Source organism: Delphinapterus leucas, chromosome 12, assembly GCF_059928025.1.
Source record: "Delphinapterus leucas isolate spDelLeu-1000000601 "Yukka" chromosome 12, BTC_Dleu_Yukka2, whole genome shotgun sequence".
Lineage (NCBI taxonomy): Eukaryota > Metazoa > Chordata > Mammalia > Artiodactyla > Monodontidae > Delphinapterus > Delphinapterus leucas.
In genome coordinates this window covers 54,901,005-54,951,700 of record NC_143140.1, presented here as the reverse complement: position 1 = coordinate 54,951,700, position 50,696 = coordinate 54,901,005, and the positions used below count along the sequence as shown (strand labels likewise).

The following is a 50,696-nucleotide window of genomic DNA, read 5'->3' as shown; positions in this document are numbered from 1 at the left end:
TTGGTTTGGTGTGGCTGACTCCTGTCCCCTCCCTGGAATCCTTTGTCACTTGGCCTCCAGGACATCACATGCCTGTGGTTTTCCTTACCAACCTCTTCTGGTCTCTTGAGCTTTTCTTCGCCTTACCTAGTTTCTCCTTCTCTCCCAGACCTTCAGTGTTCTCACTGAGTCTTAGGACTCCCCAAACCTATTGGTCAGCTGATGATTCCTTTCCTGAACTCCAGACTCCTCTATCCAACTCCTAGTCAATATACCTCCACCTCAACATATTTCAAATAGTACTCCTGATCTTGTCCCCATCAAATGTGTTCATTTCCCAGATTTATCCGTCTTGGGAAATTAGAGGCTCCATCCTTCCAATTGCTTAGGCCAAAAACTTGAGTCATCCTTGACCATTTACTTTCTCTTGTACCTCACACCCCATCTGTTAGCAAATCCTGTGGAATCTCTATTTAAAATATATCTAGGGACTTCCCTGGTGGCGCAGTGGTTAACAGGGGACACGGGTTCGAGCTCTGGTCCGGGAACATCTCACATGCCGTGGAGCACCTAAGCCCATGCGTCACAACTACTGAGCCTGCGCTCTAGAGCCCGCAAGCCACAACTCCTGAGCCTGTGTGCAACAACTGCTGAAGCCCTCACACCTAGAGCCGGTGCTCCACAACAAGAGAAGCCACCACAATGAGAAGCCCGCGCACCGCAAGGAACAGCATCCCCCGCTCACTGCAACTAGAGAAAGCCCACGTGCGGCAACGAAGACCCAACGCAGCCAAAAATAAATAAATAAATAATAATTTTTTAAAAATGGTCCACATCAAAAAAAAAATCTTTAAAAAGAAAAATATATATATCTCCAGAATCTGTACAGTTCTCACCACATTTGCTGCTATGACACCAGTCCAAGCCACTATACTCTCTCACTGTGCTTCCCTACAGGCTATTCTCAGCACAGTAATCAGAGTGAACCTGTCAGGTAATACTACTTCTTACCTCAAACCCTCCAGCAGCTCTCGTCTCATCCTGGGTAAAAGCCAAAGTCCATATAATATTGATCTCTAAGGCCCTGCACATCTGGCCACGTGCTACCTTTTTGACATCAAACACTAACCATGCTGGTTCCTATAATTCTCCAGACATGAAGCAGCCCCAGGGCTTTTTCACTTGCTCTTCTGTCTGTGGAGTGCTTTTTCTCTGAAGGTAATCACTCCTCACTTCCTTCAGGATTTTGCTCAAATGTCACTTCAGTGAAGACTACCTACCTTCAAAATTGCAAAACGTTCTTCCCCTTACTTAATTTTTCTGTAGCATTCTTATCATCTGACACTATAACATTTACTCATTTAGTTTATTGTCTGTCACTGGTGCTAACCAAGGGTGAGGGAAATCTAGAATGGATGGTAGAGGAGAGAGACCCTGAGTATCATTTGCTGCCTCCAGATCAGCTGCTGTGGGCAGTGGGTGGGGGGCTGAGGGGTAGGCGCGCGGCTGTGGCTTATACCACATCGGGCACAACAGCTGCCGTTGGCGCTACAGGTTAATGGCGCTTGGGGTACTCTGCTGACATTTTCCCCGATCTAATTCTTGTAGAGGCCAGACTGATGAATTAAATGGAAATTGATGGGGATCACCACTCTGCTTCCTTTAGGTCTTTAAGGGTGGCGCTACTTTCTGCTATTTGCCTCGGGGATGTGTGTAATTTGCAGTCTTGCTCAGAGGGCGAGTAGAGGGGGAGCTTCAGAGGCTCCCACTTGTCCTTTCCCACTTTTATTCACAGGCTAAGGAACCAGTGTGGATATGTGAGTGTTCTGGCAACTTCCAAGTATTATCTATTTCAGCCTACTCTGAAGTAGACCTGGGTCCATCTATTACCTGGCCCACACACACAATTTTTCTACCGGGGGGACGTGTTTGTATCATACTAGGTATCATTTTTCAACTCAGACCTTGTGTCCTATGGTTCTCAAAGTATTAAGTATTGGGCTGTTTCCTTTCCCCAGGGTATAGTTACCCAGGTAAATACCTGCCAGTCCCTTTGTAGAAGGACTGGGGTAATCTCTGTCATATAGTCTTGCCAAGGTGTTGCAGGGTACTTCTACCTAAGGACCTGACCTTTGCTTAAGTCAACGGGCCCTGAGTCCAGAACTTAATCCAGGTCCAGAAGCTGGTCAGAGAATTCTGACTTTATTGGCACAGCTGCCCTCAGCCTGTTCCAGATCCTTTCTCTTGACCAGTGCATCTGGAGGCCATGTTAAACTACAGATTGCTGGTCCCCACCCCCGCAGAGTTTCTAACTGAGTAGGTCTGGGCTGGGGCCTGAGAATTGGTTTCTGACAATTTTCCAGGCAATGCTGATGCTACTGGTCAGAGGCTACACTTTGAAAACACTGTGTATCGTTTGATCTCGGGACTCATCTCCGGGCTCCAGCCATTTCCACAGCTCTGTGTGAGTGTCTCCCTGCTGTTCTGACCCTGCTCCTCAGTGAGGCGTTTACTCCCACCTTGCTTCTGACAGTTAAGCATTGTCATCTGGCCTCTAGGGTTCTGGGATCTTCTCTCTTCACGTGGATCAATCATCGGATGTAGGCTGCCCCTGGGGAGAGGGCCTGTCCTTGGGCTAGGGCTCTGGGCTGAGCGTAATCTCCGGGGGCGGAGACTCAGCTGTGAGCTGTCATTGCGGTACGCGGGCCTCTCACTGTTGTGGCCTCTCCCGTTGCGGAGCACAGGCTCCGGACGCGCAGGCTCAGCGGCCATGGCTCACGGGCCCAGCCGCTCCAGGGCATGTGGGATCTTCCCGGACCGGGGCACGAACCCGTGTCCCCTGCATCGGCAGGCAGACTGTCAACCACTGCGCCACTGGGGAAGCCCTGATGCAATACTTTTAAAAGTCAAAGCGCAAAAAAAAAATCCACGAGGAGCAAAATATCAAATTTTAAAATAATGGCAGGATCAACGTTACTGATCTCTCTTTTTGCCTCAGCATGGCACCGTATGTGTACCCTCACTAGAGTGTAAGCTCCTTGAGGGTAGGGGTTTCTGTTTGTTTTACTCACTGATGGACCAATTCTTAGAAGAGTTCCTGGCACATAGTTGATGCTCGATAAACATTTGTTGAATGAGACATTTAAGACATTTGAGGGAAGAATGACCATTTGTCTACACTTCCCCATTTCTCTCTCTTCGTTTCCCAGTGTTTCTCAGTTAGTGTTGACTAGACACAAGAGGCTGCTTCTCCTTGGAGCCAGGAGACTCGAAGGGAGCTTTGTGCCATGTAGGGAAAGCACCTGACAAAAATAGGACGTATCTTATTATTAAGGTCAGTTTTGAGATGTGTGTGTTTGAAAGCCTTTTCTTCATTGATTTCATCATCGGATTTAAGGGATAGATGTAGTGCATGTCATTGTGCTAACTAACAACAGCTAATTTGTTGTCAGGCTTGTATAATTATGAGAAACAGTTTTCAGAACTGCTCCTAAAAAGTTGCCCTGCCCCCAAGAATAGAGAGATTTAGGATTCCAGGACCAAAAGCAGAAGAGCAAATCTTGATGCCAAGTGGAGAATGTAAAGGTCAGCAGGCTGCTCTCCTTCCCTGCTTTTTATCTCCTTGAGACTTATGATTATCCGAGCGGAGCACTAAGGTTGGTGTTAGCACGTGGAGGAAACGCCCTCCAGGTGTAGCTGAGATGAGAGCATTTTTGCACGTGATGGTGGAAGAGGATGTGATCGGGGCTGCCGGGCGCTGACTCTAGTGAGTCCCCTCCTTACTGGAGGGCCTGTTGTCACCACACCCTGCCCTCTTAGCACTCACGACCAATCCTAAGTTCTTTTTTAGTCAGTGAAGGGAACTTGGGAGTCTGGGTCAGATGAGAATCTCAGGGGGTTAAAGGCAACTTCCACTCACTATAGAAAAATGAGATTGTTTGTGTCCTGCTAAGGCTGGAGTACAGAAGAAATCCCAAGCACCAGATCTCCAATGTCACTTCCAAACAAGCCAAAACAAACAAACAGAAACAAGCCTGCCAAATAAAAATTTAGACCTGAGAAATTTCAGAAGCAGATGAACTGAGTCTGGTTGTTCACCCCTCTCTGGAGCAAGAGCCATATATGCAGATGTTGGGGTGGTGATGGGGTCCTGCCTCATGACATGTATGGACCGCTCTCCTCCCAGGCACAGAGGGATCTGAGAGTGGACGATTGTGACGATATGGGAAGATGAAGGAACTGACTGGTATTGAGCACATGCTATGTGCTAGGCATCCTATTAGACACTTCATGTATGTGTGTGAGTCCATATGTATGAGATATAGATGGATGATAGGTAGATATTTAGTTCTCGCAGCAATTCTGTAAGAAAGTTATCATTAACCCTGTTTACAGATGGAAACATGATCAGAGGGACTGTGTTAATTTTTCAAGGTCACACAGCTAACAAATGGCTTCTGGAGGAGGCACTGTTTGATTTCAAAACAAGTGCCCCGTCAGCTATATCATGACAGCTCCCAAAAGAAACGTGACTGTGTCAGGGCAAGGCCAAAGTCATAAGGGCGTTGGTTCATCTCCCATATAGTCATCATGTGCTTTCAGAAGGAAACGTGTGGACAACCCTCTCCTATGGGCACTAAGCTAGGGCAACAGTGCTGGGCTGAGTGCAGGTCCCTTTCCTCTACAAGCAGACCTGGGCAGCTGCTCCATATCCGAAGCAGGGGACTCCTCCACGCCTCAGCCCTGGTTCAGCACCTAAGAAGATGCAGTAACACTCCAGGGCAGTTGTACTTCGCCATGCCAGGAGGGCCATCACCTGTGCTGGGCTCTGGGCACCATCCACATAGAACACACTGAGAAGGCTGCCGTGGAGGACGGCGAGGTGCAGCCCAGCCAAAGGGCCCTTTTTATTTTCCATCAAATGTGTGCAAATACTTTTTTTCCTGGAGGACTTTTCCTCATTAAAAAACTTTCAGTCATGGGACCCTAGATAACCCTCCGGAAGGGGTTTTTGTCTGTCCGTTTCCTGTGCTTACTTGCCTTGAACAAACGTGGCTCTGACAAGCCAAGTCCCCCGGAAAGGGAATGTAGGCCAGCCCGTTCTGCCTACTGCTCACACCGCTAGGGGGCATGAAGGATCTCTGGCAGGGGAACTGAAAAGGCTGGAATGCCTAAACTCACCAGCAGAAGCTGAAGACCTGCCTGCATTCAACTCTCATGATGAAAACACTTCTTGCACAATCAGCCTCCTCGGGCACTTCCAGCAGCAGACACACAGGCCACCTGAGGGGTGGACCAGAGCGGGTGGGAGCACCTCAGCGGGCGCCCCATTCGATCGTTGTGGGACAGGCTCCAGCTTCTGAAGACTTCGATAACGTGTACCTGAAGAGCCGGCGGCAGCAGGGCTTTGAAACCCTCTGAGCCATGAGGTCAGAGTCCGTTTCATAGAAGCTGTACTCTGAAAGAATATACATTCAATCACGCGATTCCTTTGGGAGATGGGGACAGAGAGTCAGACTCCAATCCACAAGGCCCTCAGATAGATATTTGTTCATCAGAAGCTTTAAAAAAATGCCCAGAATCTCCCACAAGCAATAGCCTGCATTATTTTTTTGTCATTGAGGTGTAATTGACATATTACATAGGGTAAGTTTAAGGTGTACAACAGTTGTTTTGGTACGTTTATATAGTGTGTGATTACTGCTGTGGAGCTAGCCAGTACCTCCATCATATCACATAATTATCATTCTTTTTTGTGGTGAGAACAATTAAGATCTAATCTCTTAGCAACTTTCAAGAATCTAATGCAGTATTATTAACTGTAATCACCGTGCTGTGCATTAGATTTCCAGAACTTATTCGCCTTATAACTGTAAGTTTGTAGCCTTTGACCAACATCTCCCCATTTCCTCCACTCCCCAGCCCCTGGTAACTACCTTTCTACTCTTTGTTTTTATGAGTTCAGCTATTTTAGATTCCACATATAAGTGATATCATTACAATATTTGTCTTTCTTGGTCTGGCTTATTTCATTTAGCATAATGCCCTCGAGGTTTATCCATGTTGTTGCAAAGGGCAGGATGTCCTTTCTCATGGATGAATAATATTCCATTGTTTATGTGTACATCTTCTTTATTCCTCTATTGACAAACTCTTAAGTGGTTTCCATATCTTAGCTACTGTGAATAATGCTGCATCAAACATGGTGGTGCAGATCCTGTTTTCATTTCCTTTGGGTATATACCCAGTAATGGAATTGCTGGATCATATGGTAATTCTATTTTTAATTTTTTGAGGAACCTCCATACTGTTTTCCATAGTGACTGCACCAATTTACATTCCCACCAACAGTGCACAAGGGTTCCCTTTTCTCCAAATCCTTATCAACACTTGTTATCTGTCTCTCTCTTTTTTTTGATGATAGCCATTCTAATAGATGTGAAGTGATAGCTCATTGTGATTTTGATTTGCATTTTCCTGATGATTAGTGACATTGAGCATCTTTTCATGTACCTGTTGGCCATTTGTATCTCTTTGGAGAAATGTTTATTCAGCTTCTCCATTTTTAAATCATTGAAGTTTTTTTCTATTGAGTTGTATGATTTTTTAAATATATTTTGGATATTAACCCCTTACCAGGAGTATGATTTGCAAATATTTTTACCCATTTGGTAGGTTGCCTTTTCACTTTGTTGGTGGTTCCTTTTGCCATGCAGAAGCTCTTTAGTTTGATGTGGTCCCACTTGCTTATTTTTGCTTTTGTTGCTTTGCTTTTGGTGTCAAATCCAAAAAAATTGCAAAGGCCTATGTCAAGAAACTTACCCACTGTTTTTTCTTTTCTTTTTTCCTATTTAAAAATTTTTTTATTGGAGTATAGTTGATTTACAATGTTGTGTTAGTTTCTGCTGTACAGCAAAGTGAATCAGTTATACATATGTCCACTCTTTTTTAGATTCTTTTCCCATATAGGTCATTACAGAAACCACTGTTTTCTTGTAGGAGCTTTACAGTAGGTGTGGGTTTGGCCCTCATGGTGTTAGGGGTACCCACAAGCCAGTTGGGGGATCCTCTGGTGAGGTTTCCCCAGCCGTTCATAAGCAGGCTTCCTGCTGGAGTTTAGAACACAGTCAGCAGGAACCGTGGCCCTTTAATGCCCTCTGATATTCTTATCTGCCTCTTTCCCAACCTCCTCCCTCCCCCTAATCATGGAACTCTTGCTTCAATACTCTGGGTGCAGCTCTGGAGAGATGGTTTCTTTAGCAGCGTCCTGCACAGCTGGGACAGCCAGATGCTCACTCACCCCTCCCCCAGTCCCCCACCAGAGGGATCCCTGGGCTCTTCCTTCTCTAAGCTGGGCTGCCTTGGAGGGCAGGAACTTGGCAAAGTTCCTCTTACCCACTCCAACACATCCAAAATTGTATTTTTTTATTTTTTTGCACCAACAGAGTGCTGGAACTTCTCTAGAAACTTGAACTTCTACTAAGGCTCTCTCATCCATGGGTATCTGCCACAATCAGTATCTTCCAGGTGCTCTCAGACTGTGGCCCAGAGGGGTTGGAGCTGGTTCACAGGCTCCTGCTGGCTGCATAGCCCATACCAGGGTCTGTCTGCCTGTTACCCAATGCACGGGTGGGTGAGATGCCTCTGGGTCCCTTGGCATATGGTGCTGGATCCCATAGCTCCCAGAGGCACTTTTGTCCATGGATAGAGGCCAAATCTTAGATGTTAAAGGGGGATAAAAATAAGGGACATCTTATTCTGCCATGATGCTAACATCACTCCTCCCAATAGCCTGCATTTTGGCAATCCAGATTTTAGCGCCCATGCAGGTGTGACAATAGAAAGAGCGTGGAGTTGGGTGCCAGACAGAGCTGCTACTCACTAGCTTTGTGACTGCCAGAGGTACTTGATCTGAACATCAACAAAATGGCACAGTTTCACCTTTGTAGGACTGTTCAACACCAACAAGTATTTATCAAGGGCCTACTTACTGTGTGCCAGGCACCAGGCTAGGCACTGGGGATATGATAAATGGTAAGACAGACGTGGTCGGTACCACTCTTGCACATTACAATCTAGCAAGGACTCTATCACTAGTAGGGATGTGTCTAAAGTGTCTGCACAGTGCCTGGCACATCCCAGACACTTAACACATATTAGTGTTTTTTTCTCCCATCCTTTCCCTCCCGTCTCCTTCTCCTCAAAAATATGGATTGTAGGGCCAGGTCGAGACTCCCCTTTGGCAAACTGGGTTTCTGGAGCAAATGGCAGGATAGGCTCCTTTCTCAAGGCTGAATAATATTTCATTGTATTTATTTGGGCATATTATGCTAAGTGAGACAAGTCAGACAGAGAAAGACAAATACTATATCTCACTAAAATGTGAAATCTAAAAAACGTAACCTTGTAAAAAACAGAGTAAAATTGTTACCAGGAGATGGGACTGGGCAGGGACAAGTTTGATGTTGTTTAAAGGTATAAACTTGCAACAAGTAGCAAATAAGCCATAGAGATCTAATGCACAGTATAATGAATATAGACAACAGTGTTGTACTATAATTATGTAGTGTGATGAATATCTCTACAATGGGAATCATATTGCAATATATAAATGTATCAAAGTAACACACTGTATACCTTAAATTTACACAATGTTATATGTCAAATTTATTCAATAAAAAAGTGGGTTTCTGGAAACACAGTTAGAGGCGACTCATTCATACTTTACTTTTTAATCTGCCTTTACTTAGCAGCTACTGTTTGCCAGACTGCGCTAAGCCTGAGGGATCTGTAATAGATATTTGTTATTGTCTGGCCACCATTATCTGAGCCACCCTCCTTTTTTGAGGAATTACCTCACCATCTCTGACCAGGCTGAAAACATCAGCTACTCACCTTCATTCTGAGCATGGGCGCTTTGACTGAGGCTTAGCCAATCAGGTGCATGCACCCTGGTGCACCTGGGAGCCAGAGAGGCCAGGAAGTAGGGCGAGGTGCATAATCCAGCAAGGGGAGGCCTGTGGCAGATGCTGCAGCAGCCTGTCATTTCCAGGAACAGTCGGCAGTGCCAGTGGGACGACAGTGCGTTCTGGACATCAGGTGGCCTGGTTTGGTGGTGTGAGTTTTGAGTGTGGTCCTGGTTGCTTTTAGTTTCCTTTTTTCATACCTACTTTCTGATTTTCCCACTGGTTCAGTGAGCTACCCAATTCCTTTTAGCAAAATCCTTGCATACTTAAATCAACACAGATGGGTTTTGTTCTTCACAGCTAAGAACCCTGATTGTCAACAGAAGAAAAACAGTTAAGTCTGACCCCTGTCCCTCAAGAGCTTAGCACACAAGTGATTTCAATACAGCCTGTGTACTGGAGGAAAGACAGGACTCGTTTGGAACATCTACTGTGCTGGACTGTGAAATTCAGTAATGAACACACAGGACTTCTGGCGGCAAGGAGCTCAGTCTATTGGGAGAGATGGATCTATCAACAGATAAATCGTATAGCAGTGTCACAAGAACAGTGCTGGAGACGTGTGCAGGGAGGGATGGAAGCACCAGCTCAGGTGAGGCAGGGCTGCTGACGGACGAAGGCTTAAGAGAGGAGGACGCGATGTTTGAAGCAAGTCTCTTTTTTTTTTGCGGTACACAGGCCTCTCACTGCTGTGGCCTCTCCCGTTGCGGAGCACAGGCTCCGGACGCGCAGGCTCAGCGGCCATGGCTCACGGGCCCAGCCGCTCCGCGGCATGTGGGATCTTCCCGGACCGGGGCACGAACCCGTGTCCCCTACATCGGCAGGAGGACTCTCAACCACTGCGCCACCAGGGAAGCCCTGAGGCAAGTCTTAAGGGTAAAAGCAAGTCAGACAAAGGCAGAGGAGCCTGGTGGAAAAGAAGGCATTTTCTGTGCAAGAGCAAAGGCCCAGAGGAGAGTCAACGTGGTGTGTGTGGAATTAAGCAGTTTGGTGTTGCTAGAACCACTGTGTTCCTGGTGAAGAGTAAAAAAGTTATCAGGGGCCAAGAGAGAGGTGCGCTTTGAGTACAAGACTTAGATGCAGAGGTAAGAGTGGGGAATAGCTCCCTAGGGGAATGGGAGATGATGAGGACCAAGGATAAGGAAAAGATGCCGTGGTGCAGAAGGCCCAGGAGAGGCTGGAGACCATGATATTTTAGTAGAACTTAGCCATGTGGTCAGAGATTTTCTCCAGAAATACTTAGCTACCAATGTATAGCCGTAAAGAAGGATATTGGTCCAGAATTAGGGTTTTGCTGTAAAAATGAAGGCATCTGAACTTGGAGAGCCTGATCTTGGACCAGGTTTGCTCAGGTAGAACAAGCCACACACTTGAAACCTGCCTTCAGTTTGGATGGAGGAGAAGATATAGGACTGGGGTGAAGACGGTGGGAGGGTATAGTCTTGACTGAAATCTGCCACATATGGCCCAAATCCATTTCATGCCCTAACACAAGAGTCATTATATATTTTGAGTATAAAATTACGAATGTAAAAGAAAATTTTAAAATAATCGTCTCAATTCATGACACTGTGGTGATCAAGATGTTCTTCACATTTTTATAGTACATTTACCCAGCATTCATTTCCCTTATGAGGAAAATGTACAAGCCCTCTTTAAGCATTTTAAGGAAAAAGCTTGAAATAATTGTAGGAAACATTTATAGAGGGCTTTCTGTGTATAAAGCACTTATTTACTCTTCATAAAAACCCCCTGAGGGGGCATCATTATTAACCCATTTTACAGATGGAGGAACTAAAGGGCAGAAAACTTAAGTGACTTGCCCAAAGTCACACAGGGGGAAGTGGGAAATCTGAGATCTGAACCCAGACGGTCTGGCTCTGGAAGCAGTGCCCCTAACCATATACTCTACTGCCTCTCCCTGGAAATGTCACCACATCCTCACAGTTAGAGGCTGAATTGTGTGCCCTCAAATTTTATATGTTGAAATCCTAACCCCTAGTACCTCAGAATGTGACTATATTTGGAGAAATGGCCTTTAAAGAGGTGATTTTGCTAAAATGAGTCCATTTGGATGGGCCCTAATCCAATCTGACTGCTGTCCTCATAAGAAGGGGAAATTTGGACACAGACAAAGGTCAGATGATGTGAAAACACAGGGAGAAGATGGCCATGAAAAAGCCAAGGAGAGAGGTCTCAGAAGAAACCAATCCTGCCAACACTTTGATCTCAAACTTCTAGCCTCCAGAACTCTGAGAAAATAAATTTCTGGGCTTTCAGCCACCCAGTCTGTGGCACTTTGTTACAGCAGCCCTAGCAAACTAATACCCTCATAGACCATGAGTTAAGAAGGAGAGGGAAAAGGGGGAGGCCAAAAAGAAATTAATCTTGCAAGTGAATTCCCCTTCTCATTTAAAATAAAAAATATATGCATTTCATTAGATAATAAAAGCTTTAATTGGATCGTGTTTTAAAAGAATTAACTTGGAATTCAGTTCTGTAATGGGAGTAAAATAAAGCATCAACCGAGCATCAACCGTCTCCATTGATATTGAGGTAGTATCACAGACAGGAAAAGGCAGCTTAATTAAGGCCAAAGTGTGCTTGTTAATTGGCTGTCATCCTCTCCAGGGAGCCTCCCAAGGGATGCCTTTTACAGTTAGAGAGCGTGGGTTTATTGACCGAAGATGAGGTAAGCTGGGCGTTAAGTGCACTATGTTTCCTCAGAGGGCGGCAGTCCTTCATTAATAATGAATTCAGTCTTTCCTCATGTCTTCTGAGTTTCCCACTAATACTGGAATCATTGGTGTGAAACATGAGGCCTTCCAGCAATTATAGGCAATGGAGAGATTCTTAGAAAGTGCAATAGTATATTCCAGGGTAAAACTAATTTCCAGCATACTTATTTTTTCTCTAATGAATTTCAACCCGCGTGTATTCAGTACTGACTGCCTGCGAGGTGGTGCCGGCTGGCTCTGAAGATCTCACTGGTGTCAGGATTCTGGAAGCTTTGTAGCCTGAGGCCCTTCGGAGGTGTATTTCCTGAGAAATAAATTAGGGAACGTCCCAGTCACAGGTCTGAATCGTTTTAAGATCAAAAAGCCTTGTTTGTAGATTTGGAAAAATTCAAACTTTGATCAGGTTGTCACATTTTCAGTTCCTGCTCCATGCCTTATAGAGCTATGCGTTTCATGTTTCAAAGTTTAAAATCAGAGAGTAAAATTAAATGGCTCATTTTTACATGTATTTTCATTTTTACATTGTCTCGTTCCTCTCTGCACCTGAGAGTCTGGGTTCTCCTTTTACCGACTTATTTCTCACTAGCCTTGAAAGGCATCAGCATTCTGTGTATATCAATATAGGGTTGACATGATGGACGTTTCTGGAAAACTCCATCCCGGGTCAGGGAAATAGTCAAGAACATTTTTTTTCTCAAGGGCACTGAACTTTCAAAGATCAACTGAAGTACCTGCATGAAAAAGCTACTTGATTCAGAGCTGGGGGGAAGAGGAATTTGATAATTCTTAGAAACAATATACAGTGGTTGCCATTTAATGTAACTTTGAATAAATGAATGGGAAAAAAGAAAAGTGTGGGGAAAAGAGGCAAACACAGAGGAGACAGATGGAAATAGACAAATAGAGACAGTTTAAAAGAAGTGATGCAGGGGTTTCCCTGGTGGCGCAGTGGTTGAGAGTCCGCCTGCCGATGCAGGGGACGCGGGTTCGTGCCCCGGCCCGGGAAGATCCCACATGCCGCGGAGCGGCTGGGCCCGTGAGCCATGGCCGCTGAGCCTGTGCGTCCGGAGCCTGTGCTCCGCAACGGGAGAAGCCACAGCAGTGAGAGGCCCGCGTACCACAAAAAAAAGAGAAGTGATGCAGGAACAAAAGCATAGCAAGATGTGCCCAGGCCCAGAGACACAGGCAGAAATATATGTATTAGAAAGAAATACACAGAGTCATATTAGCGTCATACCCAACTTTCATGACATGTCATACCTCGTCTTAAGATACTATTACTTTAAAAGCTGTGTCACATTTTTCACACCAAAACGAAAGCAAAAAACCCAAATTTAAAACATAAACAAGAAACAAACTTTGTTCCACAAGCCAAAATAAAATAACACTGAAGGCCAAATCTGACTGGGCTGGGGATTTCTCACTTCTACATTTTGGCCACGTGTGAGCATGTACATGTGCACACACACACACACACACCCCTAATGGTTTTGGACGATGAGAGAAGCTACTGCTCTGCCGTCGTATGGCTTGGTAGCGTCATTCAGAGTGAGGAGACACACAGTGATGGTGATTTACATCAACCAGAGCAATGGCCTGTGGTGGGTTTGACTGTGTGTAGAAGTGGCCATAGGCTATTGGTAAACAGACTCAAAGCTGCACTCATTCTTGACTTTTTTTTTGTTTTAGGAGCCGGCCTTGGGTGTCCCCTCCCAGACCAGGCCTGTTCCCCGTCTTTCTTCTCATCATTGCTCTCTTTATTTTACTCCCTCACCAGTCAGAAAACCCAGGCTATGTGGCCTGAACGGAATGAGAACCGTTGAGTAAGAAGAAACATCCAAGCAGAAAGAAAAGAATTTTCAAATTTCTTGTCCGACACTGCACCTTCTTGATTAGCCTCAGTGATTGGGATCAATCCAGTTATTCCCATGTGGCAATATTTTTCATTCCCCAGCGTTTAGAAACCATCTCTCTATTCCTCTTATAGTCTCTGGTCTTTTGCATCTCTGTCTCTCCAGATGGCTTCTTTTTTTTTTTATATAAATTTATTTTTTTCTTTCTTTATTTTTGGCTGCGTTGGGTCTTCGTTGCTGCGCGCAGGCTTTCTCTAGTTGCCACGAGCAGGGCTACTCTTCATTGTGGTGCGCAGACTTCTCATTGCGGTGGCTTCTCTTGTTGCGGAGCACGGGCTGTAGGTGAGCGGGTTTCAGTAGTTGTGGCTCGTGGGCTCTAGAGCACAGGCTCAGTAGTTGTGGCGCACGGGCTGAGTTGCTCTGTGGCATGTGGGATCTTCCAGGACCAGGGCTCGAACCCGTGTCCCCTTCATTAGCAGATGGATTCCCAACCACCGCACCACCAGGGAAGCCCCCCAAATGGCTTCTTTTATTATTATTATTAATTTATTTATTTTTGGCTGTGTTGGGTCTACGTTGCTGCGCATGGGCTTTCTCTAGTTGTGGCAGGCCAGGGCTACTCTTTGTTGTGGTACGCGGGCTTCTCATTGCGGTGGCTTCTCCTGTTGCGGAGCACAGGCTCTAGGCGAGCGGGCTTCAGCAGTTGTGGCACGCGGGTTCAGTAGTTGTCGCTCACGGGCTTAGTTTCCCTGTAGCATGTGGGATCTTCCCGGGCTAGGGCTCGAACCGGTGTCCCCTGCATTGGCAGGCAGATTCCCAACCACTGTGCCACCAGGGAAGTCCCCTCGATATAATTTTAGAGTGTGTTTGCCCTTGGCGCTAAACTGAAGGCAGCAGTGAATAAAAATTCTACTGGGAAAATACAGCAATATTACAACTGGTGGTGAGGGTGAATTTGTAAACACACGTTTGTTTTCAAGTTTTCTGCGCCCCAAGGCATTCCCAGGGCTGAGAAATTTGGTAAATTCAAGGAAAACAGAGGAACCTGGAAATCTGGATGTTCCACCACCTGCTCACAGACCACAGGGAATTTCGCAGCCAGTACATTTGCGGAGGCTGGTGCCAGGGGGACTGAAAATGAAAGCGGGCTGTGGATTTTTCTATCTTTTCATTCAGCTCTTTTTCAAACATTCTTCCCCTTTCAAGAAGCATTGATGTGCCTTTCTTTTAAAGTTAACACTGTAAGGAATCGAAGCCTCATTTCCTGGAGATACAGAGCTGGACAGCAGCCATCCCTCAAACGGGCCCCCACGGAGAAGACGTGGAGACATGAGCTCCCAACTCAGGCTTCCGGCAGATGCGTATTGAACCCCTCGGACTGGAAGCTGAGGTCATGGATTACTCTCTCATTGCTCTCAAGGGTCAGTTCAACTTATACTTCCTGTCATTGTTGTCTTAGACCACGCATAACTCAGTCTTTCTCAGCCCATTTCCACACACACAGATTTCTAAATCAGTTGTGAAAAAATACCATTAATATCTCTACATTCAAGAAGAGATGCTAATGGGAAAGGGGCGGAGGAACTGCTGTGGATTGGCAGTAATAGGGGTCAAATAAAATAGGGCAGCAAATCAGGAAATGGGGTAGTGGCAGTCGCTTGAGGAGAGGAAGTTAAGCAAACTGGCCAACATAACCACTGCAACATTTTCCGTTTTCCCTGGAAACTTCATTTGCATAACTGGGCCGGCAGGAGCTTGTGGTGGGAGGAGTGTGAGCTTTGCTACCGGATAAATACAGGTAGGAATCCTGCCTCAATCGCTAGGTTCTGTGGTATTGGACAAGTTTCTTAACCCTTCTCAGCCTCAGGTCAGGGATACTTCCTAACTTCCAAAACTGTTGTAAGAAACAGATCGTGGATTGCCGAGTGGTTGGTATACAGAGGCACTCACTACACTGTAGAACTCAGGGTGTGCCCCGCAGTGCACTGGCCTGATGCTCACTTTGATGGGGGCAAGGAAAGAGGAAAGACAGCCAGGAGGCTAGCAGGACCCTGGCGAGAGCAACGTTAAACTCACATTAGCTACTTAATTTGCTTTTGTTGTCCTTATCACATCCTCACCAGCATTTCCCCCAACTTCAAGTCAAATGATGACCCAAAGAGATGACAAGACAAAATAATGTCAATATCGTGAGGAGTCTGAAATTTTTACCCTCTTTGCAGGCTAACAAGTGAGCCAGTCACAGCTTCACTGATGCTGGCATTGACGTCCCCTGGTCAGAGACAAAGGGCGTTATTACTCACAGCACAGCAGGCAGCATGAGCTTCACATTCTCATGGCTTCCTCTTGAGCCCCGAGTCCCATGGGGGTGATGCCGAGGTGGGCACAGGCGGATGCTATGCACACAGTGGATTTATGTCAAAGCTGAGGAACTGTGAGCTTAGAAAACCTCCGATCTTATAGTGGGCTCTTGGCAAACCTGCCCAACCTTTGTTCCAGAGACAGACATTACCTTTACTATCCTTGCCAGAAAACAAATCTGCCCCCAGCCCCTGAAAGAGACTCCATCTCTATCCTCCAAGGCTTTTTTGTGTACAATATCCTTGGAAAGACGGTCTGGGACAAGAGTTGTTACAACGCATGTAGAAACGACACAGAGAATTACCCTCCATCCCCCAACAAATAAGACACAGCCAGAGGCAGAACTCAAAAGAAGACAGTGTGATTAGATGGGAGGTGTTTAAAAATTTATTAATTTAAGCAATACAATTGATAACTTTCCATGGAACCTTAAATAGCTCTCAATTGCCTGAGAATATAGGGAGAGATGATTATTGCTCCCTTACATGCTACTTTGGAAGCTGCCGCCTACACTGGTCATAGCACCTCGGCTGTGGGGACTTGGCACCTACTGATCCCATCTTGGCTAAAGGGCCTGCCCTGATGTTTTGGTCCATGCAATTTCCAATTAGCTTGGAAATGGGATTTTAGCCTATTGAAAGGAAATGCATCAGGGACTTTTTTTTTCCCTAGTTAATGCAAAGGAAAGAAATAAGATAGTCCTTTCTGAGTTTCTTTGGACTTTATGAGATTAAAAATGGTTTTGGAAAAAGAATTCCTTCAGAAGCCACATGTGGAGATTGTGGAATCCTGAGATTTATCCAGATAAATCGTCTTATCAGCGTGCGTTTGTGAGGTCAGACATGGTTCTCATAATGACTTGAGGACCTGGAACACATCCCACCAAAGAGTTTCCAGCATTTCAGGTCCGGAGCACACCGTTTGGAGTCCTAAAAACGGAACCATCTCGAGGACCTTACACCCTTATTTGGAGGCACAGCCCTGCCTCCACTTTTAGACCACCCAGGGATCTGGTGTCCTACGTTTTGGTTCAAAAGTATTTTCAATATTTGCCGCGGGGCTTCCCTGGTGGTGCAGTGGTTAAGAATCGCCTGCCAATGCAGGGGACGCGGGTTCGTGCCCCGGTCCGGGAAGATCCCACATGCTGCGGAGCGGCTAGGCCGGTGAGCCAAAACTACTGAGCCTGCGTGTCTGGAGCCTGTGCTCCGCAGCGGGAGAGGCCGTGACAGTGAGAGGCCCGCACGCCGTGATGAAGAGTGGACCCCGCTCACCGCAACTGGAGAAAGCCCTCGCACAGAAACGAAGACCCAACACAGCCAAAAAAATTGCTGCAAAATGAAGTAATTGTCATAGTAAGGAATTCAGGGGCTGCCTTGTTTGAGAGTTTGATGACAGAGCAGCCAGGGCAGGTGGGGAGTGAGAGATGGGTGATTCAGGCAATGTCCTCCTTGCTTTCACTTCAGAGAGAAGGATGCAGGAGCCCCAGATCTGCGAGGCCAGAGATCTGGTTCTCAGCCTTAACACTTCCTTCTTCCTTGCTTTCCAACTCTTAATCAGTCAAAAAGTACTTTTGGGGCTCCTAAATGTTTTTGCAGCTCTGCCCACAGTCTTTTTTATTTTTTTTTACTGAGAAATTCTCTTATTTTATTCCTTTGTGGTCTTATTTGTTTACATACAAAAAAATCCATCTGAAATATTTTGTTTTTGTTGTTTCATCCTGTGAGGTATAAATCTAATTGGATTTTTCTCAGGCTCCCAAGAAGAGTTGTCAGTGCTTCCTTCCTATCCCTAACACCTAACCACCCCACCTAGAGCACACCCAAGACACCCCAGAAATGCACCCAGAGGGGAAACAACCCTTACTTTCATTCTACTCAAGTTCTTTCCAGTTGCCCAGAATTCTGCTTCCTTCAGTCATCTCTAGGTGTCATCCGAGAGGAGCCTCTCCAGGCTGGATTTTCAGCACAGACACAGAGGTTTGGCTGGCCTAGGGAAACTGGGATGCTTGGGGGTCCTGCCCTGCCGCCGGTGCCGAGCCTGAGCTCTGCCCCAGTGCCGGGCCCCCAGCTCTGTCTCCTCCCAGCACCTGGGGCCGGGTGAGTGGCCCTCTCGGCAGAGGGGAGCTCCACCCCCGGCGTCCCTATCCCCAACGAAGGAGAATTGCCCTCTGTGATTTTACGTGGAATCTGCCAGCAAGAGCCGCCTGAGAGACTAGACAATGGAGCTCTCTGTATCACTGCAGAAAAGGAGAACAAAAATGCTGACACTTCAGTGATTACATCTGGTATCCGCAGTCACCCGGGAGCGTCCCAAAGATGACCCAATAGATGAGACGTACCTTTTCTTCAGAGCTTAAATTAGCTTTCAACTATCTAAAAGGTTAGAGAATATATCATTTAATTAAAGGGAAACTTGGCTTCCTTCTCCATCCCCATAAAGCACTGGCGTGAGTGTGTGTGTGTGTGTGTGTGCACGCCCACGTGCCTGTATGTGTGTTTTCCTTTGCATTTTTTGTTTTTTATTTTTTTATTCTTTTAAATTGAAGTAGAGTTGATTTACAGTGTTGTGCCACTCTCTGCTGTACAGCAAAGTGACTCAGTTATGCACATATAGTCATTCTTTTTTTTTTTTTTTTTGCGGTACGCGGGCCTCTCACTGCCGCGGCCCTTCCTGTCGCGGAGCACAGGCCCCGGACGCGCAGGCCCAGCGGCCATGGCTCACAGGCCCAGCCGCTCCGCGGCATGTGGGATCCTCCCGACCGGGGCACGAACCCGCATCCCCTGCACCAGCAGGCGGACCCCCAACCACTGCGCCACCAGGGAAGCCCTAGACATTCTTTTTACTTCGTATTTTTCTGCACGGCTTTTGCAATGCTGGGAGCTGCAAATAGCTACAGGCTTTCTGTACTCTACATAAGGTGGCCACACATTACGACAGGTTTTTTTGGGTTTTTTTAAAATTTATTTTTGGCTGTGTCGGGTCTTCGTTGCTGCGCACAGGCTTTCTCTAGTTGCAGCGAGCCGGGGCTACTCTTTGTTGCAGTGCGCGGGCTTCTCATTGCGGCGGCTTCTCTTGTTGCGGAGCACGGGCTCTAGGCGCGCGGGCTTCAGTAGTTGTGGCTCATGGGCTCTAGAGCGCAGGCTCAGTAGTTGTGGTGCACAGGCTTAGTTGCTCCATGGCATGTGGGATCTTCCTGGACCAAGGTTTGAACCCATGTCTGCTGCACTGGCAGGCAAATTCTTAATCTCTGTGCCACCAGGGAAGTCCCAACAGTTATTTTAAATATTCTGTTTTAGTATCAGGACTCATTACAGTGCCTCACGTGGACTACTGAATAAATGACTGATTTTATGGCCTTATTCACACTGGGATTTTGCTAGTAACTATGGATACACAGAAAACCCATTTGGTAAATATTCCATAATTCTCCCTTGGTAAAACAAATTCCAATAACTCCTGCACCTCTTCACTCTTTTGTCTAGCAGGGATCTCACTTGTCAGCAGAAGTGAACCATGTGGCCGCTGCCCGAAGGCCCCATGTTATGCATTGTCACTGCTTTGCACATTCACAGCAGATTTGTTTCCTCACCAACCATGAGAAGCTGTGTCTTAAACAACTGGAGCAAAATTATATTTGTCAAACATCAAGAACAAAGTGCATTTTTGTAAGTCAGTAGTCTTGTTTATAATCAACTCAGTTTCCTGAATATTTGAAATTCAGTCATCTGGCTGTAGGTTTCTGGCTTATTTACATAATAATGCTTAATAAAGCTCAGAAACCACTTTCAGCTATATCTTTGTACTATGAGTCCAGCAGACTGAGGAATTACACTAGTAGTTATGTCCACCCTCCTCCCGATGCATGTGGGCCCCAGGAGTCCCAGCATTGGCAGCTGCGGTTTGCCCGCCTGCCCTGCACCATAGCTCAAGTGTGTTACCTTCCCGGTTTTCAGTCCGTGACTGAAGAGCTGCTGAGGACCTCAGACTCGTTGCATGGTGCTGCAGGTTAGTTTGATTAATGCCAGGTCCAAGCTTGAGGCAGCTTGATTCTGACATGTGTTTTGCACTGGGGGCTAGGACCACAAGAGTTTGAATTGCATGATGGTTTTTTTGGCTGAAGAAGAAAGGAAGAACTTTAAAAAAAATTTTTTTTTTTTTGGCTGCACCACACAGCATATGGGATCTTAGCTCCTGGACCAAGGATCGAACCTGTGCCCCCTGCAGTTGGAAGTGTGGAGCCCTAACCACTGGACCACAAGGGAATTCCAGGAACTTTTCATTCTTTCGTATGCATCTGGGAGAAAAATTAAGATGAGAAGGACTTGTAACTCAGACACCAGTTCCTTGGTTAATCTCAAAGACCAGGGGACCAGGACAGAAGATGTTTGGAGCATGTGAAGACCATGCCGTGGGCTTTCCCGGGGATAGCTGTGGCAGTCACGGAGGATACGGGTTGCCTTCCTGTGACTTCATGAGTGGCCAGAATCACAATGACGGTTGGAATTCTTGGCTACAAGAGAGACAACATCTAGGACTCTCAGAAAAAAATTGTGAAGTAGGGAACGGGCTGAGGCTCTTCATGAAGAGATGGGCTAAAAGCCAGTGAAACTGGAGCTGTTAATGTTGTTGGGGAAAAAATCCCAGTGTCCTGCCCTGTCTTCTATGGTGGTGTTGTCAGAGAGCAGAGACCAGCCATCAAAAGCACATTAATTCTGGTCTTTACTGGTATCTCTCAAGTGACATTCAAAAGGAAATGCAGGGCTTCCCTGGTGGCGCAGTGGTTGAGAGTCCGCCTGCCGACGATGCAGGGGACGCGGGTTCGTGCCCCGGTCCGGGAAGATCCCACATGCCACGGAGTGGCTGGGCCCGTGAGCCACGGCCGCTGAGCCTGTGCGTCCGGAGCCTGTGCTCCGCAACAGGAGAGGCCACAACAGTGAGAGGCCCGCGTACCACAAAAAAAAAAAAAAAAAGGAAATGCAGTTTACAGTCTGCAGTCTCACACACTGAATGTCCTTTCCCCTTCCTCCCCAGCTCCCACTCTCTCACTCAGGCCTCCTGCTCCCCTCTTCCCTTTCTCAGCCTTTTCTGAGACAAAACTTCCCTCTCAGTGGTGCTCCTCACACGGATTAATCTGACCTGAAAGATGGGTGTGAATTTTTATCAGGACCGGGATGATGTGGTAGAATGCTAAGCAGGAAACACTAGAATGTTCCTCCAGGGTAAGGAAGGGACAGCTGTGAGCACTTATGCATTCATAATTTTTGTCCCCATGTGTTGATGGGATTCTAGTTGTCCCCCCAGGCTGGAGAGGCCTGGAGAAACTTTGGTTACATGAAATTGTGAAATTAAAGTTTGTATTTAGTTCTCCAGCTTTGCTTTTCCACAGATTTTCCTCAGCATTCAATTGCTCATGCATTTAGAAAACATTTAGGGAATGCCACTTCTGTGCTAGTAGTTCAGAAAGAAAGAAAGAATCTAGAGAAGGAGACAGAGAAGTAAACACGTAATTACATTAGTATAATAAACACTATAATAGGGTTATAAAAGTATAATATAAAAACAATGACTGGTTTTTGCATTTCCCCCTTCCAAAAATTCAGAGGCTTAAATAAAAAGTGTATTACTCTCTTATGTAACAGTACAAGAGTAAGTGGTCAAGGGATGCTATGAGGTTCTGGAAGTTTCACTGTAGCAGGGACCAAGGCTGTTTCTCTCTTGTGGCCTGTTCATCCAGGTCTTGCCCTGGTCCATATGGGATATGGTTCACCACCGTATCTGCTGGACCTGCCTCCTGGCTAGCAGGAAGCAGGAGACGAGGAAGTGCTTCCTTTAAGGAGGTGACCTGGAACTTTGATTCTGCTCACATCCTATGGGCAATAGTTTACTCATTTAATCACATCTAGGTGCAAGGGAGCCTGTGCAATGTAGTCTTTTGCTGGATAGCCATGTGCCAGCAAAACTTGGGTTTTGTATTTAGGGGAGAATGGATTTGCGGGAACAACTCATGATCTCTGCTACAATTGATAGCTAATTCGCTATTTCCTAAGACTGTGTGAGCCAAGCAAAATACTTTGTTCTCAGCAGCAATGGCTTTTAACCCTGTAGTTTCCCTACATTCTTCAACATGGCCACAAGGTATGGCCAAAATCTGGAAAGGCCGCAAGACACTCAGAGGGAAACTAGGAGACAGATTCTTCTGGTATAGGCAGTATGAGGTATTTGCCAAACAATTCAAGGCTCTAAGCTAAGGAATCTGGGTGGCAGATACCATTTGGCTCCCTTCCCAGCACACATGTTCCACCCGCTCATGATGAAAAAGGAGACACTCCCTGGAGGCTTGAGAGTTTATCAGCATGGGGCGTTCTGTGTACATCTACTCCTATGCATGTGGGTGCACATCACCTTCAGTGGATCCCCACAGTCCCTCCCAAATTGCATCTTATACTTCGTAGGCAACCTCAACAATGTTCCGACAACCTGGTGGAAGACATGCCAAAACTCCTACCAGAACCAAGAGCTAGAGCAGTAGGAAGGGTGTGGGCCAGAAGGGTGTTCAGAACAGCTCGCCTCCCCATTCAGAAGGCTGCACACCAGGTGGCTTGGATGCTGCCATTTCGATATGGATACTTAGATTTGGTCATCTTAACCAGAATAACACCAAGCTACTAATTTTTCTTTTTATTTTCCAGAATGAAAAGCTGCTGTATTATCTTCATCTAATGACAAAAATAACAAATACCCATTTTAAAAGAATCAGACAATGCCAAAATAATGACATTACAAACCATCCAGCACAAAATACTTGAATATTTTTTCCAGAATTTGTTCACTGGATAGGTATAAAAATCACTGGTTTAGGTTTTCTGGGAAGCAGATTCTGAGATGGAGTTTATTGTGCAGGACATTTCTTAAGAACTGTCCTTGGGGTCAACACCTGTGGAAAGAAGGGGATGAAAGCAGAAACAGGTAGAGAGAGAACTTGAGATGTGTTGCAACCTTGGCTCACCAGACAGGAAGCTCTGGGGTGAAAATGGCCCAGCAGAATTGCTCTCTGTTGAGCTAAAATGACCGGCCTTATACCCTTACCTCCATCAGGAAGTACCCACCCTCCCTGCTCAGGAGGGCAGGACATTGGGAGAGGTAGCCCTGCAGCTGGGTCAGTTCCTGACCACGCTGACAGCAACAAGTCCTCTTTTGAAGGGGGCATCTGGGTGGTGCCGCTTCACATCCATCACCCAGGCACACACTATTATTTTAAACAAAAATGTAATCATATCATCTATGCTATTATGACCCTGATATTTTTTATTTAGCAACACAATGTAAACATTTCCTCCATGACCCCAAGTATAGATCACATTCATTTTTAATTACTGCATATATTGCATTGAAAAGATGTACAATACTAACGAAATCCCTGTTGAAGGGCGTTTGAGAACCTTTCTATTTTTTTGCCGTTATGAGTACCTCAGTCATGAACATCCTAATGTATATATCTTTTCACACATGTCTAATTAACATAAAGTAATTCCCAAAAATGGAATGGGCCAAAAGGTATCCATATTTGCGTTTGAAGTGTAGTGCCAAATTACTCCCCAGAACGCTGTACCAATTTACCAGAGCACTGAAGATAATCAACATCGATCTTCTTAATCTTTGCTAATCTCATAGGTGAAAAATAGCTCATTGTTTTCTTAATAACATTTATTAGTAAGTAGCCAGGTTAAATGCTGTTCCAGATGTTGACAGATTGTATCTCTTCATTTATTTTTCCTCTCGTGAATTATCTGTACCCATCCTTTGCCTGTTTTTCTCTGGTTTGTGTCTGTTACATTGAGGATATGTACCTGTTTGGTACATATAATATAACGTTATTTGCTAGTATGTCATCTGTGTCTTATTTTTTCTTTTCCTTTTTCTTTCTCTTCTTATTTTATTTTATTAAACTAACCAAATCCATTTATCACCTCTTTCAGAGTTCTGGTTTGGGCGTTATTCCTAACAAATTTCTCTCTACCCAACTCTACATAGATATTCTCCTGAACGTTCTTCTGGTAATTTTGTAAATCCTTACACTTTCAAGTTTTCTATTAGTAAGTAATGTAAAAAATAGACATTCTCTCCCCAGCCCATTCCTTAATCTCATCTTATTACCCAACCGTACTGAATTACCTGTGATGGAGAAAAGCTATGAAGAAAACACAGTCTTTATATTTCCAAATGGTCATTTTGATGCAACTGCATCAAGTTGTCTGCTTTAATGGTCTTCCCTCCATCAGAAATGCCCCTGAATGGTCAGACTTTCCATTCGGAGTTCATGGAAGCCCTGCCTCTACCTGCAATAGGAATCTGAGCCGGGAAGCAGTGTCCTTTCTGCCTCTAGACTGAGGACCTCAGGCCACCCACCTAGGCACGAGCTATGGACAATGGAAAGTGGACAAAATAAGTTCCAAACTGCAGCAGCTGTCCTAGGCATTTTTTCTGCTCACCCCCATCCGAGCTCCACCTTCACCTTTCCTTCTACCCAGTTACCCAGGCTTCCTAGCTCTGTACCTACATTTACGAGTTTTCCACTCTGCTTTTCCCTCCTGTTGTTTTTTAAAAACACCTTTATTGAGGTATAATTTACAGACCACAAAATTCACTCATTTTTAATATACATTGCAATGGTTTTTAGTAAATTTACTGTGTGTGCCACTATCACCACAATCCAGTTTTAGGACATTTCATCACACCACTAAGACCTTTTCTGTCCATTTACAATTAATCCCCACTCCCATCCCCAACCCCAGGCAACCACTAATCTACTTTCTGTCTCTATAGAGTGGCCTTTTCTGGACAATGGAATCATATACCCCTCTAGTTTTGACATTGCCTCTTATCTCCAATGAGAAATGCCAGATTGAACTTCAGCTCTGTGGAAACTGACCAGCTAGACATAGGTTCACAAAACTGGTAAGTGACAGAGCTCTGACTCAGATCCAAGTCTTGTGATTGCAAATTCTTTCCACTCCCTCCTGCTTTCCTGATCTGGATACACTTTCAATGGTGAATGGAAAAATTTAGTAATGGCCACTTTAAAAAGCCTCAAAGATCACTGGCCTTCTGAGTCTGGACACAGCTCCTGATTCTTCTCAGCCACCAGAGGGTGCCCCAAAGATCTATCTTTGAATTGGCTTTTGCTTGTCACAGTTGAGCATCTTAGGGAAAATTATGTGAATTGTGACCTGAGTGAGATCTTTCTGGGTGGTATTTTTCTTACAGTACTTTCCCTCTCTGGGTAACTGCAAATAGCAATGGAGAATAAAAGCTAGAAATGTGTTTGGTGCACATTGAAAGTTTTCTTTCAGGCTTCTCATACCAAGATTTCTTTTTTAAATACAATAAAAAGGGAAACTACAGATTTGATTTGGGAAGCTGGTGAAGTGTTCTTAAGTTATAACAATCCAGCATGACAGGTATCAATTAATCATAATATTAAGGTGGTTTTGTTAATCTTTTGCATTTTTACATAACTAAATTGATTCTTTGAGGGAAGGGAACTGGAAACATGTTTTTAAATTGTTACCCTGGGCTTCCCTGGTGGCACAGTGGTTAAGAATCTGCCTGCCAATACAGGGGACACGGGTTCGAGCCCTGGTCCGGGAAGATCCCACATGCCAGGGAGCAACTAAGCCCGTGCGCCACAACTACTGAGCCTGCGCTCTAGAGCCCGTGCTCCGCAACAAGAGAAGCCACTGCAACGAGAAGCCGGCGCACTGCAGTGAATAGTAGCCCCTGCTCTCTGCAACTAGAGAAAGCCCGCGCAGCAATGAAGACCCAATGCAGCCAAAAAAATAAAATAATAAAATAAATAAATATATAAATGCAGTATCTGTGTAGCTAGAATTAACTGGATAATAATTCAATATGACAATTGAATTTATCTTTGAGAAATAATTTTATTGTGACATATCACGAGCTATCTGGACAAAAATGGCTGAACTCAGTTGTCAATTTAGCCTTTAAGAGGAGTCTCCAGAATCCAGAGGGCATATGTGCCTCTTGGCCTCCCCCAGCTGAATACCTCCTATACTCCCCTTCATTCTGGACAGAAGGATGGATGGATGGATGGATGGATGGATGGATGGATGGATGGGAGCTGATCAACAGCCAGGATGGGAACTCCTGGGAGGATCTTCAGGGGAGCTTAATGATGACTGTACTGAGCACCACACCTGCCTGTTGTCAAAGTCACTGGAGCCGTATGTCTGGTGGTGCTATGTCCCTGTCCCCACCATGAACTGCATGCTCCCCAGAATCTGGGCTACAGCTATGGAACCAGGATTAGACTGGAGCCACAGGACAGGTTTTAGGACTGCATCTTCCCATACCTAGCTGTGTCACTTATCCTTTCTGTATCTCATTTTAAAAAGTCTGTAAAATGGCAATACTATTTGCCTTAATCACCCTCTACCTTACAGGGTGGTTTCAAGGAACGAATGGCAAGAAAAGAATGCTGGACAAATATGAAGTATGATTATTATAAACTGTGCCTGTGTGAGAAAAAGAAATAGACGCTGAAGCAAAGGTCGAGGACAGAGAGAAGAAGAAGGAAACTAGGAGAGGGAGAGAAGAAACCACAGTTCCATAGGCACGACTTCCTGCAGTCACATGAAGACACCTTTCCCTATCTTTAGTCTAGCCACCCTCCTCTGAAAAATAGAAAATAATCCATTCCTGTGTTAGGAGATGATTTTACCAATATTTTTCAAGCACCAGAAGTTCAAAAACATTTTAATGTTTTTCCAGGAGAATTAATTTGCTTTTAAAATATAAATGTCCCAATTAAATCCTGGTATGGGACACAGCCAATCAAAACCTTCATTAACTGGAATGAGAGGTTGAGAACAGACTCACAAGTGAGAAGATGTGTCTTTTACACCTATCCTTCTCTTGACAACTAAGCCATTTGTGAAAACCCTGCCTTTAAGTGATGACATTGAAAGGAGGGTGCTTAGAATTTCAAAAAGTGGCAAACCTTCAAGTACTTTCAAAGCGTCTAATTCTATGCAATGGATTAATATGCTAATAAGGGAGCACAGCATTCTGGTCACCTTAGTAGGGTCCCTGCTACCTAAGGAAGGGAGCATTTTATTGGTTTCTATCTCCAAATGGCAGCCCGTTAAAACCTGGGCCACCTGATACTCTCCGACTAGAAAATATTGTCTATATAAATTGATGAAACTGTGATTTTTTTTTATCATGCTAAAACACACACAACATAAAATTTACCATTTTTAAGTGTATGATTCATTGGCATTAAGTACATTCAGTGTTGTGTAAACATCACCATTAGCCATTTACAAGACTTTTTTGTCATCCCAAACAAACTCTTCACCATTAAACAATAACTCCCTATTCTCCACCAGTCCCTGGTAACCATGATATATCACTTTTATATTCATTTAGTATGTCTGGGAATGAGAAAGTCATTTTACAAAAAGGAAAAGTGGGGGAGTTAAAAAATGGCAAAACTCTGCAGAAGTCATTATAGTGAAAATCATAAATCTGTCCATCTTTTCCTAACACAGAATGAACATCAGAATCGGCCTGTGATGGGGAATGCTGCTGCACACGGACAGTGAAGATGACACCCAGTCCTAGATGTGTTTGCTGAGCACTGAGGATGCTCCCACAAAGTAAGGAAGTTGCAGAATCTCCTGAGAACCCAGAGAGGGCTCAGGCAAGGCTGGTAGGTGTGGGCGTCTGCCTGGGGTCAGCAGTGGGGCAAGGCCATGGTCTCAACCTAAAACTTCACGCTAATTATCTGAACTCTGAACATTTTTCCAAAGCTAAAAATTTAATTACTACCAAAAGGGACATTATTCTATAGTTTGAAACACCTACACAATTACCTCTTAAATAAAATTCAACCTCTAAACCAACCACAATTCATACTTTTTAAAAAGCACATAAAGAAAAACGTTAATGAAGATATTAATGATCTATCTTAAATCTGGACTCACAAAGTCTCTTCTTTTGTGCTTTATTTACAGTCTTAGGCACTTAATCTAACTGGCCTCTTTCCAAGACCCAGCTTCTTCTGAAAGCACATGGATTTCCTTGTGAAGGAAATACTTACACTTAAAGCCTTTCTAGGCTCCCTTCCCCCAAGGCATTTTGCTAATGTGTACCAGAACAATCTTGAAAGGAGAAAAAAGGAAAAAGAGAATGAAGTGCTTTGTGTAGAAAAGAGTCTGCCTTTGGGCACATCTAGCACAACTGCCTCCTATCCTATTCATGTGCAACCTGGTTAAGAGAACCAGAAATAATTTACTGTGAGTGGTGCCTCCTATAATAACAGCTGACATTCATTTGAACACTTGCTATGTGCCAGGCACTATGCTACATTCTAAGGATAATCTCATTTGCTCGGCACAGCTACCCAATAAGATAGGAATCATTTGTATGAATATTGCATATATTGAGGAAACTGAGGCTTTAAAGACTTTAAGCAACTTGACCAGATTCACACAGCAAATCCGTGGTTGAGCCAGAATTTGAGCCCTAACTAATCTGACTCCAGGAGCCCCCCGATGACACTGATCCAACTCATGCAAAATCTCTAGGAGATGTTAACTTATACTGTACAGGTGAGAAAGCTGGAGATTAGAGTAGTTAATTGATCAGCCCAAGGTTGCTGCTATTATGTGATTGAACAGAGAATCAGGCCTGGTGTTTGGGGCCCTCAAGCCCTTGTTCTTTCCAGTAAACACACATGTCCCATTCCCCGAGGCCACTTTAAAAACAGAAGAGAAACTGAACTGATGTACAACAAGAGTAGTTGAGTGGCAGCTTATCCCTCCCACTGACCTTGTACTTCTAGGAAGTCTCCAGGGTCTGATAGATCTTTGCACAAATTCCCGGCCTGCCTGCAGCCTCCTGAAGCCACTTGACACAAATTAGGAGATCAAGTTCAGTTACTGAAGGGGATGAAAATAATACAAATTGTAACGTTTGTTTACACGCTATCTGGCTCTGATAGGAACCACCAACCAACAGGTGTTCCCCATCCATGTGAAAGAACAGAGAACATGTGAGAATAAAGTTACAAGTGTTGTATGGAATGTTTTAAGTGCTATTACCCTTAAGCACTTGTTTGCTTCTCTCAGGCAAAGCAACTCCATCCAAAGACCTACACTGTAATTTAGGACAGGAGGGTCTCTTTACACTCCATGAAATTCTTGCAAACTTACTTTCCAAACCAAACTGTGATGCCGAATTTTGACTGAGAAATAATCTACAAATATGTATACATACATATATATATATATATATATATATATATCCCAGGATGTTAATTTTTATCTATGTGACTGTTAGGAGAAAAGAATGGTTATAATCATTGAAATGAACATTACTCTCAGGGAGCTGGTCAATTAATAATTATGGAAAACCTGTGTTCAGTAAATTTTAAAGATCGTCTATGGTGATACCATTTAAAATGAGCAACTACTTTGGCAAACATGAACAACTTATGCTTATTTGTCTGTTTTTTAAAAATTAATTTTCTTGGGAATTCCCTGGCAGTCCAGTAGTTAGGACTTGGTGCTTTCACTGCCCTGGTTGGGGAACTAAGATCCTGCAAGCCGCGCGGAGCAGCCAAAAGAAAAATTATTTTTCTTTTCTTTCTTTAATTTTTTAATTGAGATATAATTGACATATAATATTATATTAGTTTCAGGTGTACAACATAATATTTGATATATGTATATACTGTGAAATGATCTCTACACTAAGTCTATTTAACATCCACATCACCACACATAGTTACAAAAATGTTTTTCTTTCAATGAGAACTTTTAAGAATTACTCTCTTTGCAACTTTCAAATACACAATACAGTAGCTCTTGTTTCAGACTGAGATTTAAAGGCCAAGAACAGGATGTTGAGAAAGCAAGTTGACTGCCCAAACTAGATTAGAAAAAATAATTCCAGAACAGGGACATGAAGAGCTTCTCTCTTTCTCTGGTTAGCAGGGACAAGAAAAGACAGCTAGGATACCTGAAGCTTAGAACTCAGTAGGGCAACCAGAGCTTTCCTTTGAAGGAGCAGTAAACAGACAGCAGGTGAAAGTATGTCCTTATCAGAAACTGCTGTAAGGAAATGCCTTCTCATTACGCATGTCACCTAAGCCAGGCGTTTCCAATTGCCTCTCCCCTGAAAGTTTCCGCTGGTCTTATTCAGAAAGCCATTCCCTCTAGGGTAAGGGAAATAAAGACACCTAGAAGTGGGTCAGAAAACTGCCTCAGCCTACTTGCTACGTGTGGCCATTCTTTTGTTTTCTGGTTTATCTTCATCTTTTCCTGCCCCTCCCTTTCTTTTAGACTCTCAAGTTTGTGGAGGGTTTGTTTATTTTTTTGAGAACCACTGAGCTATTTGTTTATTTTTAATTGAACTATAGTTGATTTACAATACTATATTAGTTTCAGGTGTACAACATAGTGATTCAATATTTTTATAGATTATACTTCATTTAAAGTTATTATAAAATATTGGCTATATTCCCCATTCTGTACATTACATCCTTGTAGCTTATTTATTTTATACGTAGTAGTCTGTAATTCTTAATCCCATACCTCTATTTTACTCCTCCCCACTTCTCTCTCCTCAGTGGTAACCATTGGTTTGTTCTCTATACCTGTGAGCATGTTTGTTTTGTTATATTCGTTCATTTGTTTTCTTTTTTAGATTCCACATATAAGTGCTAACATACAGTGTTCGTCTTTCTCTGATTTATTTCACAAGCATAATTACCTCCAGGTCCATCCGTGTTTGTGCTCTTGAAACTGCTCACTCAGACATCACCCATGATGTTGTCTCCATCTCATTCTTTCTCTTTGACGTTCTGCTCTATTTGACTGTGCTGATCACTGTTTTATTCTGCAGTGCAGGTAGAACCCCAAAGCATCTGCCAGGAAGCTCCTTCCCAAATGAGAAGGGGCCGAAGGCTGGCCTTTAGACAGAATACCAGAGGTCAGTGTGGTCAAGGCCAAGGCCAGGAATTCAGATTGTTGGAATACAGAAAGTGGGAAGGACAAGTGGAAAGTTGGAAATAACAGAGCTCAGACTCACTGGAGACCACTGGGATAAGTCAGTGCCCGAAGTGGAGTAACTAGGAACAAGAGGGAGTCTTGTGCCAGCTGTTGTGCATAGTGCGGGTGGGGATGCAGGCAGAGTGGAGCTGTAAATGAGACTCCTACAAAAAGGCCCGTAACTCTAGCCCGCGGGGCCAAAGGGCTTTGGAGGTAGAGGCCGAGGCTCTGGGTCCATCACTCTGGTTCATAGGATGATGAAAGCCCTACTGAGCAGGACACAGGGGTTCAGTTCTACTGCCTAATCCTGCCCACCAGAACTCACCTTTTAGATTCTGTACGTTATATTCATTATTGTCTCATCCTACCCCTTTGACCTTTGGCCTTCTTTATCTTCATCATCTCTCTTCATCCTAACTTCATCTTTTTTTCTCTGTAGATCCTCTCTTCCTTCAGCATCCCCGCCTTCCTTGTTCACTGTGTTCTGGGGTGTCTACATTCCAATTCTCTGTCTTGAACAGCCTCCCAGACCTTGCCTGCGGATATCCCACTGTCACTTTATGGGCTTATCCTGGACAGTCAGCTCTCACAGCAGAAACTTCTAACAGGAGTGCCACAGTTGGACTGAACTAGAGCACTCTCCTCCCAACCTTTGGATTCAAGGGATGGGGTTATTCTGGTCCATGTTCTGGAGGCTCATGGTCCTTTTAACCCAGAATACAATCACTATATTGGAGTCAGCACTACTCTTAAGGGATCCTATCTGCCAGGGAATTGCTAGACCTTGTAGTCACTCGCCCTGAAGAGGCAGAGTAGGGCCACTCAGTTCTGGGACCTCTGCAGGTGGCCGAGGTCACTTGCCCAGCAGTTCCTGCCCGCTAGGTTGCGAAGAGCACTTTATTTCTTTGATCCTCTACGTCCTGAACTCACAATCGGGGTATTCACAGATTGATCAGTTCTCATTTATCCAAAATCCCCTGACCCCTTCTTGTTTACCTAACATGGGACTTTGGAATTTCTTTGTCCCCTTCTGGCAAAACTCATTTCTGCATAATTCTTTCAGCACAGAGGTCTAAAAAGGTTTTACAAATTTTCACTTTGAAATCTATGCAAGAAATATTACTCTTAAGACACTTGGAAAAATCTTCCAGAAAGAGTGAAATATTAACTATATTGGATATTTATGTGTCCTTCAATGTAGAATGAAGACTGCCTAGTACAAACAGTGCTTTCTCCCATGTCTTTTCTTTTTCAATAAACTTGAATTCCCTTGTAGCTTCTTTTTTTTTTGGCCACACTGCGCGGCACGTGAGATCTCAGTTCCCAGCCCAGGGACTGAACCTACACCCCCTGCAGTGGAAGTATGGAGTCTTAACTGCTGGATTGCCAGATAAGTCCCCACTTGTAGCTTCTTTTTTTTTTTTTTAATTAATTAATTAAAAATTTTTAGGTTTATTTATCTATCCTCCCCCCTTATTATTTTATTTTATTTTATTTTTTTGGCTGCTTTGTGTCTCCGTTGCCGTGTGCAGGCTTCTCTCTTGTTGCGGCGAGCAGGGGCTACTCTTCGTTGCCGTGCGCTGGCTTCTCATTGCGGTGGCTTCTCTTGCTGTGGAGCACGGGCTTTAGGCACACGGACTTCAGTAGTTGCAGCGTGCAGGCTCACTAGTTGTGGCACATGGGCTTAGTTGCTCCACGGCATGTGGGGTCCTCCCGGACCAGGGCTCGAACCCATGTCCCCTGAATTGGTAGGCAGATTCTTTTTTCTTAATTTTTTTAAATTTATTTTTTTATACAGCAGGTTCTTATTAGTTATCCATTTTATACACACCAGTATATACATGTCAATCCCAATCTCCCAATTCATCCCATCCCCACCCCCCACCGCTTTCTCCCCTTGGTGTCCATGCGTTTGTTCTCTACATCTGTGTCTCAATTTCTGTCCTGCAAACCAGTTCATCTGTACCATTTTTCTAGGTTCCACATATATGCGTTAATATACGATATTTGTTTTTCTCTTTCTGACTTACTTCACTCTGATTCTCCCAATCCAAAACATGGTATATCTCTCCATCTGTTTGTATCATCTTTGATTTCTTTCATCGGTGTCTTATAGTTTTCTGCATACAGGTCTTTTGTCTCCCTAGGTAGGTTTATTCCTAGGTATTTTATTCTTTTTGTTGCAGTGGTAACTAGGAGTATTTCCTTAATTTCTCTTTCAGATTTTTCATCATTAGTGTATAGGAATGCAAGAGATTTCTGTGTATTAATTTTGTATCCTGCAACTTTACCAGATTCATTGATTAGCTCTGGTAGTTTTCTGGTGGCATCTATAGGAGTCTCTATGTATAGTATCATGTCATCTGCAAACAGTGACAGTTTTACTTCTTTTCCAATTTGTATTCCTTTTATTTCTTTTTCTTCTCTGATTGCTGTGGCTAGGACTTCCAAAACTGTGCTGAGTAATAGTGGTGAGAGTGGACATCCTTGTCTTGTTCCTGATCTTAGAGGAAATGCTTTCAGTTTTTCACCATTGAGAATGATGTTTGCTGTGGGTTTGTCATATATGGCCTTTATCATGTTGAGGTAAGTTCCCTTTATGCCCAATTTCTGGAGAGTTTTTATCATAAATGGGTGTTGAATTTTGTCTAAAGCTTTTTCTGCATCTATTGAGATGATCATGTGGTTTTTATCCTTCAATTTGTTAATATGGTGCATCACATTGATTGATTTGTGTATATTGAAGAATCCTTGCATCCCTGGGATAAATCCCTCTTGATCATGGTGTATGATCCTTTTAATGTGCTGTTGGATTCTGTTTGCTAGTATTTTTGCATCTATATTCATCAGTGATATTGGTCTGAAATTTTCTTTTTTCATAGAATCTTTGTCTGGTTTTGGCATCAGGGTGATGGTGACCTCATAGAATGAATTTGGGAGTGTTCCTTCCTCTGCAGTTTTTTGGAAGAGTTTGAGAAGGATGGGTGTTAGCTCTTGTCTAAATGTTTGATAGAATTCACCTGTGAAGCCATCTGGTCCTTGCTTTGGTAGGCAGATTCTTAACCACTGCGCCACCAGGGAAGTCCTGTAGCTTCTTATTTGCCTTAATATCCAAACTTGGGAAAGGTTTGTGATTTTGAAGTGCAGAGCCTTTCTGAAAATTGGGTGAAGATACTACAGTTTTACAACTTGTCCTAGGGAATAAAAGATTATGAGAACATTAAATCCAGAGTTGTAGGGATTGGTGCACTTTGCAAAGAATGGTGACTAGCATTGAAATGATAGTTATGGCTCACTGAGTTATTTTGATACCAGCAAAAATTACCCTGGGAGCCTCTAATACATTACTTATTCTGTTTGCTATTTATCACTAACTATAGGCCTCAAAAGTTTACAATTCAAATACTGTAAGGTTTAATGTATGAGGATTGGAGTAAGCCAAGGAGGACTTGCTGTGACTTGTAATGAAATGCTGAAGAATTTGTGCCATTTGAGAAGTCTTAGAATATTCCTGTTATTTTCTATAATAATTTGTATTCATGGCACACTTTACATTTTACATTATAGATGGAGTTGAGACCCCTGTATACTATTTCCTTCCCTTCCACCCCAGAAATACATACTACAATGAATCTGATATTTAACATTCCTGTGCATGGTTTACATTTGTATTATATATTAATTCATCTATAAAAATACATATAATATTGCTTTCCATGTTTTGAAATTCTCTCAAAATATAACATACTATATAAATCCTCTTTCAACTTGCATTTTTTTTTTGCTTAACATTCTTTTAAGATTTAGTGTATTGATTCATGTAACTCCAGTTTATTTATTGAAATTTCTATATAGTATTCTTTTGTATGAATAGACCTCAAATTATTTATCCATATTTCCTGTTGATGAATATTTAGATTGTTTTGATGTTTCTCATCATTACAAACAGTGTTGAGATGAACATCTCTGGATATGTTTTCTTGTGCATGTTTGTAAGGATTATTTAAGGTAAATACTTAGGAGTCAAAGTATTCTGGATCTTAAGCTTTTTTTTTTAACTTTACTAGACAACTTTTCTATCAGGAAAGTTTTTGATTACAGGATACAGAAAAGCTCACCAACAGTTGTTTGTGAAATAAAGATTTAATTATCTAACATTGTCAACAAAGGACCCAGTCACTTTCAATCCTTCAACTCTTACTACCTTAGTGTGATGGCTTTGGTCCTCTTGATTGTCACCTCATGATCACAAAATGGCTTCCACAACTCCAGGCATCACAGTCTCATTCCAGTGTCCCAAACAAGAGAAAAGAGTATGTAGAAAAGGGGGCTTCTTTGTTTTTTTAGGGAGGAAAAACCTTCCTATTTTTCTAAGGGTAGACCACTACTGACTTAGGATGGGGACATGTTTGAAGAATAAAGGGAACCCCCCCACCTCTACCCCCACCCTTGGGGACTCTCGTGTCCTAGCAACCAGAAGTTCTTCATCAGACTTCCCTTTACATCCCATTGGCCAGAATGGGGTTGCAGCCTCTTGGTGTCAAGGAAATGGGAAAACATATCTAGCAAAATGTTATAGGATGGTTATGATTGGCTCCAACCAGACATGATTCATACACTGAGCCTAAGGACATTGCTGTTCTAAAAATATTGGGGTTTGGTAAACAAGGAAGAAGAATGGAATGTCTAATCTTTAGGCGATTGGCTACTTCCATACTTTGCAAAGACGTTGTACCAGTTGACACTCCCAGGATCAGTATATGAGCGTTCCTTTTGTGCCATATCCTTGGCAATACTTGGTATTTTTTAAATTTCAGTTTTCTTGAGGTATAACTAACAAAATTATAAGATATTTAAAGTGTACGTCATGGTGATTTGACATACATATACCTTGTAAAAGGATTCCTCCCTTCTAGCTAATTAACACATCCAATGCCTCACCTGTTTATCACATATTTATCTTTTATTTGATGAGAACATTTAAGTTCTATTCTCTTACCAAATTTCAATTATACAGTATAGTGTCAGCAACTATAGTCACCATGTTTTACATTGGATTCTCAGACCTTATTCATCTTTATAGCTGAAGGTTTGTACTCTTCTACCATCCTCTCCCTATTTCCTCCACCTCCTGCCCCCCACCAGTTCTAGCAACCACTTTCTACTCTGTTTCTATGAGTTATGACTTTTTTAAAAAAAGATTCCATGTGTAAGTGATATCATGCAGAATTTGTCTTACTCTGTCTGACTTATTTCACTTTGCATAATACCTTCAAGTTTCATCCATGTTGTTACAAATGACAGGATTTCCTTCCTTCTCGTGGCTGAATAATATTCCATTGTAAATATAAACCACATCTTTTATACATTCCTCTGTTGATAGGCATCTAGGTTGTTTCTGAACGTTGGCTATTATGAATAATGCTGCAATTAACATGTGAGTGTAGATATCTCTTCAAGATCCTGTTTTAATTTGCTTTAGATATATACCCAGAAGTGGAATTGCTGGATCATATGGTAGTTTTATTTTTAAATTTTTGGGGAACCTCCATACTCTTTTCCCCAGTGGGTGCACCAATTTACATTCCCACCAACAGTGCACAAGTGTTCCCTTTTCTCCACATCCTCGCCATTTGTTATCTCTGTCTTCTTCCTTTTTTTTTTTTTTTTTTTTTTTTTGCGGTACACGGGCCTCTCACTGTTGTGGCCTCTCCCGTTGCAGAGCACAGGCTCCGGACACGCAGGCTCAGAGGCCATAGCTCACGGGTCCAGCCGCTCCATGGCATGTGGGATCTTCCCGGACCGGGGCACGAACCCGTGTTCCCTGCATCGGCAGGCGGACTCTCAACCACTGCGCCACCAGGGAAGCCTCAGCATTAAGTTTTTCATTGTAAATATTTTCAGTTTTTTTATCTGCTATATCCTTTTCATTGCAAACTCTATTTCTACTTTCTCTCTTTTTTCTTAATAAATATTGCCAGGGATTTGTCTACATTATTAGTCCTTTTAAAGAAACAGCTTTGGTTGTATTGATAATCTTTATTGTATCTTTGTTTTCTGTTTTCTTAGTTTTTGCTCAAACCTTTGTTAGTTCTTTCCTCCTGTTTTCTCGGGGTATATTTTGATGCTAACTTCTCGAATGGGAAATTTAATTCATTAATTTTCTGTGTTTTCTTCTAATATAGGAGCTGAGAAAGCAAATGCAGAGCCTCCACCCCTACCCATTTTCCTGCCACGGGCCCCAACTCCATGTTTCCAGGACTCACTCATGACCTTCTGTACTGACAGCCCCACAGGGGAAGCTGAAGCCAGACTATAACCCAGAGAGTCTGTTCAGCTATCTCCAAGGAGCGGCAAACCGTCTTCTCCATACACAGCTAGGCTCACGTTTTAAAGTCCAAAACCCAAAACCAGGTTTGTCAAAAGTGAACACTGTATTAAGATACACACACACACATATATATCTACCTATATATGTATGTGTGTGTATGTATGTATCTACCTATATATGTATGTGTGTGTATATATGTGAAAAAATCATAAAGAAAAGCAAAAGAATGATTAGTTCAAAGGTCAGTACAGCTGTTCCCTCTGGGAAGAAGGGCGGAGACGATGTAAAAGATGCAGGGAGATTAATTGATAGAACAAGTGATTAAATATAAGAGGTAACAGAATCAAGGCCAAAATGAAAGAGTTAATCTTTGAGATAAGCAGGGAAACTTTATTTTCTATAAATAATGATGGGAAGGATGTCTTTTAAAGTTGGGAATGTGAGGGAGAAGATTGAAGAACTTCGCATCAATCATTTCGGGAAAGTGGAATAAAGGTCATCTGCTAAGAGGCCAGGGAGCAGTGGGGGGTTGGGTGTCAGGATCCAGTGTCTGGAACATTTTCTTGCTCAATAAATGGGGGTTGAATAAATGCTGAATACGAGTTTTTAAAATATTGGAATAAACACTGTTGGTCATTTGCTAGGAAGTAAACCATGAAAGAATATAAGAAGAAAAGAATACTTGGACAGCTCTGCAGGTTCAAGTGAGGTTAGGTAGCATGAAACTATTGTAGTAAAGCCAACTGGCAACCCAAGAGCTCTGGAGAAGAAAGAAAATGGTGGGCTTGGGAAGGAAGGAGTAACAAAAGGGATGCATTGTAGGGGGTTAGTAAAAGCATAACAGAAATAGCGAGTCATGGGACCAGGCTGGCTAACAAGGGAAATGAAGCAAGGAGGGAAATGAAACCAGGCAGGGAGGAAGAGAAGGGTTGAGGGACTAAAGTTCCCTCCACTGAAGTTTCTCTACTGGCTCATTCCCATCACCATACAAACTTGCCGTTATTTCTCTCATCTTTAAACCAAACCAAACAAAGCCCTACTCTTAACCTCAATTCCCCTGTCGGCTTCCGCCCCATTTCTCTGCTCTACTTTGCAGAGGACGTCCTTCAAAGAGTCTCTTATACTCACTGTCTCAAATTTCCCTCCTCCAGTTCTCTCCTAAACCCACTCCAACGAGGCTTCGCTTCACGGACCTCCACTGAACCCACGCTGGTCAAGGTCACCAGTGACCTCCATTTCGCTAAATAGAGTGATCAATTCTCAGTTCTCATTTTACCAGAGCTATCAGCAGCATTAGACACAGCTGATCACTTCCTGCTGCCTAAAACAATTTCTTCACTTGGCTTCTAGGGCAGCACACCCTTGGCTTTTCTCCTTTGTCTCTGGCTGCTCATTCCTAACTCTTTTTTGTTGGTCCTCCTCTTTCCCCTGACCTTTCAACCCTGGAGTATCTTAACGCTGAATCCTTGTTCTTTGTCTCTTCACCGTCTATACTCACTCCTTGGCATTACTATCTTATTCTAAGCCTTTAAATGCCATCTATGCCTTCCAAATCTACATCTCCAGGCCAGAACAGTCTCCTAAAATTCAGACTCATACATCCATCTCCTACTCGACATAATGGATACCTGAAGTTCAGTTTGTCCAGAACTGACCTTCTGACTGTCCCGCCCTTCCCTTCCCCTGCATCTGCTCCACCCAGAGTCTTCTACTTCTCAAGTGATGTCAAATCCATCCTTCCATTTGTTCAAACCAAAAGTCTTAGTGTCAGCCTTTACTCCTTTCTCTGACACTGCATGTTCAATCAATTGGCACCTCCTGTAGGTGCTTTCAAAATATATCTAGAATCCAGCCATTTCTCACTACATCTGTTACTGTTACTCTGAACCATCACATTTCACCTAGGTAAATAGACTACAATATCTAGAATAGTTTTGCCTTGCTTGTACCTTTTCACTTCCCATCAACTCCCCACAACTTAATCTATTCTCAACATACCAAAGTGGTCCTTTTAAAAGTACATTAGGGACTTCCCTGGTGGCGCAGTGGTTGAGAATCCACCTGCCAATGCAGGGGACACGGGTTCGAGCCCTGGTCCAAGAAGATCCCACGTGCCGCGGAGCAACTAAGCCCGCACGCTGCAACGAAGACCCAACGCAGCCAAAACTAAATAAATAAAATAAATGAAAAAGAAAAGGCACATTAGATCCCACATTCCTCTCTTCTAAAACCTCTAATAGCGTTCCATCACACTCAGAGTAAAAGCCAGAGTCCCCCCAGTGGCCTACAGCATCCTCCACAATCTGCTCTAAAATTACCTGGCCCGGCGCATCTTTACCACTCTCCTTGTCTCTCACTTTCTCTGCTCTGTCCACTGGACTCCCTGCTCTTCCTAGGACACCCCCAGCCTGCTCCTTACTTCGGGCCTTTGCAGTGGCTCTTCCATGGCCTCAAATGCTCTTCTCCTAGATGACATATGGCTGAAGGCTGACTCCCTCACCACATTCATGTCTTTGCTCAAATGTCAATGTTTGATCTAAAATCACGTCAGTGGTGTGCTGGTAAACGTTTATCAGCTACCTGTCTGAGAAAAAGGAGCTGCACTTCGTAAGATCTGCACATTTCCGCGGTGCGAATACTTTGCTGTTTCAGGTTACCAGTGTGATGTCACCGAATTGATGCTGATGAACACGGAGCTGGAGAAGAGATGCCACAATCAGCTCCTGGAAGCCGATTTTCCAGAGCACGTATCACGGCCTTGCAGAGCACGTTACTTATCCCCAAGTATTGTGTGTTATCTGCCTCCTCCCCACCGTGCCCCCAGGGTTTTTTGTCAGTTGTGTTCTTGACGTCCTGTAAGAAGGATGCCGAGCACAGAGTAGGCTGTCAATACCTCGTTAAATGAATGAACGAATTTCCTAATGAGGGTGATATAGTGCAGATATGCTAATATTGATTGACTAGGAGAATGTTCAGGCCCAGAGCTGTGGTCAGAGGGCTTTATGAGGTTGAATAGCAGCCCCTTGTTTTGAAGCTCTTATACTTAACTTAAAGAGCATTATTTCAGACTGTTATTATTATGGGTTTGAATAAAAAGAATAATGTGCATTGAAAACTAACAAAGGAATTTATAGGTGTGCACTCATTAAAAAGAGAGAGACAGAATTCTTGATAGTTTTAGGAATTCTTTGCTGTCACTCTTCTTTAAATAATCTGCCCTAGAGACTTTCTTTTATTCAGTGAATGTGTCAGTGTGACACATTCTTCACATCCTGATCCAGGGCTTTGAACATCTGGATTTTTCTCCTCTTGCAAAAGTATGCCCTCTTACAATTTAGAAATTCCGTTTACATTGAAGCTTGAAATAAAACTTTTTCCTTAGTATGCCACAGAAATCTCTTTCTTCTCCATACACTCACTGACATAGGACCGTGTCAGTGAGTGTGTCGTTTTTATGAGCTCGAAGGCTAATCATGAATGAACCGTCCTGCCTTTCTGAAAGCGGTGCGCTTTCTCACACTCGGATATGATCAGCCTCTGCCTGCACTGCCTTCAATTTGAAAGCTACGTAGCCTATTAACAGCAGTCTCAAGCCTTTATAGGCACATGTTCTACAGCAAGTTGTTCTCATTTATCCAGTTTTTTCAAAGGATATCTTCCACGAATGACATAAAGGTTGAGTGCCATTTAATATTCTCCTCTGACACGTTGTTGGATTTGCTGTTTAGGTACAGGGTGGCCAGGATGGGAAATATTGATGTTATACTTACGTTTTTCTACTTAAAATTTAAAAAAACAATTCATGCCCAATGTAACTTTCCAAAGTCAGAAATGAAAGGAAGACCGGAATACGCATGATAAGTGTAAGTGCTGGTTCTTGGCACTGACAACGAGTGCAGACCTCTATAAGCATCTCCCGAAGGACATTATAGTCAAGATCTCCTGGAGAATCATTTTCTGCGCTGTTTATTTTGGCCTTGCGAGAGCTGTGGCATGCCGAGTGTGGGCTGCGGTGGGGTGGCTGCCGTCAGCAATGTGGCTGCTGTGAATTCCTTCCCTAACTTGGAATTTTCATCATCCAGGGCTGGCCCACGGCAAGGCCTCCTCAGTGCATCCAGGATGAAGGTCTTGCCCTCTAATGCGCTATCCTGTGCCCTTCGCCCTGATGGTTGCCAGATGTTTCCCTGTGGCTCACTGTCCGTCTCACATGTCCCTGCCCTGCGAGTCCTGCCTATTGCTTCCTGATAAGCTTTCCTTCTCCAAGTAGGGACTCTGCTGATCTGAGCCACACTGATGACACCCAGGCCACAGCTTCAGCTCTGCCTGACGATTCCATGCTGCCTCTGGCCAGTCACCACCCCAGAATTTGTCTTAGTCACACTAGGGACCAAGCCACAGATGCCACTGGATCAGTCCAAACTGATCCCCCGTGCCCTTTCCTAGGAAAAAACCTTAAGGTCCTTGCTTTAGTAATAAATTCATTCAACAGCTATTAATTTGATCACCTCATCCTGGCATCTGCCCTCATGAAGCTTATGTGGGAAGTCAGGAGATTAATGGTTAAAAAATAAATTGTAGAGACTGCTGAATGCTATAAAGCAAATATGGCAAGGAGAAGGTGTAAGTGTGAGAGGGGGGCTCTCAGAGAACATGAGGATGGGAGTCAGGAGTTCAGTTAGAACACAGGGTTCCCAGATTCAAATGCAGCGTGTGCCTCGAAACCAAGAATGACAGCAATTCTTGGTGCAGTGAAATCCTACTGCACGTACGTCAGGCTTTTGTTCATGAAAACAGTCAAATGAGAAGATAGAAATGGTGACAGGTAAAGTACAGTGTAAATGTTAAATTAAGATGAGCAAAGGAACACACTAAATTCTAAGGGGAGACATATATACGAAAAACCACAGCTTCAGGTTAGGGATTCTAATGACTAAAGCCTCGCTGGTTCCCCAGGTGAGGTGGATGTAAGCGTGCACAACCATCAGAGGCATAACTCTGCCGTCACCTGTGTCAGAACAGAATGTGCGTGACGTCTGCTTGCGGCGGGAAGCCGTCCTGCTCGCAGCCCCTAGGCTAGTCTGTAGCACAAGTGGTCCTGCTGTATGTCACTTGACTCTGTTGCACTCAGAAACAGGAGCCAGGAGTATGTACCTGATCCTAGGACAACCAATCCAGAGGCTGACCAGTGGCCTGTGAGCCAACTCAAGGCGATAAGCTCTACGCCAGCAAGGTGCGTGCTCTCTCTGTCTGCTACTAGGAAATATGGTAGCAGGAGAAAAAACAAGAAAGCAGAGACCGAGAGGTTGAAGCACATTAACGCTGACCACTGGAGAGACCATCCTTCCTCAGCTGTGGTGAGTAGGTATTAGTAGTATCTGCCCACTCCTCCCCTCCCCTGTCTCCCTGCCAGCCCTTCAGTGGCTCTGACTGACGCCAGCCGCCAGTGTCCTTGTCTCCCCGTCTAAAGATCTTATTTCCAGAACCTGTAGCAGGCTAGAAGTATGAATTAGCACCTCTTAGGACCAGTCCTCTATCAGTGGCTCACCGGAGTTGCTCTATAAGTACTACCGCAGCTCAGTCACCTCTTGGCTTGCGTAAAGCTTTAGTCACCCACTGTGATAGTGCTTAATCACACATCCTTTATTGCCTGCCCGCTACTCTATTCTCTTCCTTACTCCCCCCACGAGTATTTCCTGCACTTCCCAAATAAGGTAGTTGCACTTTAATTCTTGTCTAAGACTTACTTCCCTTAGGAGGCAAGAAGATGATTTAGGCCCTGAAGCAACTCAGATCTTGAGCACCAGTTGCCAACTCACTCCTGAAAAGCTGTGGTGGTGTCTTGGTTTTCGCTTTTTCCTTTTTTCAGGCAGATCCCTATGCGGCAGGTGTCCTTTACTAGTGACCAGAAGGGCCTAAATTCTCAAGGCAGGAAACAGGTGTCTGGGGAAGGAAGAAGTTGGTGGTTTCTTAGAGATAGAACCATATCCTTCTTTAGGAAGTATTTTTGGTAGCTATTTGTTTCATGCTGGGATGTTCTATCAAAGCAAAGGCAGGTTCCTAGTCAAAATATTTAATTAGGGCTTCACAATGCCCTGTCTTTGTGAATATCCTGTGATTTACTGCCATATGAGCATGACAGCATTAAAGATAAGAGGTGACTGTCTAGTACCATCTGTTCATGACACTGTTTTGGGGGAAAAAGCTACTATCCTATGACATTGGGGAATTCTTTGGGAATAATACATGGTTGGTTGTGGAATGCTTATCTAATAGTCACTACTGAAAGAGGGCCGGAGAACCAGGTGATTCTATTGTATTCATTCTGAAGAGAAAACTTGCCTCCACAACTTGAATCTAGACCCATTTGTGTGTGTGTGTGTGTGTGTGCACGCGCATGTGCGTGCACACGTGTATAGAGAGTGGTTACATTATAATACAGTCATATAATAAATATATAATAAAATATTATGTTCAGGATTCCAGGAAAAATGCAGAAGACCTTGAAATGGGTAAAAATGACCTCTGAGTGTCTCGTGTAGCCCGCTCTTCCAGCTTATCTCCACCTTTCATGGTCTTTGAGGTATTTTGTATTCTAGGTTGTAGAAAATGATAATAGTGGAAATGACTGGTGTCCACAGAAATGCAAATGAACGGTGTCAGATGTAATTCATTATCACCTGGTGGATCTTGACCAGTTTTGCAGGCATGTTAAATTCATTTCAGCATTTCAGATTGCCTATATATGTATGGTACTTTGAATTCTCCTTTGAACCAGCTGTAATATCTTACTGGTTCCATCTTTGGTTAATTAGTCAAATAAAATCTTTTACTTGTATTCATTTTATAATAACATAAGAGTCATGATTTTACCCTTTAAAAAATTGCCCTTTGACAACGACATATAGGTAAGGGAAAAAAACCAAGTTGTGCGTTAGCATGAATTGTGAGATCAAGCTTCAAAGTGTAGGGGTTTGTCTGGAAATTGTTGGGAAGTAAGTTCAGAACCAGAGGAACATCTTTAGGGTGAAGACTGTGAGACTCCTCACGGGAAGGTGGCCTGATGTGGAGTTAAGCATGTAGACCTGAGAATCAAGCAGAGATATTTCCAAGTTCGGATCCTACAATTTACTAGCTTTATGGCTTTGGGCAAAACTCTTAACCCTTCCACACAGCAGTTTTCCTATTTGTAAATCAGCAGTATCTTAGGGTTCTTGAAGGATTCATTGGTGCACCTTACACCTTTCGTTGTGCCCTCACACACGAATATGTGGTAACTAGCTATAACGAAATATATTACCATGTGAATGGTCAGAATGTTGCAAGAATAAAAGTGGTTGAGAGTAACATGTGGGAAGGCTCTTCCTGGGCTGGGCCGGTCAGGGCCAGTCATGGCCAAGGAGATGCAGGGGAGCTGTGTACTTGTGGGGTGAGAGGCAGTGGGCTGAATAGAGGGAAGTCACCAATTACGAGGTGAGCAGTTGGGAGGCTTTGGAGGAAAATGAAGTAGCCAGTGTTCTTCCTTCCTCTAGAGAGGCCAGTACTGGAGCTTCTAACACAGATTGCAAGGTCTATAAAGCCAGACTCCGAATTCAGTCAGAAAAGCCACACAGAGCAGAAAACAAAGAGTTCCATGCTTGGGTTTTGCGTCAATCCAGAGTTCTTGCCAGGAGACCAGGAGAGGCAAAGATAGGGACCAGAAGCAGAGCCCGAAGGCTAGACCTAAGAGTTCATGGTGTCAGAATTAGGGAACTGGTCCAGTCCCTGTCCTGCAGCCACAGGTGAGTGGCAAGTCTTCATCCTTTCATTGTAAACTGTGAGTGTTGGACTCTGATTCCCTAAGGCTCCCCAGCCCAAAGATGAGTAAAAGTGGCATGCACCCCACGCATGCATAAATGCGCACACACACACACACACTCACACAGTGCTTCTGAAAGTGCCAGTGAGGGGCAGCCAAGAGGCAAATTACACCTGATAGGAGCAGCGGCGGCGGCAGCAGCTGACTTTTGAAGCCCAGAGTCAGGGCTCCCGTTGCTCCATTTCTTCTCTTCATAGGGTTTTGGGGAAGCACAGATCACTCACAAAAGAGGAAGGCATGAAAATATAAACAAGGGGCCTCTTACTGAGCAAATGACAGAAGTCCCTAGGACACCATCACTGTTTCACTCCTGGGTGCTTTTTTCATTAGATATATTTACCCTTCTCCTTTGTCTGTCTTTCTTTCATTTACAGAAAGGTTGAAAAATTCACATGCAAGAGTCCATACAACCCCCAAAACAGAGTCCTCTGTTTAGCTGGGCAAATCCTCCTCTTAGCCTCCCTTGAAAGTATTTGGGGGAAGGGACATCACCTCGCATCTGCTCTGAGCCTGTTCCACACTGCAGTTGCTTCTCTCATTCTTACTGGGGCTGCTGGTGACCTTGTTGCTGGTCACTGCCTGGAGCCCCTGGATGGCTGTGCTACTTGGCACACGGATGCCGCCTCTGCATTGTTGTCAGCAGAGAGGTGAATGTGGGACCATGCCCTTTGTATTTCTCCCAACACTGTCACACAGACTGTAAAGACACCTCAAACTCTGGATGGGTTGGGGAAATGGAGAAGGTTGACATTACAGCAAGAAATCTACTTGGAGCTGAACACGGGGTCCAAGTCCCATGATCTGTAATTCTTAGTGCCAGAAATCTCTGAAAACTGATTTAAAATATTTGTACTCACCCATAAAGGCTCTGCTCTCTGACATCACTCTTTGGTTATGTTTGCTGGAACTGTTTCTGGCTTCAAGAAAGAGCATGCTCTCAGAGAGTGTCAGAGTTAACATTAGTGCTAGGAGCTCACATCGGTGGGAATGACTATAGCCCAACTTGGCTATGCACCTGTGAATGAAGCAGTAACATGGTAACAACAAAATAGTTTTCTAGAGACAATGACCCTGATAACATGCTGCTGAGAGAAGTAAAAGAGAAAGAGCCTTTCTCTAGGTGCCTGAAGATTAAGGGCCTTTTTGCTGTAGTATTTTAACTTAAAGCAAAATTTGTTTTCCCCACCAGATAGCCTTCTGCTGGCAGAGGTAAAGGTGTTTATTTCAACCAGCTGTCTCTTACAATCACAGTGAACCTTTCTTGGCAACAAAAGTTCACACTGGAGATTAGTCAAAGATAAGGTTAAAGAATTCACTTAGGGCATAAAGGTTTGTGCCTTGAATGGCAAGTTTAGGAATATAAACTTTGTAATAATGAAGAGGTTTTAAAAGTTTTTAAGCAAAGTATACAAATTCAGTCAATTCTCACTATTTTCAGTAGTTATGTTTTATAAAATTGTGGTAACACTGAATTAGTGAAGACGGACCCATTCCTCCTGGGGAAATACGGGGTTAATGAAAATTAATTTCAAAAATTAAGGTGAAAAATCCAAATGCTTAATATGATTATATAAATGTGGCAGGATGATGGATATTTTTTCCATTTTAAAATAGAAAGTGTATATTAAAGGTGAACTTGATAATAAAAAATATGATTTGGTTAAAAAAATGAAAGAAAAATGTTCATCTATTATAAATGGAAGTTGGTGGCTGTAAGGAGAAAAACACCTAGAGTTAGTAAATGTGGTTTGCCCTCAGCTTTAAAATGCTCTTAGTACTTTACTTTTACATGCTGTCACCTTGTCTCTGCATTCTTAGAGCAGGAACATGGATGGCTGGGTAGGTTTCCACATCTTGTTGTGATAAACAAAGGGAACAACATGGAAATTGTCTTTCCATCGACTACCGCATCTTAAAAGAAAGCGACTACATTGTGCTCAATTTTTTTCCTGTCTGTATTAATTCTAGATATCTTTTTCATTGAACTTGATGGCAAAAATTATTCTATGGTTTTACTTTTTAAAAACTCCATTACTTACAGTAAAATCAATAAAAATGGCTCCTTTGCTGAGAATACCCACATGGCTGAAAAAAGAAAAAAATACTGTACAGTAACAACAAATGGATTTCAATTGTTTCAGCTTAGATTACTCAAAAGTCCCTTGAAGTGAACGCAAGGATTTTTTTTTCTCTCTTTTAAGAGGAAAATGAATGAATGAATGAATGAGGAAGTGAGTGAAGGAAGCTTGCCAATCCTGCTTTCTTCAAAGGAAATGCTTGCCATGTGGAAAGTGAAGATGACAGACAACAGTCGCTCCAGCTGTAGCAAGATAAAGAATGAGTATTAACGATTGCTTTCAAATCAGCCACAGCTCTTTTTCTTTTGCCTGCAGCTGATGCTGAGGGGATACTGGGTCTCAAGAGACTCCTGGAGTTTAGGTGGCTGTCTTTCATCCAATCACCATTAAAAAGAAAAGTCCTTGTTCCGTTCGCTTTCATAAGACTTCATGTTTTTAGCATTTTAATTGTGTTTGTTCACTCCGGTGATGAAACAGATTTTTTTCCCCAGACTGCTTTCTGTCTGGTTGTTTTGTAATCATAAACTATGTTAGAAGTAATTTTTTTTAGAAGCCCAAACTCCCATTTTCTATTCTATTTTATGTAGGTCAGCACTTGAATGAAATAATTTTCTTTCTTAGTGCACATTTATTATTTAGGGTGTGTATGTGTGTGTTTAAACATATGCATATATTGTATATAGCTGTCTGCATATACTGGTATACACACACATATAAACACATACATTGATGTGTATATGGATATATAATACTGATGTATGCAGATATGTACATACACACACCTCTAGTTTTTTTCTTTTATTTGCCCTTTAAAGATTTTCTGTTATGTTCTTTTAGACTGTGATAGTTTTAGGACTCAGCCTGTGACCTCAGGTGTGTGGCAGGAGGCTGACATCACCAGCCCGGGGAGACGGGGTTTGTTTTGACTACTGTATCAGGAAGGAAAGAGCTGCGTAGATGTGTCCTGGAGAGCTCAAGAAGCATGTCTGACGCACTGAAATCGCCTGGGTCAATGGTTAGTCGCTCCCACAGAAGCCAGGCGAGGCAGCATCCTCCGCACTGTCATTGTCCCTTGAGCCAAAGCAGAGAGGACCTCGGGATGCCCCCCTGCTGGGTCTGCCCTCAGTTAGGATGAACTCACATCAGAGTGGTTCTTTAAAATCACTCCTGTCTTCGATGCAGTGGGGCTGTGAGGGGGAGCTGGCAGAGGAGCTGGGGTGAATGATCAGTGTGCAGCCTTCTCTCTTTTCTTTCTAAATCTGCCCACTCAGCCTGAAAGCTCTGCTTTCGGGAAGGATCCTAGGGGCTGGGGACGGTCCTGTGTCTGTCCGTGAGCAGGCCAGGTCAGTGCTCCATACTGCCAGCTGGGGAACCCAGAAAGATGCCTCTCTTTCTGCTCTCAGTGGCGGCCAGGTGCTGCCTGGTCCCCGCAGCCACACACCGGGGCCCTGCAGAGCCCCAAGCACCGCTGCTGCCTGGCAAATTTTGCACTTTCGTGCTCCTAGATAAGGACCTGATTAGGTGGACAGCTGTGGCAGCAGGACTCTGAACAGGCTAGGAAGGCCAATCTAGGTCCTGTTTGTACCTATATGTAGTCACATATGAGTACATTTTGGGGGGTGGGGGAAGACAAGAGTGAGAGTGCAAAAGGGGTGCAGGAGGAGGAAAGAATAGGCATCTCTTGCTCCCTGTTATATAACACTCTCCGTGAGACATATATGCTACCCTATGCCGCTTTTGAATTTGGATGCTATTTTAGTGGTCACTAAAAAAAAGGATAGTGAAAGAAAAGCTCGCTCCTAAATGCATACCCAAGCTGTCCCTAATTTACAAGATGCTCTGCAGTGACTACAGGAGTCTCCCCTCCTGCCTGCTTCAGAACTGGGCTCCATCACCTATCATCTCTTCAAATCTTCAACTTCCTTACATTTCCAGCCTCCTTTTCCCAGGTGGCTAGCCTACAAATACTTGCAAGAATGCATGCAAGGATCTATCAGGCAAAGGAAAACATTCATTTGAACTTGTGCTACCTCTATCAAGTGCCCCATGGCTCCTTCCTTTTTATACAACTTCTCAAAAGAATAGTTTACACCCACTATCTCTACTCCTTCACCTTAGGTTTGCTCTCAGGGCGTTGCAATCTCTCTTCTGAGCTTATTGCTATTGGAAGGCTCTCATTGTTTACCAAAGCCAATCTAATTTTCAATCCAATGGACTCTATCCTTTATCTATCTGGACCTCTTTGCTGCACTGACATCAGAGCATAAATCTCATCTGGGCAGGGATTTTTGTTGTTTTGTTCTCTACTGTATCCAGAGCATCTGGAACGGTGCCTGGTATGGAGTCTGTGCTCAATAAGTATTTGTTGAATGAATAAACTGACGAGTTCTTTCCCAGGATTCACTGAAGGGTCCACTCATGGGCTTCAGTGACTGGGCACCCTCCTGGCTCTCCTTTCTGACCATCCTTTTTGCTTCCTTCACAGACATCCTTTCTGTGAACATCCCTGCGTGTTGCTATTCCCCAGGGTTTCTTGCTGGTCTCCATCTCTTCTCATTCTACATACTCTCTCTGAGGAATTGCATCCACTTTATGTCTTAGTTACCCATGTAAGCTGAGGATTCCCAAATTACATCTTCCGCCATGACATTCCTTTTGAATTTCAGGCTTAAATATCCAAACGTCCGTTGGTCATCTTTCCTTTGCATTCTATAAAGTGCCTCAAAAATCGACATTTCTAACACCGAATCCTCAGTCTCATCTCCAGATCCACTTCTCCTCTTGATCTCTAGTTTGGAAGCATCCGCGGCCACCTTATCACCAAAGCTAGTGTAAGCGAGGACTTTAGTATGAGCCCCTGCTTGGAGTTAGACATGTCTTGTTTGCATTCGTCAGACTGGAAAGGCGGGTCTGCCTAGGAAACCTGTTTACACAAGGGATTACAGCTTCTCTTGGGAAAGGACTCATCCTAAGGGAGGGAGAGATGGACAAATCAGGCTGGCTTGAAATTGCTGAGTATGGGAACTCTGATGGTCATCTGCAACCTCACCACGCCAGGAAAAAGAAAGGAATGCTGAGAAGGGTCCAGGGTAAACAACTGTGGTGCTGGGTTGGAGGCTGAAACTTTCCAGGAGAGGCTCAAAAATGTCAGATAGTAAACCTTTGTGCTTCCTCCTGAAGGGTCTTTCTGGGTCTCCCTCTTAGCTTTGACTCTTCCTTTGGATGGTTGTTGACATTCTTGAGTCACCCGCTCACTCTGGGGCTGGTGGAGTACAGGAAGCCAGATCCTTCCTTCTCTTCCCTCCACGTAAAGCAGGGCTGCAAACTCATAGTCCTGCACAGTTCATCAGCTTCAAATAACAGAGTAGCCTCTGCTACCGATAAAGTGCGCTTGCCCCGTCTGTGCTCTGTGTCTGTGGTTCTTGCTTGGAGCCTGCAGTGGAAGCCAATGAAAGATG

The 50,696-nt window shown here is 43.8% G+C and overlaps 1 long non-coding RNA gene across 1 annotated transcript; it reads left to right on the top strand.

Annotated features, from left to right (window-relative positions):
* The first annotated feature begins 20,794 nt into the window (after positions 1-20,794).
* LOC111165048 (uncharacterized) lies at positions 20,795-50,093 on the top strand. The gene is made up of 4 exons (XR_002642231.2): positions 20,795-24,852; positions 27,471-27,578; positions 36,697-36,864; positions 37,160-50,093. It is a non-coding gene; the product is annotated as an uncharacterized LOC111165048 (long non-coding RNA).
* The last annotated feature ends 603 nt before the right edge of the window (positions 50,094-50,696 follow it).